The 60,948-nt window shown below is 35.8% G+C and overlaps 1 protein-coding gene across 1 annotated transcript; it reads left to right on the top strand.

The window, feature by feature from the left end:
* Positions 1-212: 212 nt before the first annotated feature.
* Positions 213-27,922, top strand: LOC140148821 (TWiK family of potassium channels protein 7-like). Its single transcript, XM_072170897.1, has 2 exons — positions 213-1,537; positions 23,523-27,922. Exons 1-2 carry the CDS (start codon positions 1,150-1,152, stop codon positions 24,272-24,274), a joined length of 1,140 nt encoding a protein of 379 aa, XP_072026998.1. The 5' UTR covers positions 213-1,149; the 3' UTR covers positions 24,275-27,922.
* Positions 27,923-60,948: the final 33,026 nt, after the last annotated feature.

Raw genomic sequence — 60,948 nt, 5'->3', positions numbered from 1 at the left:
AACATGATCACCCTAACATATCATAACATATTCACCACATTGGTAAACACAAATTATTTATTACTAACGATATATAAAATATATGAACTTCCTTGATATAAATAGTATACAGCTATATACAGTTTTGGAAAGAAGGTCATAAATTTCTCCCTTAATGATAAGACCTTATGAGAAAATTAAGCGTAAGCATGGTAAGTGAGAGAAGAAGGCAGCTCTTAGAAGCTCGCATTTCATATCTTGACACCAAATCCTCGCCTGGTTTAACTAACTAGTTAACTCACTGGCAAGATGTGGTATATGGCTATGGGTTGCAGTCACTTGTAAGGATTTTTTTCTTCGTCTAGGCATCTTGACCGGCCGGGTAAGATTCTTGACATAGCAATGCAGGCAAGCATGAGCGACACGTGAAAAGGGCAGAATTAAGTTTGTATGACTACGCTGGTATAGGCGGGATAAAGCATTGCACACACATAAAGTATATTGGCGACTTTGAGATAATAAATAAGTGAATCAGAAGATGACAATGCTTACAGATGTACCTGTCAGTTCTAAGCTATGCATATGCTGATGTTTACCTTCTAAAGACTTGGTACTGCCATAAAGAGAAGCTTCTAGTATAATGATCTTATCTTTGCAGATGTCATCATTGCCGGGATCGTTGCATTTGTTTAATAAACTTCTAACAACTCTGCCTGGTATATAAATTGAAGATAACATATCTTTTATCAGTTCCTTTCGTGTGTGGTTGATCTTCAAGGCATATGTTAGCACTCCACTAAGAGTTTACTGCTAGTGATCCTCATAAATAGTCTGTGATTGTCTAAAGCACCTTCGAGATCATGCTAATCTATTGAACTCGTTCACAAGAAAATGACTACTACTTCGCAGCGATGAGTTCCAAGAAACGACTTCATCGGATAGATGTTTCGGTTAAGTGAAATCACTTGAACACAGCAGAATAATTACATACAGTGAATATCATCAATGATGTGGTGATCTGGTGTAACCCTTGTACATGTAGTAAGGGGATTTCTGGAATAAAGTCGTTCCCAAGAATTTGCATAATGCAACCAGCATAAAATCTGAAATAAAATTAACATTCACTACTACTTCTTTACAATCCACTAGTGAAATTCCAACACATTGACAATGGGTAAGGGTAAACTGGAGGCCGAAGATATCACCTGGAAGACGGTTGCCTACGCTTCGCTAACCCACGGAGGACTTATATTATTTGTTATTATCTACACACTTATAGGTGGTGCGGCCTTCAAAGCGCTAGAAGGACCTCACGAAAGAAAACGCCATGAAGATGCCTTTAAAGCGCGGGAACAACTAAGAATTGATTATATCACCAGGGTGAAAAACATCACAAATACACACTTTAATAATGATATAGACATGTGGTATGGATATATGGTTCGAGTTACAAAAAACTTAGAGAAACGTCTTGATGTGGAGATGGAGGAAGACTTTAAAGCCGAGTGGAATTTCTACGGATCTTTATTCTTTTCTGGTGTTGTTATATCAACAATAGGTAGGTTTAAGGTGGTACTACACCCCTTGATAAATTTGTGACTATTTTGGCATTTTTCTCAAAATTGATAACACACTGGTAACAAAGATTATGTATAGTATAGGGACAAGAAATCCAGTTACTACACTGAAATTTCAGTGACTCAAGACAAGCGGTACGTTATTTATGATAAGAAAAGAGGTGTCACTAGAATGTACCTCATTTTTTAACATATTGCCTTGAATCACTGAAATGTCAGTGAAGTAATTGGATTCTTTGCCCCTATAATATACATAACTTTTGTTACAAGTGTGTAATTATTTATTGAGAAAAATGCAAAATTGGTCACAAAATTTATCAGGGAGTGTAGTACCACCTTAATAAGGAATTTGTAATTTGCAAATGTGTTATGAATATCAGTGAATGTTCGCACACCTCTATAAAAGTGGGCTATAAAGGTTTAAATAAAGGTACCAAAAAGTTCAGTTGGAGTATTGCGCGTTTATTAGGTCAATAACGATGAGGATGATAACTATGAACATGATAATTTGTGTAAGATTAAAGACGTCTTAAACAACAAAAACTGGTGAAATAAAAATAGAATAAGAGACAGCTATGGTAAAAGTAGACCTTTACCCAATATAATTCATGCTGGCTATATTATTTATTTATTTATTTATTTATTTATTTATTTATTTATTTATTTATTTATTTATTTATTTATTTATTTATTTATTTATTGTTTGATTAATTTATTAATTAATTTATTAATTAATTAATCTATTTATTTATTAATTAATTAATTAATTAATTAATTAATTAATTAATTAATTAATTAATCAATTAATTTATTTGCTTGTTTGTTTATTTATTTATTTACTTATTTATTCATTTATTCATTTATTTATTTGTTAATTGTTTGATTAATTAATTAATTAATTAATTAATTAATTAATTAATTAATTAATTTATTTATTTATTTATTTATTTACTTATTTATTTATTTATTTATTTATTTATTTATTTATTTATAAATTTATAAATTTATAAATTTATTTATTTATAAATTTATAAATTTATAAAATTCGGCGAAACTCCAGGCAAAACCCAAAATTGACACAAAAAAATAATTGAAGGGATGCCTATACATGTAATACCAAAAGCAAACAAAGAGGATACATAAAAACACAAAAAGGTACAAAAGCATGTCAAAGAGACAAAATAAAAAGCAAGAGCAATAGAAAATAGCAGGGCAAATTCACAATAATAGTCTACCATACTTGTCACATGAATATGATTTTAAAGCATTGCATTATTATTTGCACAACATATACGAATTTCATCTCTTAGTATCAATAAATCAACTTTCCCTCTATTTTTAGCATGTTTAGAGAAGAGTTTAGAGGGTTGTTTTTAATATAAATACAAGAAGCAACATATATAAAAGCACTTAAGCGATTCGCATTCGAATGCTAGGTATCATTATAATGTATACTTGTCCTGTTATTTCTTTAAGTACTCTTTTGTACCAAACATTGCAAGTAAATTACATTTTGTCATTGATCAAATAAAATTATAACATTACCACCCAAAACGTTTTTAAATAGTTTTGCCAAATATTATGACAGATATCCATCACGCTCATTAGTAGTATTTATTTTTAGAATAAAACACCCGTCCATCCATCCATATTGATTGTATAGGCATACTTTTAGTGGGAATATTGAATATGCCACCCATAGCTAAGTAAACGCGGAGTTGATAGGATGACACCTAACTAAACAATATGGCTTATAGCCAGGTTACTTCCATATGTGTCTGGATTAGGAAATGCATTACGTTGGTCTTGTCAAAACAATACTTAAAGATTGACAGTCTCATTCCCCCACTTTACCCCATCAAAATGCAAATTTTGATATCAAGTGAAAGCTCATATTTTGCTCATTAACATATTGAAATTAGGCATTCCAAATCGGTATATTTACGAAGAAATCATCAAAAAACTATTGAATTAGTCTTAAAGCCATATTATAACATTTTCAAACAAAATAGATTAGCATTTCTTTGCCATAAAATGTTCGCTTTTACTGTCAGATATATCCCCTTTTATTTTTGAGCCGAACAACTACGCCAAAGCAAAGAAATTGGAATTTACTACCAGCGCACATGCGGGCGCACATGTCGCCAATACGTACCACTCCTTCGGTCATGTTGTGGTACGACCCTTTGTTGTGTATATCACCGTCCCGCACGAACATCGTGTATGCGTTCGACTAATAATTCCATCGTAATAATAAAGCGCCGGTTCCGGCGTTTTATTCAAAATCTCGGATTTTGACAAAACTACAGCACCTAGAGTCATGATTTTTGCAGGGTATATTGGTTTAATAAAGTACAATTTAATCGTGTAAAAAAGGAATTTTAAAAATTCAGTGAGGGCGTCTTCCTCAGCAAATGTTATAATATGGCTTTAAGGGATCTAGAATGAGCGTTTATTGCGTTTCAACAGTATTTTTGTGGGACATGAGAGCACCTCAGACCTATCGAATTGCATTCTGAATACGAAGCATGTCTTTCTGATATCAAATAATTTTCATTTTTGAAAATCACAATATAGGCCTAATACAAATTTTATGACAAATTATAAAATTTGATATTTTTCAAATTTTTGATATATAACAGTCCTCGAAGTAAATTATATAAATCTAATGATATATTCTTAAAGTGTATGTAGCTGGGAGGAAAAGCCGACGGTCAATTGAAAATTTTGACCTTTCATATTGAAGATATGGATTTTTTCCCAAAAAGACCTAATTTTTTTTGGTGTTTTTGGAAAAAGATCCATATATTCAATACGAAAGGTCAAAATTTTCAATTGATCGTCGGCTTTTCATCTAACCTACATACACTTTAAGTATAAATCATCAGATTTATAAAGTTTACTTCGAGTACTGTTAAATATCAAAATATCAATTTTAATGATTTGCCATAAAATGTGTATTAAATTGCGAATTTCATTTCAAAAAATCAAAATTATTTGATATCAGAAGGACATTCTTCGTATTCAGAATGCAATTCGATATGTCTGATGTGCTCTAATGTCTCAAAATAAATACTGTCCAAACGTTCATACCCCTTCCCTTAACTGTGTTATACCACTTTTGAGGCTAAATTGACAGTTTTCTGATGATGTCTTAGGAATTACACCGATTTGGAACTCCTAATTTCAATATGTTAATGAGAAAAATAGGATTTCTCATTTGATATCAATTTATTACATGAATATCATTAATAAAAACACAGTAATCTATATTATCATGATTATCACGCTGTATAAATGTCAGTAATTCCATTATTAGTCCTATTTACAAGAAACATTTACGTGTTCTTTTTGCATGAATGCTTAAAAGGGACGACATTTTATGTCATACATCAATTTTAAAGAATTCCATTTTCGAAATACATATGCTCACCTTCCTTTAAAAAAACCTGTATTGTCCTTTTAGAGTACGTAAGTTGTGCATAGATATAGGAGCAGTTATCGAGGTGTCCAACCACAACAAAAAGGAGTCACCTTAGCTTACAGCCAATGATTGATGTATGATGTATAATGTGATACACATGTTAGAAATTAAGAGATATTAACGTTAACATTAACATTCACATTAAATTCTGAAGACTACAAGCTGATAGAGCGTAAACTTGCTGGAAATATCAACAGTTTGAATTAATGTGTTCTACGTTAGCAATGCGTTATATTGATTATGTTTATATGTGACTCGATCTGCTCCATGGGGGCGAAAGGAGTCATTTTTGAAAATTGAGTTACTATAATTATTACCTTATACAAACATTAAGCAATCATATACTGAAAACACCAAAGGTCTAGCACACTTGGTTCTAAAGTTACAAAGTTTTGTGATGCCCAATTTCTTATGTATTTTAAAGTTTTTGACCCCATATTTTTGCCTCTATCTCAATTTCAAATTTGCCTCCTTTGGCCCCCATGGACCAGATCATGTCACATTATAATATTAACATTTTACATTGTTTTCGGTTTATATCAGTAGTTTCCCTAAAAGGAATCACGTATGTATACTTTTTCAAGCACTAGATTCTATTAGTTTCCATTTAAACACGGAGAACCGGCGCGCGGAAAGTATACGTTGCCATAACGACTTGTCCCTTATACATATATTAAATTGTTCATGCTACCAGGACTTTATTAATAGTTAAATATAATATAGAGCGAATTAATTCGTGTAATAGCCAAGGCGTGTCAAATTATCCATCAGAATAAAGCTCCTTAAAATGATTAGCTTAATGCAGCACAATGACGTTTTGATCGATACATCCTGTCACATAATGATGTAGTGTGTAAAACAATGTACATTATAATAACACCCTTATCTTCCAATACACACATTTACTGCAGCTAAAAATAATATGTTGAGACAAATTTGTAATGAAACATCAGACACTTTGCATTTTAGTTTTGCAAGTCATGGGGTTATACTAAATCAAGCTAATTAGCGAAGAGAGTTCATAAATCATTATCATTCCAAATTAATAACCTTTTAATTAAAACAAATAACAGCAACTACAATACCGACAGTACAACAACAACAAAAACAACGTAACATTCAATACCATATACGTACATATTTAGACTAATGTAACTGATATAACTGATCAGTGAATTTCTTGTAAGGCCCGGATGTAAGTAAACATAAACATTCTAAGAAAATCCTTATTTTCAATACCTTTGAACTTTTCAAGGGATTCCATGTCTAATTATTGTAGATGTCAAGAGTAATGTGAGCATAATGAACACGATAAAATTTCTCCTTTGACCTTTCTGATAATTTCCAAGCAAGATTATTTAATTTGTGTATTTGCCTGATACATACTAACACCATAAATTAACCCTACCGATTTAGAAGTCACGTCCTATGTAAAATATTACAAGTGAGCAGACACCATCTTGCTAATAAATGTGTAGTTGACATTTACGAACATGCCGCGCCCTAGGCCTGTCTCGTATTTGCCTGTGAATTTATACTAGGCACCGACAAAGTTCGTTAATCTAATCATCATGGAATAGAAGTAAGATTATTTCGTTATGATGCAACATAACCAGAGGGTATACCACTTTGTGCAAGGATAATATTGGCATTTGTCTGTTTACAAACTGCGACGTGGAAGATGCGACTTGAACAGCTGGATGTTCACATCCAAGCGCGCAAATTACGCGGCCAATAGCTAGACGCATAGTTTTATACCCAGTCACTGGTCGACCCAGTTTAATGTCCCCAGGGGCTTGATCGTGAATACAGATGTGTCAGTCTCATGACTATGTTACCGCACTATTATAGCTAACATTTAAATTAGCTGTCTACAAATCGGGGTGGAGCCCGGCGAAATTGTTAATGGCCGCGAAATTAATGTGGGAAGTACAAGGTCTATAGCTCTATAGTAACGGGTCCCTTAAAGTTGTGGAGAGATATTAAAGGGTTAATCGTAAACCCTAATACATGTGAATGTCATTGCTATAAGTTGAAAATCATAGGACAGTAACTGTTGTATATCTTTCTTTAGCCCAATAACCCTTTACTGACTTATATTTCTTCATGGAGGGAATCCAATCGGTTTGAAACTTGAGAAAATTTGAAATCAGAAGGAAATTCCTCGTATTCAGAATACAATTTGGTGTGTCTTCAGGTCTCAAACAAAATAGCCTACTGTGCAAACGTTGCTATAAGATTCCTTAAGCGGTTTAGTGCATCGTGAAAAATCACTTCGGGTACGATCCTCTAATAGCATTAAAATGTTTCAATCTTTGAAAAACAAACAAAGAAAAAAAATGAAGAACAGAAAACAACAAAATAAATAAAACAAAGAAAAGTAAAGAAAACGAAGAAGCACGACAACAAACTTTGTGTAGTATCAGATGCCATCAATGTGCCGATAGGGCATTTTTCTAGACGAAATATTACACCCTGACCGCATCGCCATATAAATAGTTGGGAAGTTTCTGTGAAGTCTACACAGTGGCAAACAAAACCAGTGCCAATTAAGCGAGGTGTCTTCCAAGGCGATACGCTTTCCCCTATTGTCTTCCTGATTGCATTCAATCCATTGCTTGATGCTATCAAACAGCATTCTGAGTTCGGTTATCGGCTGACAGTTCCAATTCCATCGTCTGTTGGCTTACCGCCATGTGGTGCGTAGCGTATCTGTATTTGAAATGTCAACAACCGCGAACGGGCTGGTACTTAGTTCAGGTAGACCAATATAATGTTAACGGCTCTGTGGATGTTACGTTCAAAGGAGAGAAGCAATCCACCAACATCAATCTCCAACAGACTGAATGGTGTTTAGCGTGGGGCTCTGATAGGCGTTACCGCTCATCAAATCCACCTGAAAGACCCCTCCCGAAAGTTCGCTGTAAACTTCAAGAGTCTAAAACGGGAAAGTCTTCTCCACATGTCTGCAAATCATTCGCTGACGACTTGACTCTGATAACGGCTGACAAATGCGCTCACCAGAAGTTACTGAGCAAATTCCATGCCTTAGCCTCCGCGATGGGCCTCACTCCCAGACCAGACAAAAGCTATCATCTTGCCATCAATGATAACAATGCATCATTCTCTATGAATGGTGATAGAGTCCAGTCGGTCAAAGACAAACCCACTACCTTTCTTGGGAGGATTACCAATCATCGGCAGGCAATCTCGACTGCATCAGCTGGATCCAAGCTTCTTGAGACTATTGACTCCAGTTTGAAGAGCATTGATAGGAAGCCTATCCGCGGTGAATACAAAACATGGATTGTCTTGTACTACTTGATCCCTAGTATACGGTATTTTATGACTGTTCACAATATCGCGAAGACAAACCTAGAGAAATCGCAAGCAAAGATAAACAAACATGTGAAGTCATGGCTCCATCTTCCACGCAGTGCGACAGTTGCCATTTTGCACCACCCTTCTCTTCTGGGCATACCTTACCTCCCTGACTTTTCAGAAAATCTGAAAGCCAATGCACTCAACCATCTTTTGCATACAAAGGATGCCCTTCTGCGAGAAATCTTGCCATCTCTAGACACTGACGCAACTCTGATCCCCGCGTTTATACTACCTGGTGTGAACATCATCAAGGACATTGATACTCAAAAGCCCTTGAAGTCGTGCAAGAAAGCCATCTCTAAGACCACCACCGACACTTCTGTTGCCAAATGGAATGACAAGCTCCAAACTCTGTCAGTACAGTCCAAGTGCCTGGAAGCTGTTGAACTTGAGAGTGACAATAAGCTATGGAGGAAGATCATGACCATTTTACCACCTGGTCAACTATCTTTTGTGCTCCGTGCATCATCAGACACATTACCAACAGAGGTGAACCTTCGTAGGTGGAAGATCCAAACTTCAGCTGTTTGCTGCCTCTGTAGTCAACCCAATCCAACAACTTTTCATGTTCTGAATGGCTGCCAGGAAGCACTTCAACAGGGTAGATTCACCTGGAGACATGACTGTGTCTTGTCATCAATTGTTCAATTCTTGAAAGACAATGTCCAAGATGGCAGCACAATATATGCTGACATCCCTGGCTTCCAAGCAACTAGTAACCCTCCTTCCACGGTTCCTCCTGACATTTCGTTAACCTCGGCAAGACCGGACATTGTGGTCATCAATCGCAATAAGAATCGTGTGACTCTGGGAGAACTAACTGTTCCCCACAACTCTAAGCAAAGTATGTGCAATGCCAAGGACAGAAAAGCAAACAAGCCAAACTATCTGACTCTTATCCAAGAACTGGGTGAACAGTTTGATAATGTGCAATATGTGACCATTGAAGTTGGATCTCTTGGTCATACAATCCAAAGTGACTTCCATGCTAGTCTAAAGTATCTGTGTAATGCCAATGTCTCCAAGCAGTCTCTGAGAGTCATCATGCAAGATGTTTGCAAAACCGCCATCACCTGCTCGCAGTCAATGTTCAGTAGGCGCAAGTTGTCTGTCTGGTCTTCTCCACCTCTCTCCTTCTATTCCCATGGCAAGTTTACCTCTCGGGTTTACAACCCTCCATAATCATGTGTGCCTGATGGCTCCCAGAGACTAGTTGCTTCATCCAACTGACTTGATTCAAATGTGACTTTTCCAATGTTGTATACTTGTATTTATTTATGATGTGCAATACGACCATGATTTTATGCATTTGCTTTGTTATGCAGTTATAGGAGTGTGTGCATGTAAGTGTGTAGATTTGTGTTGTGAATGAGTGTAGTCAGGAGCAGGAGTGTGTAAGTGTTTAGTTGAGGTGTATGTGCAAGGGAGTAGATGAAGCATTCGTGGGTTGAGTATGTAAGTGTGGGTATAGGTGTGTTTGGGTAGATGCTGAAGAATGAGTTTTCACCATTGGTTTTGGGAATTTATTAACCTTTTGCTTTCTTAAATTTTAAAGTTACCTTGCCTTGCCCCCTGCTGGACAGGGTAAGCAAGTTGTCCTAGGTTTAATATCTCTGTTGTGTAATTAATATTTTTATTCTTGTGTATTTCATGTATTTTTGATGTTTCGCAAATGTTAATAAATGCGGTTTGATATAATTCATGTGGGATGTTATTGTAGCGTACTTTCATGTTTATTTGTAATGCTCAATGAAAGTTCCAATACATCAAAATGGATCGCTACATTAGTTCCATGTTGCACCGTGATCGTGTAGATATCAAAACAGCTCTCATATTGCATTATCATGAAATTGAACCTGAGTTAAAGTAGCACTTTAGAAATAATTGCTTACTTATTTTTAGTATTAAAGAGATGCCTTCAAATAAATTTCATTTTTATAATTAGGGCAAATTTAGTAAACTTATTCCTTCCATTAGTTAATATTAAAGAATGGTATTAAACATTAGATACTGATATCTAACAGTGTCACCTTAGTTGGTTGTTCAACTTCATTACTCTCAGTAAGCTTAATTATTTATACACGGATTTCAATTACCCTTTTGAGGGATGACCAATTCCCACTACACTAATTTTATTTACTTACTTTTCTAGGCTTACAATGGCATGGGTCATTTTATGCTATCAGTATTATGCGCTAATAAGGTAATAGATCCAAATACTTTAGCTCGACCATCGATGCTTGGTCGATCTTGTTATTTATATTATACAAATATCAATTAAGAGGACAGTGCAATCCTAATTATCTTAGCTATATGTAAATGTAAACATTTTTGAAAAGGAACTTAGTCAAAGAATCTGAATATAAACAATTGTGGAGAAAATCACAAAAACAAAACCCAAATGTTTGTAAACACACAGTTGTATTTCATGCTATTCATTTCATTTCTACATTGTTACTAAATTATACCTCCGAGCGCACGCAAGAATACTGTTTGGGCGCACTATGGCAAATTTAACTTGGCACTCTGCTTTTTATCATAATCAATATTACTTCTCATCTTGATTTTTAAGTTTCTGATACTTTAGTGATTAACCCTAGAACTACTGAGCCATATTTTGTAACACGTTATACACCATTATATTTGGTATACCAATGTATAGCTATGGGTCTTCCCTATCCAGAGGTACCAAAATAAGTACAAACATACCCCACATAATGACGCTATTACGTCATAATATGAGTCATAATATGCGCCCATGCAAATTTGGGATTTGTACAAAAGTATGAGCAACATTGATTTTTGGCTAAAAATTCTACGAACATGCGATTTTCACCGAATTTTCTAAAGATAAATGACTATTTCAACCTATCTAACAGGTAAAAAGTCATGAGCGAAATGAAAATCATTTTACTGTAGAAACCAAGGGCCTCACTAGCCCCGGCACGGTTGTTTGATGGCATGTAGACCTGTATTAATTTTTAAGCAAAGTTGAACATTGATGGTGCTATTTATCTTAAATCTTGTTTGCATCTTTACCAGGGGTAGACACTTGTGAATGGACATTAAAACATCATAAAAATGAGTAGCACATTTTCAAACTACTTTTTATCATGAAATGAAAGGAATAACTCATATTATTGGGCTAAATTGAATTTAAATATATGTAAATAGCGCCCTCATTTTGCACACAAATATACAATTTATAGAATAAAATTACCACAAAAAGGCAGAAAAAGATGAGCAATTAATCTAAGTTAAAAATAGCAAAAACTATTAGTGTGATAGCTGTTGGTATTGTAAAAGTCTAGAATTGAAAAATATGTAAATGTTTTGTTAGAAACATTAAGGGCTGGGGTATAAACGTTTGGACAGTATTTATTGTGGGACATTAGAGCACATCAGACATATCGAATTGCATTCTGAATACGATGAATGTCATTCTGATATCAAATAATTTTGATTTTTTGAAATTCGCAATTTAATACACATTTTATGGCAAATCATTAAAAATTGAATTTGAAAAATATCAAATTTTTATAATTTGTCATAAAATTTGTATTATATTGTGATTTTCAAAAATGAAAATTATTTGATATCAGAAAGACATGCTTCGTATTCAGAATGCAATTCGATAGGTCTGAGGTGCTCTCATGTCCCACAAAAAATACTGTCGAAACGCAATAAACGCTCATTTTAGATCCCTTAAGGTTGGTCTGAACCCTGGAATTATGGAAACTTTCGGGCCTCATAACTGCTAAATTGTTTGTGTAAAGTATATAAAAGTATACATATTTAGAATGGCAAAGACTTGATAAGTTCATCTGTGAGGTCAAATTTGGGCCAAAATGCCATTTTTGGCCCAAAATCCCAAAAATAACGGTTTTTGGCCCACTTCATTTTCGTGCAACGTAACAAAAAAATTCTTGGGCCAATTTTTTTTTTTTTTTATTAATTTTTAAAAACTAGATAAAAATATCTAGGAGACGTTTTTTTATTTTTTTAATTTTGACCAACTTACCCAAAAATATTTGAAATTTGGGCGAAAATCGGGCTTTTTTATGATTTTTTTTGAAAATTCAGCATTTTTTGACCATTTGTGACTGGACGCGGCGAATCAGCCGTAAAGTCGGCCCCGGTCAATTTTGTTTTATTTCGTGTTTAGAAAATATATACCATAAGCTTTAAAATTGTATATCATTTGACTTCAAACGATATTCAAAAGCGGGGTTATGATTTGTTGAACTCTGTTCCTTCGACAAAAATGTATTTTTATCGGTTCTACATGTGTCTCTTTTTCTACATTTCTGGTAATAAATATCCAACAGTCATAATTGACGGTCATTTCAAATCATCCCCAAGTCAACGAGGTTCAGAAATATCCTCTCATTGTTCATTGTTGATTATACATACTTAGACAAAATACAATGCTTTGTTATCTACCACTTGAACAGGATTTAGCCAAAGCAAACAAAGACAAGAACTATTCTATAGAAATAGGTAGAAGCTTATTATCCTCTTCAGCAGTAGTATTATTGATTGATTTAAACAGCGTTTGATACACCTATGAATACGACCTTCACATACATTTTACACTTTAACTCAGAATACAATTTGCCGAGTTTACGGCTGATTCGCCGCGTCCACTCACATTTTTGGTGCAAATTTCTCGAAGTAACATCTTCAGGGTGGATTCATCTGCCTAGAGCTAGAGTTAGTTTTCACACTCATCACCCATGTCATCAATGAAGACATAGAACAAAAGTGGGCCCATTATTGACTGCTGGGGACCTGATGCATTGATGGAGGAGGTACTTAATGAATGGCCAGATAAGACAAGCTCCTAATCCAGGTGAGCAGCTTGCCGGATGCTCCTTTTGCCATGAGTTTCGAGCAAAGGCCATTGTGCCATTGTGCCCTTGACCTTGTCAAATGATCATTTGATGCCCAGGGCATTCAGGCACACTTCGTTGCCTCTGTCCAGGGAGTTGGACCAACTTTAATGTCAGAATGGTGAGGATGTCAGCTGTGCTCTGGTGGATAAATCCAAACTGTCTATCTGATATCAGTTGGTTTCCAAGGAGATCCTTCTGAAGTTGGTTCTGTATAACAGCCTCCATGACCTTGCTGATGAAGCATAGCAGAGAGATGGGGCTGTAAATAGATGGATTAGACTTCGAATCTCTCTTGTGAATAGGGATGACAGAAGCAGTCTTCCATTGGCTTGGGAAAACACCCTTGAAGAAACAAAGCTCAACCAGCAGGTTGAGTGGCTGAGTTCTGCGCTACACTCCTTCAGGACTCTTACAGGGATTTCATCAGGACCAGTATCTTTATCTGGTTGTAGATTCCCTAGACGCTTTCTAACGCTTTCATTGCGTTGAAAATCATTTACACAGGATTTTAAAAAGTGTGTAATTTTTTGGAAATGTAGAATGTTAAAAAATATTTTCTGGAATATGTACGCCGTACACTGTCGTTCATTCAATCGTGTAACCACGCACCTCATTCTTATCAAGAAATCATAATGTTCCCATATGAACTAAACTTTCAATGAAATTTTCAGCGTGCCAATGTCATTTGCCCTCCAAACCACAAGTCATGAATAGTAGATATGTTTCAAATATTAATACTGTGATGAGGTTGGGGATGCCCGTCTGGTCAGTCAGTGTATCACTCTCTATTCAAGTCATCTCACGTCATCCGTCAAAATGCCATATCAGTTAGGTTACCAAGAACCTACCTCATGAAGACAAAAGGTCACAGATTACCTGATGTCATCGTAAATTGATGAGTGACGAAGTAACAAGATCACCATAATAAATATTACGTACTTTCAAATTAAATTAAATATCTTTCCGTTAACAAAAAACAAACAGATAAAAAGTTATAGGCTGCAAAGCGATAGTATGTTTTTCTTTATTGTCCTTTTCTAAGCAACGTGCTTATTATACATTTCATACAGTAAATATTTTCTTGACTTTTCTTGTATATCGTATTAAAAAAATATATATAGCCTATTTACGTCTTGAACTAGATTGTGTAGATCATCCAATCGTGTAATCACGTTCCTCATTCTCATTAAAAATTCATATTGTTCCCATATGAACTAAACTGTCAATATGTAATTATCAGCTTGATGTCATTTGGCCTCCAAACCACAAGCCATGAGTTCACAATAATACTGTGATGAGGTTGGGGATGCCCGTCTGGTCAGTCAGTGTATCACTCTCTATTCAAGTCATCTCACGTCATCCGTCAAAATGTCACATCAGTTAAAATTACCAAGAACCTATCTCATGAAGACAAAAGGTCACAAGGTAACTGATGTCATCGTAAATTGGTGAATGACGAAGTAACAAGATAACAATAATAAATATAACATACTTTGAAATGCATAAGAATTCTACTATTCTATGAAATGATGAGGCATAGTAACTAGACAATTTATTAATCACTTTTAGCTGGAAATCATCTGTTACCATTTATAAAATTCTATAAGATTTGCATCGTGATAACATTTTACCACAAGAAAATGTTCGCCTGAAATGTAAATTTTGATGATATTATGATTAGTATGAGAATGATGATCACGATTATCGAAAACCCTAGAAGGAAGGGAAGAAATTGTGCTCATAAACTGCTGTGAGTTCAATACATAAAAGCAGAAATTAATTTACTTCAATCAATAGGACAGCGTGACAAAAGATTTATATGGATAGGTATTCGCTCTACATGTTATTGACACAAGTTTTCTTTTTTTATCATATTTATGATGCAGCACTTATCTAATTATTGCAGGCACTGCGTTCAAGCATTATCAATCGTGACAACTGTACAAATAATTGGAATGCGTAAGAATTTAAATTCGCTAAATGCTGATCTTTTAGATATTTGAAATTCTTTCATCAATGATATGCTCTAAATGTAACGCAAGCAAATTCCACTGAAAGACGTCTTAGCTACATATTAATATGTTCATATTTTAAACTGCTAATTTATAGTATAGATGTAACTTGATGGACAGCAGCATAATTTTGCTAAATAAAGAAGCCTCTTCAAAAGTTGTTTTCCTAGCTGCGACCTAAAAATTCTTGACATAACTATCTCCTAAATAGATCGTATGAGTATAAAGCATTACAAAAACAGGTTCGTCAAAATAGTTGTCTGCGAGTGTGTGACACTTAAGCCTAGAAGCCCTAGATGAAATATGAAGTAATTGATCATAGCGCAGATGGATATAACATTTTGCTAGGTTGATATGTAAGTCCATTACAAAATCATTTGATATGTTGCCTCATACGAAAGCGCATTCTATAATAGTAGTTTCACACGGTTCAGGCTAAGGATCAGGGAAAAGCTAATAATTACAATGTATGTATACGCACGGAATCATGAAATTCGAAATCTTTTGCCAATATATCCCATAGTTACCCCTGACGTTTAAAGAATCGCTGGCCACCTCTGTTTTACATATGTGGGGTATATTAAACTTTAGGGGGTTGTGCAATAATCATGAGCCCGGGGAGAGGGGTAAAATTTTCGAATGCCGTGCCAAAAATGCTTGCCCCGTCTCGCCCTGCCAAAATCTCCCACTCCCTTGCCAACCATTTCCCACCTTGCGCATTACATTTTTTGGGATCCTAATTTGCGAACCTTACAAATATTAGATATATATATATATAAATAACCATTTCCGTACTGTATTCCTAAGACTTGTTAGAGCGTTTTATATAAAATACACAGCCCCTAAATGGTCTTTGTCATGTACGAGAACAGTAAGCAGATCAAATTCCACTCCCAAGTTAATTATTGTGTTCCAAAATATTCACATGTTCCTTCATGAGTTGCGCAAAGACTCTTGCCCCATTTCCCTTTTTTGTGTCCCTGCAATTTACTACGAGCAGGAAAGTTCACAAATATAGTACCAAGCTGTATATTCTGTTTTTGACACATGCAGTTAAATTTCACGGTTGACCTTACTGTTAAAATAATATTTGATTTAAAGTAACTTGACTCTTCTATGTTAACAATCTAGATCACTTACAAAGTAGGATATTCAAGAACCATCCTGCAACTATAATTGATTTAAATCTGCTAACATGGCCGCAGTTGATGTTATCAATATCGCGTCCGCCTGTCAAGTTTACCTCAATGAAAATTGTGTTAACCAAAGGTCAAGTTGACAGCAGACTATTAAAAAAGAAAATACTGTTTTTCTATCTTTTTTCACAGCTAAAATACGGTACATCCGTTAGCAAACAAACATACGCAATTCAAGCTTGTCCGCATATTATAGGCTACTCGTATGTTAACAAATTTGTTATTCGTGCTGACAAATTGTTAACCGCGCCCTGAACATCACGTTTTCTACTTACCCTTCAGGCCTTTGGGTGCCCTTTTTGCGGCTTGTCATATCTAATACCAATAAATGAGTTTTACCATACTGCGCGCGTTTTACCGACATGTGATACTTGTAATAAGGATTTTTCATTTTCCCCGATGTAACAAAACACGGCAAGTCGAAGAGCATGACCCTTTTTTGACAAGATAATAAGATTTTTATGTGTTAAAACTGAAATTTAAAACACCACCTAATTCGGTAGATTTTCTTTTTGTTTTGCCGCCCAATATTGCTCATATAAAGGCAAAGTAACTTTCAGTGGAATCAAAGATGCATGATTACATCAGCCCCCGTAAATAATATTGATAACCCTCGTTAGTTTTTCATCCGGCATAAAAGAAAGCGCGTGTTTACGCCCAAATGACTTAAGCTAATCATAGATTCATCCTTCGCGCTCATTTTAGTGATATTTTGTTCACCCCAGCAAATTGATTCCAATTATAACAATATGTAACGTATAGAAAATTAGGAGGAATTGTTCGCAGTCCGTGTTACAAATCATGACTTAATAGGACGAGGGTTAACGCTAACTTGGACAGTTTGCCCAACAATTTAGGTTGTTCATATGATCCAGCATTGTTTTCGATGTCAAGCCAATTGCAATCTCTGGTTTCAGCAATCAAAATGCTTCGTATCAAAAACATTAAAAAATATTTTGAAGTGTTCTCTTTCATGTGTATTCAAATAGATACGCTTATCAATTGGGATGAGATCTTAACAGCATTGATATACACGTGAACATATGTTTTTTGTCGTTGACGATTAAATCTTTAGATTTGCTGAAATATCAAAAACTCTATCTGTAATAGGGCATCCTCTTGGGAATGAAGGATTCGTTTGTTACATTTTTGTGGTAGTAAAGTGGCTTTCCTTTTATTATTATTATTCCTTTCACTATTTCGTAATTTGTTAACATTCAACTATAGTTCTTATTTAAACGTTAATATTTGCATTACGATGTTCAGCAGTAACATTTGGTTTTGCCCTGCAACGCAATCAGTGGCCCGCTGTAATCGTACAGTGACAGGGTCTTTATCTTTAGCATACCTGCAAAACATGCAAAATGGAAACGATATTGTATGTGTCTCGTTTCTCGCCCTAATGTATACCGATACCGATGCATGCTTATTTTTGATTTGGCAATATTTTTGGTAACGGTTTTATTTACGTTTATTATCGGCATTTTCAGCACAATATCTAATTATAGCAACATAGCCAGTACGTGGGTGAGATTAGAGATGATTGTTTGAATATTAGTAAATGTATGTATTATTATTTGATATATTATATATTATAAGTTATAATATCTACAGCACAGTCGGTAATTGTGATATTTGTGTTATGCAGGCTTAATGACATTAAGTATGGAAATATGTGTGCCAAGGGTTCTGCATAAAGCCCATAATTATTAATAAGAAAATAGAATTAATAGAAAATATGTTTTCCATGCATTTACATTATGTATGGCGGTTTTAAGCAGACTAGATAAATTTGAGCTTTGTGTGTGTGTGTGTGTGGGGGGGGGGCGTTGTATGAATTTGTACAATTGTCAATATTGTCAAATTTATTGGGGTAACAGGTGATACACAAATAGCAATAATTTGAAAATGGGAGGAGCTTTAAAATATAGCTCTTAAAAGTGACATGTACCTGTACTAAGAAAGTTTGAATGGCCACTGGTGTCAAATGTTACATAAACTTACTGTACGCAAACAAACAGCGTGAGTTCATTAAACAACCAGAAATCCACGCAGTCGTCTTTATACTGTAATTTTGTAACATTTAAGGCCAGGTGACCATTCCAAGTACGCACCACTTTTAAGAGCCATATTTTTAAGCTCCTCCTTTTTTCAAATCATACATTACAATTGCATTTCAACTCTGACAAACCCGTACCCCAATTGCTGACGAGCCCAAATAATTTGATAAAAGCAATTTTACATCAATTGCAAAATGTTGCCCCCCTACCCCAAGCTCGAAATAAACTTCCATAAATTAAAAACCACTATTTTAGACAAATTCACTGCATTACATTACAAATGTAAAGTTTTGGAAAGCACATATTTTCTATCAAAACTTTATTTGACACATTATTTTTCTTTGCAATCAAAAATGCATTATCGCATCCCCCGTAAACAGTATTATAGTAAGGAAGGGGACTGTACCAATCCCCGTAAAGTTTTTCATCCGGCATAAAAAGAAAGCGCGTGTTTACGCCCAAATGACTTAAGCTAATCATAGATTCATCCTTCGCGCTCATTTTAGTGATATTTTGTTCACCCCAGTGAACTGATACCAAATTATAACAATATGTGACGTTAATAATGGACAATTAGGAGGGATTTGAAACACGCCCTCCATAGTCCGTGTTACAAAACATGGCTCAATAGGACGAGCGAGGGTTAACTCTAACTTGGACAGTGTGCCCAACAATCCAGTATTGTTTACGATGTCAAGCCAATTGCAGTCTCTGGTTTCAGCAATCAAAATGCTTCGTATCAAAAACATTAAAAACAATATTGAAGAAAATATTTTGAAGTGTTCTCGTTCATGAGTATTGAAATAAACGCATTAATATACACGTCAACATATGTTTTTTTGTCGGTGACGATTAAATCTTTAGATTTGCAGAAATAGCAAAAACTCTATCTGTAATAGGGTGTCTTCTTGATTTATATTTATTACATTTATTACATTTCATTGTAAGCTAATTTGTTAACATTCAACTAAAGTAATCAGTTCTTATTTAAACTTTAATTTTCGCATTACGATGTTCAGCGTTTAGTTAACATTTGGTTTTGCCCTGCAACGCAATCAGTTGCCCGCTGTAATCATACAGTGACAGGGTCTTCATCGGTAGCGTATACCTACAAAAAGGAAACGATATTTTGTGTGTCTCGTTTCTCGCCCTACACCGATACCGATGCTATAGCTCATTTTTGCTTTGGCAATAAAATTATAATTATTCACGCACGCTTACAATTGGCATTTAAAGCACAATATCATGATATCTAAGTATAGCAACTAAGCCAATACGTGGTTGAGAATAGAGATAATTGTTTGAATAAATTTAAATGTATGTATTATTACTTGATATATGATACGAGGATCATTCGAAAAGCTCTACCTTAATCGCCACATTTATGTTATCTTACGTACTAGGAAATTGAAATTATCCATAATTGTATTCTTATATCTTGGCTACAAAATAAAGGATACTTGATTAAGATGTAATTTTTGGTTGGTAAGATATGTTCGTTAATGTAAATACAGATTTTGTTTTGTATTTCGGAAACTGTCTGAAAAGAAAGGCTAAGTTTGATAAAAAAAGATTGTCCTCATCTATGTGGAAACCATTACAGATTTATTTCTGAAAATGATTAAATAGCTTTATTTTTGTTCAAATAATTTATATAAAATCTAATGCTTGCAGATAGTACAGTTTTAATGGGTATGGATACTAGTAATTTGCACAACAAAACCAATACATGTTCAGAATAGCCTTCATATTGACCCTTTTCCATAGGTTGTTGACTTCGATCGGGTGAGCACTTGTTGGTTCTAGTTGTATTAATTGGTTCATAATTTCAAATTAAATAAGGCTTATGCACAGTTTTTGTATTTTGTAGGTTATTAACAAACTGATCATCTTATATCCACGTCAAGATGCATCAGTTGCATAGATTAAGGACGTAATTACGAATTACCCTTAAACGTGGTCTAGTCGAAATCTTGTAAATTTCACTAACATCATCCCTGCGATGTTTTCTTCTTATATAAAACGTGTTTTGAAGTCCCAATGGAGCTCAGGGAGCTCAAATAGGAACAAAATATTTATCCTGAGTAAGCAGTTGGATAACTGCATCTTAAAAACATTTTCTGGAGATTATCCAAAGCTTCAATACCAGTTCGAAAATGGGAGGAGTTTTAAAATCTAGCTCTTAAAAGTGACATGTAGTTTGAATGGCCACTGGTGTGGAATGTTATATCATAAACTTACTGTACACAGGAAAACAGCGTGAGTTCGTTCATTGACAAATGAACACCGTTTATAACATTTAAGCCCAGGTGGCCATTTAAAGTTTCTGAGTACGCGCCACTTTTAACAGCCAAATTAAACTCCTCTCATTTTCAAAACGGATACATAAGGGGTGCACCATTTGATTTCCAGGGGGGAGCATGGGAGTTTTTTGGAAAAAAAAATAACTTCGCCCACAAGTCAGATAAAAAAAAACTTTGCCCACTAGTCAGACGAAAAAAATTGCCTCATTGATGAGTAAAAAATGCCCCACCCAACTCTGTATAAATGTAAAATGTAAAAAAATAAATTAGTCGCCGAAGGCGGTGAAAAAAATCCGCCCTACCCAAACTCCCATGGCCCCTGAGAATCTAATGGTGCGTCCATAACAACTGATTTTAACTCTGAGAAACCCCAATTGCTGATGAAGTTTAGGAACTATCACCTCAAACCCTAATTAATTTGATACAACTTTACATAAATTCCAAAATGTTGCCCCCTCCCCACAAATCTCAAATTAAGCCTCCTTAAATTTAAATCCGTCATTTTAGACAAATTTACTACATTACAAACACAGTTCGTGCCACACCACAATTAATATATAGCCCGTGCAGTTTATGCTGACCCCTTTTGTCTTGGCATTTCTTGAAAAAAAAATTCTATACATAATGGTTCGGTTACCCACTTTTGCACAGTATTTTGTGGGCCTGAGAGTACATAAGACACACCAAACTGCATTCTGAATTCTGAATGTCCTGATGAATTCAAATAATTTCGAGTGTTTGAAATACGCGATATAATACATAATTATTTTGTATCAAACTAGCTATTAAAAATTGATATATTTTTTATATTTATGACATAAGATTTATAAAGTTTACCTCCAGGACTGTTAAAACAGTCCTGGAGGTAAACTTTATAAATCTTATGATGTATATACTTAAAGTGTATGTAGCTGGGAGGAAAAGCCGTACATCATATGAAAATTTTTACCTTTCCCAAAAGTTTGAGGAAGCAAGGATAGATGGAGGGGAGATGGAGGGAATATGAAGACGAGAGGGGAGGGAAACAGAAGGGGAAAGTGATAGAGTGATCGGAAAGAAATAATTGTCATGACATGGGATATGCCCTACCAACAAATCTGATCCGAAATATAAGTTTTATTATCAACTTAATATATGTATCATCTGATAAGAAATATCCAAAGGAATCCCGGAAAGGAATGTAGTGCTTGTATGAAAACAAACATTAAGTTTGAAGTTACGAATCAAAATAAAATCTACGACATATAAGAGTTAGAATTTTTGGTGCATCAAAATACATACACGCACATGTCGATCTTATATGCATATGAAGATATAACATTCCTGTTTAATCACTTATACAGCGTCTACATATGAATTTTATTCCGATCACATGTCGGTACTATAATAAGCTGATTGTGCTTTCGTACTCTCAAACTAGACGCCTTACAAAAAAAATTAGAATTTGGAATAAACAAAAGAGAGTTAACTAAGTACGTTGGTAACGATGTGTTGCAAAAGATGTTGATGTTTAAACAGCTGTTTATATAGATTGCAATCAGTATATGATATGATAACATTTCAAATTTCAAATGTATGCCATTCAGCCAATGCGTTGACTTATATAATGTACTGTCAATGAATGCTTTCAGGAGGAAGATTTACAATTTGGATGCTTACTCTTCAGCATAAATTTATTATGCCCCGTTCCTACATAACCCATTTTATAAACCCCTTTCCTACATAACCTATATCAGGTAGCTTCGACTATATTTATAAATACGTATTTATAAATACACACGTGACCATAATAACAGCATAACAGTTTGTAGACAGTAAGCCTCGAAGTGACCTTCTACATAGCGGGTGATCTTCCTGTACATTTGAATGCACGATACGACAATGTGCAGTAAAATTGTCAATTTTGTTAGACTTGTCATGATTATGTTGTAAACGTTTCCGTCAATAAATATTTTTTCGTCGGCAAATACTTTCAAAATGTTATTTTTAATAACATGTTACAAATTCAGACCCCCACCATGTGTAATAATTTTGCTATTCAATTACTACTTAAAGGAGGATTTCGTGATCCTAGCATCCTCTTTTTATGACATTTTTCAGTAGATATCCACGAAAAAAGCTTATTTCCAAAATTTCAGCTGATTCCGATTTTGCGTTTGCGAGTGATGTATGAGTATGTGCATTACACTGCTTCACAGACAATGTGTTGTAATTTCGTTCTGGTGCACCAGAACGAAATTAAAATTTAACGATATTTTTGCTAAACGAATTAATCTGCAAGAAATATTTGGTACATAAACATTATGTAGCCAGAGGTATCCAGTGGTGTAAAAATCTCAACTTTTTTTGGGAAAAGTGGGGGGGATGAGGCTGTGGATCACGAAATGCCCCTTTAAATTAATGATATTTATCTAAAGAGTTCTTATCCTTTTCAATGGCATATTTATAAACCCCGTTTCTACATAACCCATATTATTATAAACCCCGTTCCTCACATAACCCATGGTGTTCCTTACGTGATTCGCCGAGAGCAGGTAGCAACCAAGGCAAAAATATTAAAAATTGTTTGTAACACTTGTGTTAAAACGATTACATTACTAAGATTTGCTTTATATTTTCGTCTCCTTTACAGGTTATGGTAATATCGCGCCTAAAACTGTTGGTGGACGAGCTTTCTGTATGGTTTATGCCGTATTTGGAATTGCCCTGCTCCTCTTAGTTCTTGCCAGTCTCGGCACCTTATTCGCCCGTGGTGCAACACTAGGTTACCGTGCCATGCATTTAAGTGTCATGATGGCGAAAGGTGAGGAAAAAATCAAACCTAAGCGAGCCAAAAGACGATCTTCATTAGCGATGGTGCTCCGTGAAAATGATGATAGAGCGCCTGAAAGACAAACAAGTAGCGAAGACCGCCGACAGAAAACTGTCTCGGATATATGGGATACGGATTATATACATCCGGATGATAAAGATTCGCATGTAGTTAAATTGAGAGATAGAGAAGCTGAACTAGAACGTCAGAAGTCCATAGAAGAAGAAGAAGCTGAAGTGGAAGAAAATGAAGATGATGTCCAGATTCCTGTTTTAGGAGTTCTAATATTTGCTTTCCTATATATTTGTTTAGTTGCTGCATTGATAATTATCTGGGAGGATTGGAACTATTTTGAAGCTTTTTACTTTTCTTTTATAACTCTAACAACAATTGGTTTTGGTGATCTTGTACCGGACGATCAGAAAAGCCTTTTGACAATAACATTTTTCATTCTATTAGGTATGGCCATTATGTCCATGTGTATTGCTTTAGCACAAGATGCCATTATGAGGAAAGTTGCATGGGCCAGCCAAAAAATAGGAGTGGCTATTATCAAAAGTCAACCGACATAACAGGCAAATATTAAACATCAACGTTTATGAAATACAGTTTTACATTTCTGAAGATAAATGTACACAAATCAACGAGATATCCACATGTTTCAGTGAAACAAAGAAATATGTAGAAGCCACATTTATATCGAGTCTTTGTCTACTTGTGATCTTAGCAGTGGCTCTATAAAGAGGTCGATTTTTTTAAACATATAGTGTAAACGATAAATGTGATCATGGTTATGAATTTGTTCTATAAACAATTGTTTTTAGACTAACAGATCAGCAAAGTAAGACGTGTCTTATACATTATTTCAGATTTCCAGCTCTTCTCTGATACCCAACCGTTAAAAACACGTATGACCTCAGCAAGCAGTGAGTCCATAATCTACATGCGTCCTGATCAAATCAAACCATTATTTTGGACAATATTTACCGCCGTAACGTGAAGGAAGGTCGGATAGGGAGATACATTTGATACTGTATAATAGTTTACAAATATTGACCGCTGTGAGGGGCATGGTTAAAATTGTATGCCTAAGGGACCGTTCACAAACACTTGTAAGGGGGGCCTGATGCAAAAACATTTTTATCGCGAACATTTTTCGGGCCCCCCTTTACAGACCTCGAAAATTTCAGCCCCCCCCCCCCCAATTTTTGACATGAAAGTTATGGGTCAACCCCATAGAAAAGCATATAAACTAAATTTTTCGAGGTCATTTTTTTCAGGACCGCCCCTTAGGAGGATCAACAATTTTCAGGGCCCCCCTTTTTGCAATCAGCCCCCCCCCTTACAAGTGTTTGTTAACGGTCCCTAATGTGATCTCAAAACCATGCTATGACCGAGTCCTGAATATAAAAGCAGTCAATATTTGTTTTATATACCGAATGGATGCACGTGGATGTTGCAATCACACATGCGTAGATGCACACCGGTCAATAGTTTCCATGACCGGGCATAGTTAATTTTTGAGGTCAGAGCTAATTAAATGACTGCACTTTTAACCAATCAGATGACCGGAATATACGTTGAATGGCCAGATTAAGGGCATCTGTTGAACAGCGGATATATAATAATAATATAATAAAACCTCCGGACATAAGGAAAAACTGAGATAGGTTCGTAGAAGAATTGGTACTGTTTGGTAACTAAGAGAAGTGTAATCTGCCCTTTAACATGCTCGTACTACATTTATGTATGTGTGCATTTTATACATTTATAATACCGTAATTACATAAATATTGATAACAATTTTTAAACTGTATCGTTTTAAAAATCTTTGTATCAATTTAGAGTTGTAGTTCGACTTGACTGCCGTGAAACTTTCAAAATGTACTAGTGCTACGGCATCATTTTTACCATGTTTGTTCATTCTGCTTTACTTCATATTTATATAAGAAAATACAAGTCATTACTTCAATCACTGCCACGTTTATTACATAATTTCTACAACCAATATCATTTGTGAGTGTTACATAAAAAACACAATTGCATGCAGGTATCTTTTATACTCTTTTGTTTTGTTTCTTTTGTTTTATAAACAAAGCAGTATTCTCATTTTTTCTGCCACAGTTTACGTATAAATTATAATGAGATGCAATTCTACATAATGAACATGCATGGGCGTCAATCCCGGGGGGACATGGGGGACGTGTGCCATTTTGTTCTTTTCAGCCTCTTATTAACAATTTTGGCCGGGTGTCCCCCACATTTCAAGCCGGATTAACGCTAATGTATATGATCACTTGACTTGACTTTTAAAATGCGACGCTTTAACCTACATTTATTTCTGTTTTTAAAAATGTCGTGGACTTAAAGTTCTGCGTTTGCTGATAGATATTGCGGTTCCACTGCCTTCAAAGACTTCACACAGTAATGGGTGGTAAGTAATAGTTTTCAAGAATCGCGCGATAGGTGATTGTTTTTTAATGATTATCCAAATGCCTGCGGAATATTAAATGCATCAATGCTTTTATGGACTATTATGAAATTAAATATACGATTCACTGAGGTCAGTTTCACATACAGTGTACTTCGGTTATATTAATAAATGCGCTTTTATAAATACGCACGTGACTACCTTCGCGTTGCCATAACAGCTTATAGACAGTAAGTCTCGAAGTGACCTTCTACTTAGCGAGTGGTCTTCCTATACATTTGAATGCAAAGGCGGAACAACATGAGACTGCTGTGCAGCAAAATTGTCTATTTTGTTCAACTTTGTGATAATATTGTAAACGTTTCCGTCGTCAAATACTTTCAAAATGTTGTTTTCGATATGCGATAACATTACAAATTCGGAATTGCAACGTGTGTAATAATTTTGCAATTCAATTAATACTTAAATTTGATGATATTTATCCACAGATTTCCTATCCCGTTCTGTATAGTGGTCAATGCATGAGGATTTGGTTACGCTTGTTGGTCTTGGTATGTCGTGCCCATGGGTCACGTGCATATTTATAAAAGCGCATTTATAAATATAACCGAAGTACATTGACATACCAGATGCAAATCTATATTTCTAACAATTTCTTATGTAACTGAGGACTGGGTGGGGAGGACCTCGCTCACCATATGAAAGATAACAAAGGAGTCTCGTCTATATAAAAATAGTCTTCCAAAGTCGATCGACACCGACAGTACTGCCAATGACACCGACAGTACTGCCAATGACACCAAATATTATATTTTTTTGGTATTACAGTAATAAATGCTAAACATTGTTAATTGTACGCACTGGTGTGAGGAGATGTGGGAAAAGATCTTCCCTTATCAACACATCTGATGTGTCAAATTGGATATTCTTCTAAACTAATGACCGTTGTTGTTTACCAGTTGCAATAACCAATGTTATTATCGATTGTTGTTGTCCACCGATTGCACTAAACGACTAGCCGACAACCAAACCATTTTAAACTGGGCTTGTATCTTGTAACTTTTCACATGGTCATATCTTGAAAATCGGTCCATCAAAATGAATAAAATTACTTCAACTCTCTAATGACAAACGGTTTCATTACTGTCACAATTGAAAAATGCACTGGCATGGAACCGCTTGTTGTATCTTATGTCACAGCCTGGACATTTCGGCAACATAGAGTTTAAGGTACATGAATAAGTCGAAACAAATGAAGGTATTCGTGAGAGAGTGTTGGGCGCACTTGGGCGTATATGTCCGTGTTCGCCTATTTTGGGATATGTTTATGTTCGTTGGGTACGAGTATTACTTTAGTGAGGCAATTCTGAAACAGGAAAGTCCACATTGCTATTGCAATTGCTTTACGCACACCCCCTCCTCCCCCAACATACCCGCATCAAAATTTGATTAAAATGGGCTGTGACATGTGATCCAGGAAGTTGTTCCATGTCAGTGTATTTTGCGCTTGTGTCAACTTGAAGTAGGGGTGTGTGTAATGTTGGTTAATTTTGATGGACAGGATTTTAGGATATGACCTTGTTAGGTTTAGAGGTTTACCCATCTCTCCCGCTCAACTATCCAAAATATGAGCTAAAAGGTGATGCATTTGATCAATTGATAACAAATAAGATCACACCAAAAAGAAAGCTACTTACTTTCTAAATTGATTTGTTAACGGGTACAGGAGAAATTGTTTTTATTTTTATGCAGGCAATGATTTTAATGTTTAATAAAGTATAAAAAATGACTACTTCTCCGGTGTGAGTATTGTGATTCTAATGCTTTTGGTCAATCAAGTGCAGACAGTGTGAATTGCATTGCATGCAACTTTAGTTGCATTGGTTGCATGTTGCAGCAGCAAATTGTGAGACGCAACAAGGACTCACTATAGATTAATCTACAACGGCTCTCTCATAAGGCGAGTCGGGGCGGTGCCTGAGCTAGCGGTGTGTGTGCTCAAATATTGAGGAAAAATTATTTCTCCCATGTGGCTCTAACTAGTGTTCGTTATGGAATGAGTTATGATTATTTACATGATTTAAGAGTGTAACTGGAACGTCTCAACTAACGTCTTCGGCAGATGGTAATATGATGCTATCAAATCTACAACTGGGATGATCCATTTTGACGCTGACGTCATATGATTGACAGAATGACGTCATAGATAAATCTTATGTGCAACATCATAACATATTTCTATCAATTTGCGATCCATGTCAGTGCCTCAATTCTGACTTGAAGCTTGTCATGCTTGTAGAATATGGTCGATGCAATTAAATGCCTTGGCGAAGTCCTTCGACTGTCACAACTCTTTTAGAATTTGGTAAATTCTGAATTACGATGAAAATATTGTGCTCAAATATTGAGAAAAATAAAGCCCACACTCACAAGGAATGGTGTTTGTTCCATACGTGAGATCCCAAGGTAATGGCTTTTATGTCCCCCTTATTGGGGCCCCAACCAGTTCATTAGTAAACTAAATCGACAAAGCCTCGTCATATCACTTAAAGCTAATCATTAGTGCATTCGGCACGTTATGGAATCAGTTGCATTTTAAGCCACTCTTTTCCTTTAAAAGTTAACATTGTAAATCCGCTTTAACTTGCTTTGCAACGCTCTTCAAATTTCCAATCACCACTGATCACTGAGCCCATATCGTATTAACGCGACGTGGGCAACATGTCTAGGGCTTCCGCATAAATACATAAAACCTATAAACCTTCCACCGTATCGTAAGCTATAAGCATAATGGGGTTGGAAACCAGTCCCTTATTTGGACTTATTGACTTATTTGTATTCTACCTTATGCAATTCACTTAATTAGAATATAAAAACACTACCAATCTTTCATGTGAACAATTCAGATTTCGGGGACCTTTGTTATTTAAATGACCCAATCCTGTAATACCCGATGTAGTAATGCACACTTAATCCAATAATTGTAATGTGAGTAATGAATATTTACATGATTTAAGAACTTCAACACTCTATTTTTCGCTCAGCTGGAACTTATTTGGAATCTACCTTATGCAATTCACTTAATTAGAATATTAAACCTGGAAGCGACACTACAAATCTGCATGTGAACAATTTCGGATTTCGGTGACCTTTGTTATTTAAATGACCCAATCCGTATACCCGATGTAGTAATGCACACTTTATCAAACTGTAATGTGAGTCATGATTATTTACATGATTTAAGAACTTCAACACTCTATTTTTCGCTCAGCTGGAACGTCTCGACTAATGTCTGCGGCAGATGGTAATATGATGCTATCAGATATACAACCGGGATTATCCATTTTGACGCTGACGTCATATGATTGACAGAATGACGTCATAGACAGACACTATGTGCAACATCATACCATATTTCTATCAATTTGCGATCCATGTCAGTGCCTCAATTCTGACTCGAAGCTTGTCATGCTTGTAGACTCTCTGGAATATGGTCGATGCAATCAAATGCCTTGGCGAAGTCCGTCACAAGTAGTCCGTCGATTGTCACAACTCTTTCAGAATTTGCTAAATGATTTATACCGGGAAAGTTGAATTTTTCTGCGTATGAAGAGCATTATTATTGGTAGTATTGGTTTAATTTCTAAGATCTACATATATCTAGTTTTTTTAGAAATTTTAGATTTTAGAAATTGAACTTTTCTAATAGAAGTTACAGTATATTCCAAGGTTTGACAAAACAACCTATTTTGAAACCTTGTAAAATGTCAGCATAAAGTTATTTGGAAAATGTTATGCAGGTATATTTGTTGCATGCTGTTCTTACTTCGACTAAAAAGTCGATATCTATCGATTATTTATGATGCTACGAAGCAATTCTTGTATGGAATAAAGGATTGGTTACGCTTGATTTACTTAATAATATTCTTTATTTGGCGGCGGTTTTGAAGACAATTATTGCGGTGTGCGAGTTTCAACATTTGAAATGCCGGCAGAGACAGATTTGTCATAAAAGTATGTTCGTCCTTCGTGTCACAGCATGTAATTATGTCCACAGTATATTAACAAACCCTAACAAAGCTACGTAACGGAGAAGATTGAAATTTGCTGCGAAGGATCCTTGAGGAAGTTATATCCTCTGTAATAATGACATTTTGTAATGTCATTTCAAATAATGACAAGCTTCAATATATCGTAACCTATGAGAATAATGGGGTTCTAAACCAGTCCCTTATTTGGACTTATTGACTTATTTGGATTCTACCTTGTGTAATTCACTTAATTAAAATATTAAAACTGGAAGCGACACTACAAATCTGCATGTGAGCAATTTCAGATTTCGGGGACCTACATTATTTAAATGACCCCGTTTACAGTCTACAATCGGGATGATCCTTTTTGACACTGACGTCATAATTATGATTGACAGAATGACGTCATAGACAGATATTATGTGCAACATCATAACATATTTCTATCAATTTGCGATCCATGTCAATGCCTCAATTCTGACTCGAAGCATGTCATGCTTGTGGACTCTCTGGAATATGGTCGATACAATCAAGTACCTTGGCGAAGTCCGTCACAACTAGTCCGTCGACTCTTTCAGAATTTGGTAAAAATGTCTCCTTTGGCCTCCATAGAACAGATCGTGTCACATATAACGACACGAAATAACAGAAAGTTATTATGAGCACTTGATTTGGACATTCACCAAATCATTCCTGACATTAAGTTCCTTTTGCTTCCATTTATTGAGAAGAGATGGATGTCATTCTACTTAGATATAGAAATGAGTTTCGACATGCCAGTGTGTACATTATAGCCTCAATAAAACTCAACCTCAACAGAAATGGCAGATTAATGATCAAGTGATTTACGAAACAATTGCATCTATGTTGTAATAACATCGTTCTTCAATTATTATTACACTATGTTACTTGTGAGGTATTTGAATTATCAACAATTAAAGCTTTATGACGAGTGTCTGGCTCGTTGCACGTGAAAATGGGCTTATGTGAATAATACATATATCATTCGTTGGATTTGTTTGCATTGACAAGATTCATTAAGGCATATGTTGTGCTCAGTTGGAAATAAGTATATACTATATTTCTTTCTTTAGAGATTTCAACACACAACATGCACAAAATGTGCAAATGTTAGGAAATCAGTGCGCGGGAACTTAATGAAATCGCCTCTCCAAATAAAAAGAGCATGAGCTGAAATGCAACATCAAATAAATTATACAAGCCTATTTACATAATTTCCTAAGACCTTATACACAAGTGATAATGCTCAAATATAAAGCTAGAGAGTTTGGTCATTGATATGCACCATCAATTTTGAACCTATGATCAATATTGCTAGGCAAAAATTCATAGCAAACATGGCAGATTCCTCCCATTTCTGAGCAATTTGACAAAAGATTGCTCGACCCCTTAACTAAAAGACCGCAAACGCAAAAAGTAGGGTAATAAGGGTAGACGATTTTAATTTTATTCAGGGGCGTGTATTGCCAATGGGTAAAAACAGTTAAACTGTTTAACCGCCCGGTTTCGAATCACGATCAAGAGATAAACCAGGAGAATGAAATGCAAATAGAAGATTCGCTATGCCATTCGATCTGGTACTGGATTTTTTTCATTTCATATCCGTAAGTACATAAAAACACGTTTCTAGTAGCCTATATGAAAATCGGCATCTTGGATTATAAACCATGCAAATTGTTGATTAAGAGCTATGAAGGGTATACGATGTATTGTTGGTCGAAGCAGCAAAAAAAAGTAGTTCACAGCATATTGCGAATGGTAATGAGCTTTAGCAAAAATTGCATTGCTCAATTCATAGCAAGCGTGTAGAAGAATTCAAATATCACAGATACTAGTATACATATGTAGGTCCTGTGGTTCTTGAGTCATGTTGTAAAGAGGGCTGAAACACCAACACTTTTCTAAAACGGACATAACTCATTAACAACAATAAATTAAGCAAGTTTTCAAAGTATATGATTTCTAGAATGAACACCAAAGTGTTATTTTTCAATAATATATTGATTCAGATAATGACTCGACCAACAATACCTCGTATACCCTTAAGGTTGGCAAATGAAGCCTGCATAAGTTTAGCGAACTTCTCCTGTTAAATGCGAGCGCAAGCGCCCTCTAGCAAGATCACCGCAGACCGGGCACGCAAAAAGTAGGGTAATAATATTATTCAGGGTGTGTGTATTGCCAATGAGTAAAAACAATTTTGCTTCAACGCCTGGTTTCGAACCACGACCAAGAGATAAACCAGGAGAAGAAATGCAAATGGAGGAATCGACCTGGTACTGGATTTTTTCATTTAATAACCGTAAGTACATAAAAACACGTTTCTACATGTATTATATAAAAACCGGCATTTTGGATTGTAAACCATGCAAATTATTGTACTGTAACCAAACACTATACTTTTATTTAATACAAATTAATATCAAAGATTTGCTTTCAAATTACGGAAAGAAACTGGTCAGTGTGAACATAAAAACATACAAAGGTCAAATCTATAACGAATATAATTCCCAGGTCAAACACCAGGGGAGAATAACACCGCATTATTTTATACTCAACGATTCAAAGAATACAATTTAAATGTACCGCGCGTCTTTTACGTCAGCATTGAGCAAGAAAACTTGAATGCGTTTCCGTAATGTTTTTTCTAATCCTTTTTAGAGCGTTTTATTTAAATGTGAAAACGTATTTGGTCAAAATACATTAGTGGATAGCAGAATCAACATCTTGTCCTCCCACAACTGCAAAATTACTTGCGTGTAACTATTAACCCTAGTACTACGAAGTACTACCCCCTAAGAGTATTTATTCGTCATGAAAAACCGCGTGCGTTTACACCCAAATGACCTAAGCTAATCATAGATCCATCCTTTGCGCTCATTTTAGTGATAACATTTTTACCACTTTACCACAGGACCAGTCATCATAGATGAACATAGAGGGAGAGGCACGCCATTGGTTTCTACAGTAAACTCAATTAATTTCATTTCGCTGTTGTAAAATAATTCCAAGAGCTACTGACCTTTTACTTGTTGGTTAGTTAGTTAAAATTTAGGAGAAAATTCGGTGAAAATCGCATTTTGTAGAACTTTGATCCGAAAATCAATTTTGCCTATACTTTTGAACATAGCCAGAATTTCCCAAATTAACATGGGCGCCCTCACATTATGACGTCATAGCGATATTATGCAGGGGGAAAGTTTGTATTTAGTTTGGTATCACTGGATGGAAGAGACCCATAGCTATACATTGACACCAAATATAAAGGTATATGACGTTTGTAATTTAAAATTAGGGCGGTTGCAACAAAACATCCCCCTTCGTAGTCTGTGTTACAAAATATGGCTCAGTAGTTCTATGGTTAATAAGGAGTCAGTGGCTACTTTTGTGACCGTGTAAATATGCGCGAAGTCAATTAAAATAACATGTAAATCACAGTTTAACCACTTTCTTTAGTAATTGACAGAACTTATAGAATTGTCAGAATTGCTTGGCAATCGTGTAATTGATTTGGGGCACCAAGTGGAATAGCCCCTAAGATTTCCTGATCTCACACCTCTGGATTTCTTCTTGTGGGCTATCTGAAATCAAAGGTGTTCACAAGTCCTCCTGCAGTCCTCCAGAGGTACATAATTTGCACAAGTTGACATCCTCAGAAAGACCTCTCATAAGACGTGGTGTAGATGCCATGTTATGGAGAGCTGATATCGACATACAGAGTAATGGTGGAAGACTAAGATTATTAGTTTAAAGAAAGTGGTTAAATATGTGATTTTAAAGTTAATTTAATCTTAATTGATTTCGGGCAACTGCATTTTTACTTGGCTCGCAAAAATAGCAATTTCAAGTTGTGGGAGGCCAAGATGTGCATTCAGCTATCAACCAAGGTATTTTGACCAAATACCTCATACTTTTTAATCTACTGCCATTTTGCCATTTTGCCAACTGTATAATATTATTTTAATCCACCCTGTATACTGGTAATCCGTTCCCGTTTATACGGTGGCTGCTGGACCGTGTTTTATTGTCATGAATGATTTTTACTAAATTGCGCCTTGATTTTATTTGTCAAATGTAATGAAAACAAATGAGGGCGCAATCTATGTTTTTGCCGAGGATCTGTTATTTAGATCGACTATTCATAGGCGGGATAGGTAATGCTGACGTCGCCTTTTTTGTCTATACTTTATTTTCTTAGTACTATGTCATGTCGAGGAATCGACATGTTCGCCGGTTTTCCCGGTTTCAACAAAGCGTCACAATTTCGTTACTGATGTTATCCTCACCCACACACCCCACATTCCTCAAAACACCACACACGCACCCCTTCCCATATACACACACATTGGCGCTTTATACCAAATCAAACCTCCAAATTAAAAGTTGTACCCAGCAAACACAATAATGTTGTAGTAACATTAAATGTCGGGTTATTAAGGTCATAAACACGTTAAAACGTTATATTGTAAAATAAATAAATATTGTCAAAAGTTAAATAACATTCTGAAATTAACATTCTGTTAGAATGTTTTGTATCACGTTTTCAAAAACATTTAAATGTTTTCTGTAAAGGTTTTAACGTAGTTTTTCCTTACCATGCTTACTCTGGACCATCATACTCATAAATCCTCAGAAACCAACATATTAGCGGCCATTTATGGCATGATAGAATTATTAGTTACGTAAAATATGTCCGTCTGTAACTGAGACCGGTATTTGGATTGGCATTTGTCCTTCGTCAATAAGTTTATTGTTCAGCATACAAGAATAGTGGTATACTATTGGATGCTTCTCTTTGTTTGCAGATTCTGGAACTTTCATACTGCAGTTACTGTCCGTTTTCCTATACACAATACACAGTGCTCTCACCATTGACGCGCGACCTTTACAAATAGTGTATGTTAGAAGTATATTGCATTTGCCTAGTTAACATCACTGTGTGAAAAATAACCGGCCAATATTTAAACTATTCTCCAAACTTCTGGTAAATATATTTCTCTAACATGACCTAAAATTACAGCTAGGTTAGATGTTCAGAAATAGTCGCACTTTCGTAGAATATGAGTGAGGGCAAAGCATAGCTAGCTCATAGCTAGCCAACTCCCCGTGTTAATTGAATGGAGATTTGACCGAAAATATTGAGCTATATTGGTAACGGACCGCTCCGTTCTGAAGGATGCCACAAAAAAACGGTACAAGCTACATTTAAACTATTCTATGAAATTCTAGAAAATATAGTTTTGTAACATGTCCTAAATTTTTAGCTAATTTAGGTGTTTGGAAATAGTCGCACTTTTGTGTTTTAGGAAGGATATGTAAACGACAGATAACACCAAAATATGAAGAAATTATTTCCAAACCGTGTTAAGTCAACAATCATTATGTTGCTCATTTTCAAGAATGCTGGTTAACATAAAGCAGGCCATTGTCTCATTTCGTGAACATACCATTGTTTCCTTGCGTTTCCTTTATAATCAGTTACCCAACTGAAGCTGTATTATAGCACCTCATAGCGATACGCACATATAAAACAGACACATGTGCACAACCAGAGAAGATCCGATTTAATCAGTTGAGCTGTTTCAATGAGTGTTATCTTGGTTTAATAGCTTTTAATGGGGTTTAAGTCCTGCAAAGGTCGAGATGAGTTCTACTGTAGACATGACTGCATCATGTAATGCATATAACGTGGGTCTTGGAAAAAAGACGTGTCTTTTTTGTGAATTGTTTTCGTTATTTGATTGATAATTCAAAATAAACTGGTTGTAGTCTGGCCACATAAATCAAGGTGTCTATTATTTTAAAGATGGTAAGTAAGCGTAACCGACACCCACTGTAAGAATATCTGAAATCGGGGTCTGTCTGCCATGCAAAAGCAAGACATGGAAAGCAATAAATTTGATTTAACGCCCTCCCTGTCAATAAAATCCAGACTACATATTTTCCCAGGATGGCGCTACATTATCGCACATTGCTTTATCTTGTGTCGTGACGTGAGCACCAGGGGGGGGTCACTCCCATTGTGGCCTGTACACCATCCACGATAATCAACTTTTGAAAAGCACCCTAAACAAGGATTTAACCCTTGGCTAAAACAATACCCTTTTCACACCCTAAACAGGGATTGTATTCCTTGTATCAAATTTCATACCCTAAATTTTATTTCCGCGTATTAGCAATAGCAATTTTGCTACCCTTTTTTCATGTTTTTGACACCCTAAACACGGTACGCGCGTACCGTACCTACCCACGAAAAACTACCCTTTTTACGCGTTTTCATTATCGCGGATGGTGTACAGGCCACAATGGGAGTGACCCCCCGGGCGTGAGCATCAGGAAGCAAGAGGCATGATGTAGTCATGTCTACAGTAGAATTCACCACGACCTTTGCAGGACTTAAACCCCATTAAAAGCTATTAACCAAGATAACACTCATTGAAAACAGCTCAACTATGTTAAATCAGATCTTCTCTGGTTAAATCCACACTAGACATGTTTCTGTTTTACCTGTGCAATGAGCAATGAGCTGGTATTATAGTTTCAGTTTGGTGAACGATTATAAAGCAAACGCAGGGTAACAATACTGGTGGTCCTTTGTTTACGAAATGAGACAATAGTCTGCATATTGTTAACCAGCATTCTTGAAAATGAGAAACATAATGGTTGCAGACTTAACACGGTTTGGAAATAATTTCTTCATATTTTTTGGTGTTATCTGTCGTTTACATATCCTTCCTAAAACACCTACGTGCGAATATTTCCAAACACCTAAATTAGCTAAAAATTTAGGACATGTTACGAAACTATATTTTCTAGAATTTCAGAGAGAACTTTAAATATTGGCCGGTTATTTTTCACACAGTGACGTTAACTAGACAATTAATTAACTAGACATTGTCACGCGTCAATGGTGAGAGTACTGTATTGTGTATAGGAAAATGGACAGTAACTGCAGTATGGATTCTACAAACTATAGTCTTTTTATAGTTTGTTTGTTTCTTTTTTTTATTAACCTCGGGTTTAAAGGACATGACCCTTGCAAGCCCTCGTTTCATGCAAATGGTTTTGATTTTCGGAAACTGAGGGTAATTAGTTGTATAGATTGATAATGTGTGAATACATTTGGGTAAAAATCGAGAACGTTTTGATATGGTAAAACCACAAGAAAATTGAAAACTTGCTATAATACATGACTCTGTTAGCTAGTGCGCACAATTTCTTTCCAACATACAACAATAATGGTAGGCTATTCTTGGATGCTTCTTTTTGTTTGCAGATTCTGGAACTTTGATGCACATAATGTGGGTAGTGTATTGGAAAAAAGCGGGTTAGCACTTTTGTGATTTGTTTTCGTTATTTGATTGATAATTCAAAATAAACTGGTTATCATCTAGCATTATAAATCAAGGAGTCTATTATTAAGATGGCATGTAAGCACAACCGACACCCGCTGTAAGAATTAAAATCAGGGTCTGTCTGCCATGCAAAAGCAAAACATGGAAAGCAATAAATTTGATTTAACGCCCTCCCTGTCAACAGAATCCAGACTACATATTTTCCCAGGATGGCGCTGCATGATCGCACATTGCTTTATCTTGTGTCGTGTCGTGAACATGACGAAAGTAGCTAGGATCAGGATGCACGAGGATTCTGCTAGATTCTGTTAGTATTGACCTAGGGTTTAAAGTACATGACCCTTGCAAGCCTCCCTTTCTTGCAATGATGTAAGGGCGGTTTAATTTTCTTAGACTAAAGCTAATGATGGGTATAGATTGATAAATGTGTGGATGCATTTTGGTATAAAATCCAGATCGTTCTGATATAGTGAAGCTGCAAGAGAATTGAAAACTTCATATAATACATGAGCCAGTGAGCCTATTTTGCGAGGACATTGTTAGCTAGTGTGCGCAATTTCTTCCAACATTTATATATCAAAACCAGAACCTACATATACAATGAAACAGTAGGTAAAAAATCATTAGCTACATTCTCATGTCCACATAAACAAATATCTAGCCAATTATGAATAGTCGACTGCAATGTCATACAAAACATAAGTATTCGTCTTGGCGATTTAATCATAAATGATATGGTTCAGAAATACATTGTATTAATGTACAATATTATAGTATAGTACCAACAGACGTAACAAAGCCAGTGAAATTTGAATTAAAGATCAACTCAAAATATGAGGTGATCACAGGAGTTCACATGTTCTCTTTAATAATTTCATCACCATAAATTATATCATTAAATTGGCATTCACTACATTAGATACATACCTTTAAAATGTACAATAATTATTTTACCTGCGCATGCAGATAGTGTATTCAGAAAATATTAACTGGAATTCACATGTTCTCTTTAATAATTTCATAACCATAAAAATAAAATATATCATAAAATTTGCATTTGCTACATTGGATACATACCTGTAAAATGTAAAATAATAATTTTGTATTCGCAAAAAAACAATTCAATATTTCAGTAAAGGAGTTTTCGGTCACAAAAAGCTATAGTGGTGACGAAATAAAGTAAAGCGCACTTACTTAACGTTTCTTTTTGCACTAACCTTGAGCCTTGCGCTACTCAATTTTATATTTTTGTATATTATAGGAAGAATCGGAGTTTAAAATGAGTGCACATACTGCACAGCCCGCCAGAACTATTTTCTTCGTCAAACTGATTGACACTACAGGTAATACATTTCCCAGGTATTGTTTATTTTTACAATTACCTTCTTAAAAGGAGTTTCTTGTTTACCATATTTGAATACCTAAATGAAAAAAATGTAGACGGGTTTTCAATGTCGGCAGGAAATATGTTCAGACACCATGTGACGTTCTACTACTTAAATCTAGTAAGATCTAGGGTATACCAAAAACTCGAATTTGAGTTGTTCGTGTTGTGTAAAGAATGAAAAACTTAAAGGAGGATTGTCTGATTTCCTCAGCTGTTATTTCTAACTTGGTTAAACGATTCATTCCATTTTATGTGAAAGCCAATTTCAATTTTCAAATTTCAAATTTCAATGACAAATATACGGCCTTGCCATTGATACCAACATCTTAATCAATGTTGCAAGCGTCAGCAAGTACAAAGTCAAAGTATGTACATTTAATACCCGTAACGAAAACAGTAAAGCTTGAACCAATTTTAAATTAGTTTCAGTTTTGTGGATGGACAACAATCTAACACAATATGTTATCAGAATGTGGCATTCATTATTAAGTTTCAAAAAAGAAAAGATCACTTCTTTGCCTTATTGTCGATTTTTTTACTCACCCTACGTCATGTTTTCAATTTCAAAGGATATTTGGCAATTAAAGTCACGCTTCATGGAAGTAGTAGGTATCAAAATGAATGTGTCATTTGATTCATCATTTTATTTAGATGAAATGCAGATAATAATTGATATTGTCATACCAATGATGATTGTGTCACGTTGTGAAGTAAGTCTATCTATTTCGCATCGATTTTTAACATGTACTAATGGTGTAATCAGTCATAGTTAAATCGAAATAGCATGAAGAAGATATGCGGGCGACCTAGACAATACACTTATTACAGTCTTATTGCTGAAAGTTTGTAACCCTGCCATCCGTTAAAGGTATTTGACAGATTGCGATATATGTATATACAGGGTGTCTCAATAAAAATAGGCCATGTGGATCAGGGACATAACTTAATATATCAGCAAGGCCCATTCTGAGGTTCATTTTTTTGTCAACTCAGGGATGTGCAGACCTTTTCCTCTTCAATTTTTCTTTTTTCTGTGTGGTTTGATATTCCATGAGAAAGTAAATACTACATTTTTGATTTTGCTATGTATAATGATTTCATGTACAACTCTATGGAGAAGGCAAACCTTACTAATGTGTTGAAGCCATCAAGAACCAAAGCCAATATCCCTCAGAAATGTTGTCCAAGAACATATCTTCAACATACCTGAAGTTGATGGTGGGGCAAATTGTCTGACATTGGTTTTCAGGGGGGTCAAAATGTAAAAAAAGTGGTTTTGCATGGGTAATATCTCAGCTAAATGTATTCTAATATGCTCAATATTGATAAGAGTAATGTCCTACCAAAGGGCTCTGACTGGCAAAAAAAATTGACGCTAAAATTATTTTTACTTTTGGAGTTCTGACCCCCCCAAGTTGGTCCTGGTTGGACGAAGTTGCATTTTGAGGGCCCTATATCTTTTAAAGTAAAGGAGTTACAAGTTTTCTGATAGCAGATTTGAATTCTACACCAAAAAGTACCCCAGGATACATACTTTTCAAAGTTTTAAAGGGTTCCCTTTATACATTTATGGACCTCCAAACGTCGTCTTTCGCGTTGCGACACATTTTTTACGCTGACCCCCCTAAATTTCAAATTGATGCCACGAGGAAAACGAAATGGAATATGAAGCTCAAATTTTCAGGATTTTACTTTCTCATCAATATCTACCACCACACAGAAAAAGAGTTGACATGGAATGGGCCAGCAGTAAAATTAAAACTTTCTTGCAGATTCAAAATCCATGAAGTATCTTTTATAGATTGGTGCATATATCATCAAAATCCGTTCACTCGTCACTGAGATAACTGGGAAACTACAACTAGACTCATTTTTTAACCATTCCAAAGGGGCAATACACATTAAATGTTCTGCATTGTAGTTCAGAATTGAAGAAATTAATGAAAGTTAAGGGTTGACTAAGTACTGTTGGTCGAAACAGCCAAAAAGATCTATTTTCATTATCTAAATCAATATGTTATTGCAAAATAACACCTTGATGTTTTAGAAAACTTCATACTTTGAAAACTTGCCTGATTTATTGTTGTTAATGAGTTATGTACGTTTTACAAAAGTGATGTCGTTTCATCCTTCTTTACAACATAACTCGAGAACCACAGGACCTACAAAAGAATATCTGTAATATCAATGCAATTTTTGCCAAAGCTCACTACCATTGAAAACTTGCTATAATACATGGATCTGCAGGGCAGGACTTGCATAGCCGCAGTCTGTGGGCCTCACGGACTTAGCGAGCGCGTAGCGCGAGGCGTTCAATCGAGCGAGTCTCTCATCAATCAATAGCATCGTGCCATTATAGGCCATGTATCATTTATGAATAGCCAGTGTAAGCTCTCTAATTCATAAACATGACATATAGACAAATCCAACGAACCACGTGATGGTCAGTTGCTAACGCAACCCCTCTGGATAGTATACTAAATAGCAACAGAGCCCGAAAGTAGTGCTAGACTTGCATTGCTGGAACATCTTGATGTGTGCAAGTTCCATTAGAGGTTAGGCTGGTCACAGGGACCTGGTCCTTTGTAGAGAAGTAAAGCTTGGTCATTTATTCAACTTCAGGTAGGTCGAGTGATGGCATATACGGACGATTCACCAATTCCCAGTTTCCAAAGTGTTTGTTGTTGCGTGCAAGCCATAGAGTGTATGTTTTTCTTAATGCTGTTCTCGCCACAGTATCCAGTGCCTTTTTGGTTTCTTTGTTTGTGAGGCCAAAGAACTGTGTTCGAAGTATGTTGTTTGTGAATCGTCTTGATCCCTCCTCTACTGGGACTGTCTGAGGCAGCACAGGTGATACCATACACTACATTGCACTGTTTGTCTGGGGGAGGTTGTCCTTGACATGCACGAGCTTCCCACGTAGGGTGTTGGTAGGTTTGAAGCACGTAGTAATGCCGAAGGGCTTGAAAGTATATTCGTCGTCTACAGTGCAGACGTCAGGTTGTCAAACAATCAATAGTTTTCTCAACAGAGTCCAGACATATTTGACATTCTTAGTATGAATGCTGGCCTTGTTATCGGCTCTCTGTTGTATACACAATGGTCAGTGGCGTACCGTGGCCGCCCCAACCCCGGGGGGCTGAAGAAAATTCAATTTTCAATTCAATTCAACAGCCCGAAAAGGTTGACCCAAAAAATTTTTCTCGGTCGTTTGAAAAAGTGAAGAGCAAAAAAAAAAAAAGAAAAAAAAAAAAAGGGTTTCAGGCGCTAGCGCCCTAAAAGCAGCACATTTTGATGTATAGTACCATTTGTTCAAAAAATGTTATGCTTCATCTAATTTTTCCGCCCTTTTGTATTTACTAATTCTTTTTGCCGCCCCCTTCGTTTTTGCCGCCCATGTTTTTGTCGCCCCTTCTTCTTCCGTCGCCCCTTCATTTTGGCCGCCCCCTGCTTTTACCCCGGGGGGCTGGCGCCCCCAACAACATTTGACGTCATCACAACATCATCAATCAGATGCCTGACGAAGTCCGAAGTTTTCGGACGCAACGTAGTGAGTTGCAAATTTTAGTTCCAGTATCAGATTTAATTTACAAAATAATGTTTTGAACTCCTGGATGAATAATCTACACCAAGATGCTGTATAACATGGTTAAACAACACAATAACATAACTGACCAGTACATACCAGTTGTAGTCCTAAAAATTCATGGCATATCTGATGGCCTAGAGGAAAGTTAGCCCATATTTGCAAGACTATCCATGCCTTCAAGGTAAAATAAACATACTCATTTTAATGTCTTGCCATGGTCTGGATTGCTGGCCGATCTTACCCAGAGAAAGATGACATTCCAATATTCCCCTTTAACTAAATGAGGACATTGAGGGCGCTATTATTTTAAGATTTGTTTGTATATTTACGATTATATAGTAAAGGCTTGTGTATACTGCCAATAGTAACTCTAGGGAAACATTATAAACAGATAAAAATAAAACATGATAATTCGTGAAAAAACTATAGCATGTATAGATAAATAATACGTGGTGAATAAAATACCTGAAACGTATTTAGTTTAGATGAATTTGATAGGTGTCATCATTGCCCAAGACTAAAGATATATGTTAAAAACGAACAGTGCTGATTACCATCTAGGGCCTGGTGACGGTCACCTTTAGCTTTCAAGATAAAAACTGTAAGCCCCTACATCTCAACACATTTTGACACTTTCCCTCATTTAATTGGTAAATTTGCGGGTAGATAGATGTAATAGATCATTTGACCCGAAAACATAAATCGAATCACGCTTGCTAAAATGTTCGGCATCCAAATTGGTTCAACTGTACTGTTTGATCAGATTTAGATGTATTTTTGATGATGATGAAAAGGTATTGGTGCTTTAATATTCAAACACAAAAACGTCCCATTTTGGAACTTGAAAGCTATTTTCCTGAAAATGCCTATTTTGAAGATTGATTGTATTGCCAAATTTTCGGATTGCGACAAAATTCTTGTGTAGCTAAACAGATCCTGTCAATGCCAATAGAGAGCCATGAATTGCCTGACAAACTTATGCCAGCGACATAATATACTAGGATCCACAACATACTCATCTATCAAGGCACAGTTCTTTATTCCCAATACATTTGCACATTCATTGAATGACCTTTGAAAATTTGGGTACAAAAACTCATAATCTGACACTGGAGGTCAAATTTTGCACTATATGATTGTTTAAGTGCGGTTATTGAACTATGCTATTGGGATGAGGCCATTGTGGTCCATATTGATACTTTAAAAATACAAATGTAGGTCGGATATAGAACCTTGTGGTACGTCTTAATCTAAATTTCAGAAAAAATATTGTTATGGTCTATTTACATACAATCCGTGACTAAAATGGTAACTATAGTATCAGGTAAATGTTCCTAAAAGGTTTGTGTTAAAATGCCCATAGGTCAGTTGTTATCTGTTTATGTCTATGCCTTATTTCATATTGATTGCTAGTGACGTAATAGGTGCGTATGTTGCTCACGTAGCAGTTGAATCTCGCGCGCTAAACTCATTCCGTTGAGTGTATACATGCATACGTACAGGGGTATTTTGTCGGCACGCTTGGGGCGTAACCGCGTAAATGTACTATCAAATTCGAGTTGTAACAAAGTATTGTACTTATATGCAACTTTTATAAATGTATGTCGATGTCACCAGCAAGAGATTACATCAATATTTAAAACGTTTTCTACAACACAAATGCAATTTGACAAACGTTACTTAAATCACGTAAAAGCATTAGGAGATGACCTGTCCGTCCGTCGATCAGAAATAGTCCTCTGGCAATAATGGGTTTAATTCGGGGTTTAATCAGTAAGAGGTAGAATGGGTCCTTGCCACAGAAAAAATATATACAGAGGTGACACAACTTCACAATATTTTTAGTGTCAGCGCAAATCTATGACACATTCCGTTGGTTTACCAGGGCCCCCATTTTTGACATGAAAATTATGGGTCAACCCCATAGAAAAGCATATAAACTCAATTTTCCCAGGAACATTTGTGGTCATTTTTTCAGCCCCCCCTCCCATAGGAGGGACAAAACGTTTCAGGCCCCCCTTGCATTTTGCATGAAACTTTAATAGAGAAATTTACTACATATATTTGAATGGAACTTCAATTTTGTCAATACTACTCTTTTTCCTCGATTTTTGTCAAAATTTCAAAAATACCAAAATGATAACTTTAAAGACTTATAAATTGTTCACACTTTCGCTGATATCACTGAATGAATTTAATTGAAATTGATATGATTTTACACAATCGCTTTCTCACTCAATAGATGATTATTATGCAGCTCTTAAGCAGAGAAGGCAAATAAGTCAGGCAGGTCTCTATAGCTGCGTTCGTGTCTATTCTCCAGTTTCAACACGGTGTTTCTTGCAAGGTTAGAATGGAACATGATACTTTGACAGGTAACGTCGACCATTGTGTATACAAACAGAGAACCGATAACCAGGGCAGCTTGCATACTAAGACTGTCAAATATGTCTGGATTCTGTTGAGAAAGCTATTGATTGTTTGACACCCTGACGTCTGCACTGTATACGACAAAAATACATCACTAAGCATCCATATTCAACATATTCAATTATAGTCATGTTACTATTGGAGCAAAATATAAACTTTCAACATCTAAAAAAAAATAAGTCAAAAATCTACCTAGGATGATCTTCCTAGATTTATATGTAGCTTATTGTTTTCTTTGTACTTCACCGGAACGACTGAAGTGTAAAATGTCATAATAATAGTTATTGGCATATGTTCTGTGTAAATACAAACATCTGCATTTTCTGAAAAAGGGAAAAGATTGTCACCGATTGACATCACCTTTTACAATTTCTTTATAATTAAATTAAGAATTTGTTGACAAGATGTGTGCAAATCTCCGCCATGTATCTTTTGATGGATAGGGATCAGGTAGTATATGTGATTGTTACATTATTATTATTATTATTATTGTTATAAAACATTTATATGGCGCTCTACAAAGCACAGAGCGCCTTACAAAAAAAACATATACAAAATCAATTCAAGCAAATAATTATACAAAGCAATTCCAACAATTCCAACAACCCTAATCCTAACCCTAACCCTAACCCTAACCCTAACCCTAACCCTAATCCTAACCCTAACCCTAACCCTAATCCTAACCCTAATTTCGTGTATAATTACATGAAGGAGTAACCCCATCAGGTGTGTCATAATGAGTTTTCGGAGGAGAGAGGTATTGAGCGTATGTTTGATAGTGAACTCCCCATATCTCGACCTTAATAATGAATAAAAGTATTTTGAGTTCAAATTCTCAGTCCGTGTTTGTAAGATACGCTTGATGATGTGACCCATTTCAATTGAATTAATAGTTTTGAAGACATCAGGCCAAAAGAGGGAACCTATACTTATCTTGACAATCTTGAGAGTGATCACGGGTGATATGTAAATGCTCTTTCTGTTGGCAATATTCTCTATCACTCCGCTGGTCCATGTAGAAATGTCACATTTGTAACCAAATGACAACATTGAGGGCGCTATTATTTTAAGATTTGTTTGTATATTTATAAGTATATAATAAAGACATATGTATATTAGTATACTGCCGATTAATAACTTTGGGGACCATATAAACAGATAAAAATAAAACATAATAATTCGTAATAAATACCTGAAACGTATTTAGTTTAGAGGAATTTGATAGCTGTCATCATTGCCCAAGACTAAAGATATATAGACTATGTTAAAAACAAACAGCGCTGATCATCATCCAGGGCCTGGTGGCTGGTCACCTTTAGCCTTCAAGATAAAAAACTGTACATCGCAACACATTTTGAGATACTTTTCCTCATTTAATTGGTAAATTTGACATTGATAGATGTGATAGATCATTTGAACCGAAAACACAAATCGAATCACGCTTGCTAAAATGTTCGGCATCCAAATTGGTCCAACTGTTTTATCTGATTCAGATGTATTTTTGATGATGATGAAATGGTATTGGGGCTTATTTCTTTCAAACACAAAAACGTCATATTTTGGAACTTGAAAGTTATTTTCCCGAAAATGCCTATTTCGGAGATTGATTGTTACGGGTTATGACACAATTTTTGTGTAGCTAGACAGACCCTACCAATGCCAATAGAGAGCCATACATTTTCTGACAAGCTTTTGCTAGCGACATAATACTTCAGAAATACAAATGTAGGTCGGATACAGAAACTTGTCGTAGACTATGTCTTAATCTGAATTTCAGGAACAATATTGTTATGGTCTATTTAGATACAATCCGTGACTCGAATAGTAACTATAGTATCAGGTAAATGTTCCTAAAAGGTTTGTGTTGAAATGCCCATAGGTCAGTTGTTATCTGTTTATATCTATGTATTTTATCATATCGATTGGTGGTGACGTATAGTAGGTGCGTATGTTGCTCACGTCGCAGTTGAATCTCGCGATTTAAACTCATTCCGCTGAGTGTACATGCGTATATGTACAGAGCCAGTGGCAGTTCGTCGGGCGCAACCGCGTAAATGTACTATCAAACTCGAATTGTGACAAAGTATTGTACTTATATGCAACTTTTATAAATGTATGTCGATGTCACAAGCAAGAAATTACATCAATATTTAAAACGTTTTCTACAACACAAATGCAATAATTATTATTTGACAAACGGTACTTAAATCACGTAAAAGCATTAGGAGATGACCTGCCCTCTGGCAATAATGGGTTTAATTCGGGGTTTAATCAGTAAGAGGTAGAATGCGCCCCTGTCAAGAAAAAGGTAGTAAAAACACTGCTATACAAAGGTGACACTAAATTCACAGTTTTTCTATTACCAGCACAAATGTATGACAAATTCCGTTGGTTTGCCAACGATAAATTGAGGCAAGCTATCGATTGGTTATAAATAATTCATCATCGACTCCTTCTTTAAGCCTGACCTTTCACTCCCCATATTTCACGCCTTTGCTAGTAGCATAAACGCCGAAAGTCGTGTAGTAAAGATATAATAGAACATTTTGCATGACATTTTGATATCTCTATTAATTTTTAAGTAGCGATATTAGATACATATTAGAGACCTTGCGGAATGAAGTTACTTTAACTTTAACTTTAACGTCTAGAGGATTATAGAGGATTATGTATTCAAAACCACTCTGCCATTAAAGCCGCTTGAAGTTAAAGTTAACGCGAGAATCTATAGTGTGCCGTAAATTATGATGCCTATTTCCTCATAGACTACATAATTACCACTTATGTATTATCTAGTTAATAGACCAATTATTGGAAATCTTATTTGGTTTGGGTAAAAAACATGCTACATGTTGCTGAAAATTACTGATTGAATTAAATCAAAATAAATTTTGTTCCAAACGTCACACTTGATATATAATTTTGTGTGTGCTCATGACGTAAACCAAATCAGCTTGCGGAACCAAGTTTTTGGCTTGACTTCAACGCCAAGAGGATTAAGTTCCCGTAAAATGGTCTGGTTTTACTTGAGCCAGCAGTGTACGATACTTCTGGAAGAGTAAAGCAGGTGCATAACATTTTTATATATAACATGTCACAGGTTGTGCCTGGTAAAGAGAGAGAGAGGGGAGAGAGAGAGAGAGAGAGAGAGAGAGAGAGAGAGAGAGAGAGAGAGAGAGAGAGAGAGAGAGAGAGAGAGAGAGAGAGAGAGAGAGAGAGAGAGAGAGAGAGAGAGAGAGAGAGGGTAGGGAGGATGAGATGGAGGGCATTGGAAGTGGACAGGGAGGTGCTTTTGTTGGTAGCCAAGGAGGGGCTCCCCGTGGGACATCTTCTCTTCCTTCTTGACCCTTCCTTTTGGATGCTGGCCGCCGTGATATTTTACGCTTTTAGGCCTTTTTCTGCCATTTTAAGCCCATTTTGTAAAAACGTTTCCTTTGAGAATCGGCCCACGCCCTCCTAACAGAAAAACCCTGACAAAATCACTGGGGAGGGGGAAACAGGAGTGCGAGTGGGTAATTATATGAGGGTCAAGTTTGAGAGAGCGAGTACGTATACAGATAGAGGGGAGAAGGAGGGGAAAATAAGGAGAATGTAGGGAAGGGGAAACAGGAGGGGAAGGGGGAGAGAGATTCAGAAGGAGGGGAAAGAAATAAAGAATATGTATTTCATTAGGCTTTGCGAAGTAAATTGGAATATGGAATTGACATAGCTGACGAGCCTTTATTAAATAATATTATATATATATGGGCCTATAACTATCGTAAGAATATTAATTGAAACGTATAGGGCCTAGCTAGTTTCAAAATAATATGATAAGGAGATTAACGCTGGGTCCCGACATAATCCATGTTGAGTGGTATCGCGAGTTCATTCATGTTTACTCAAACGAAGCTCTTAAGGTAGAGTCTTTTGTCTTGAAGTGGGACTAATAACCATTTGACTAAACAAAAGAGAGACATTTGGATGTAGTTGGTAACAAGCTCTTACACATGCCCTTCTTTTGAACGCACATTGATACACATGTCCCGAGTTTAAGCAACAAGACGCTGTTGGTACAGAAACCAATCTGACGTTCGCGTTGAAGTGAATTTGAGCAAGAAATCCAATCAATATTTTTGAAGTTGCCGTTAAAGTTCCAGTAACTTCATTCCGCAAACTCTCTATTATTTGAATGGAACTTCCAACGTCTGCTGTGTTTCCTCGAATTTTTCAAAATTTCAGAAATACGCTAATGACAACTTTCACGACTTATGCTCCACCCACTTCACTAAGGAGCACCATAGCATCTACGGGTCAGAGAAGCAATCCAAATAAGGAGAACTGGCAGCGACCTCAACAGAGACCGGGGCGCCATGATATTCCAGTGATGTTGTCACTTGACCAAAACCAACCAATATCTGGTAGTCAAGAGGCAAGTCAAGTGGAATAATCTCTTCAGTTGCTAAAGAAAACCTGTCGATGCATGTCGCAAGCTACCACAGCTCTGCAAATAGTTAGTCTTGTGACTGTTGTTTTAAATCTACTACTGTACTATGACTTATGCTTTACTTTTAAGTAAATTTAACACAATTTTAATTGTTCACACTTTCGCTGACATCACTGAATGAATTTAATTGAAATTGGTACAATTTATCACACATATTGTCTGCACAATCGCTTTTTCACACAATAGATGATTATTATGCAGCTCTGTAAGTAGAGAAGGCAAATAAGTCAGGCAGGTCTCTATAGCTGCGTTCGTGTCTATTCTCCAGTTTCAACACGGTGTTTCTTGCAAGGTTAGAATGGAACATGATACTTTGACAGGTAACGTCGACCATTGTGTATACAAACAGAGAACCGATAACCAGGGCAGCTTGCATACTAAGACTGTCAAATATGTCTGGACTCTGTTGAGAAAGCTATTGATTGTTTGACACCCTGACGTCTGCACTGTAGACGACGAATATACATCACTAAGCATACATATTCAACATGTTCAATTATAGTCATGTTGCTTTTGGAGCAAAATATATAAACATCAACATCAACAGAAATCAAAAATCTACCTTAAACTCAATTAACATCTTTCTAGATTTATGTCTCGTTTATTGTTTTGTTGTCAAAATTCATAATAATAGTTATTGGTATATGTTCTGTGTAAATGCAAACATCTGCATTTTCTGAAAAGGGGAAAAGATTGTCACCGATTGACAACATTTTTTTCAAATTCTTTATTATTAAATAATAATTAAGAATTTATTGATAAGATGTGTGCAACTCTCCGCTAAAATAACACGTCAACGTGTTTCCAGAGCGTACCTTGTTTTCTCTGACCATCCTTTTCAAAACCGTCACCTTGTTTCACAAGGCGACTGCAGGGTATTTTCTTACGCAAGGACAGATGGTTTGCTATTGACACAGTATTCAGATATCGAACCTGGTCCATTTTATGTCTTGCCCACCCTTAATGCATCGACTTGCTTTTTTTCTAAGCTTTTATCCCTTTTATGACTATGGCTTGAGGTAGTCAAAATTGTGAAAGCTTGGACTTGTGCAAAGAGCATTGATATATTATGAGTGTAGATGGTTAAGTAAACTAAAGCATCAATAGCGAGCTACTCTTTGCAGCATATCCTTGGGATGTTTGCATCTTGCTATCATGCTATCATATAGATTTCGTCATATGTATCTAATTAGAGCCTCCCCCTCACCCCCCAAAAATACTTCCCCCCTCCAAAAAGGATGCATAACTTGCTAAGCACTAATGTAATGAATGGTGCTTCGTGTTTTACTACAGTGTCGTGCTCATTTAATACTTTCATCTCAATAAAGTAGAAAAGGTTCTTTTTCAGATCCAATTATTCTGGTACGTACTCAGAAATATTTCAATTCCTATCAGGAATCTTGATCACTCTGTTGTGGTGTTTCTAGATGTTTGATGAAACGGCAACACTGTTTGGTCTTGATGACGTTTCCAAGCTTCCTGGTTGCCGTTTGTTGATGAGTTGATCGTAGATCTTGTCTAGTTTGTAAGCCCCCTCGTCTTTGTTCATGGTGTTATGCCCCCTACTTCTTATCCAGATTGCCTCCTTCAGCCAGCGTTTTGTTTTGTCTGCTTCTTGGTCAATGATCTGTGCCTCCTCCCACCCAATTACGTAATTTTTTGCTGCTCCATGTTCTGCTATTGCTGATTTATGAATTTCTGATGTTGAGACTTTTCTTTGAGTCTTAGAGTGATCAAGACTCCTGATAGGAATTGAAATATTTCTGACTAAGTACCAGAATAATTGGATCTGAAAAAGAACCTTTTCTACTTTATTGAACTATGAACTATCCTGATGAATCTGTTTCACGAGTACTTTCATCTTGTTTAAAGCGTTTACCATTCAGTATGATTTGAAACACACTGCTCTAAAGTCGTCTTTAGCTCGCAAATCTAAAGTCAAGTCAATCTAACACAGTCATGATAGTGTGACTTAATGACAAATATTTCAATGAAAAATTTTAAACATTTTGTATTAAGATTTGCAGCAGTGGTCGACAATGTCCACTGGTCGTTACGAATGATGCTGGTATATTAATGTTGGCAATATGGTAGTAGTTATCAGTTGGGTGTCCATAATAGTTCACATTGCAGTAAGCATGGTAAGAGGTGATATTGCTGCACAAATTATAGAAATATAGCATAACAAAGAGTGTACACAGGGATTATACTACTACTCATGTTTTCACGACAAGGAGTCTCGCAAAGAGTATCATATGTTTTAAAGTGATCATCATAACAAGATATCGTAAAAAATTCAATAATCTACAAGTTGAAAGAAGTAAACATATCGTTATGAACACGGCAGAGTGCCGAATACGCAAAATTGCTGTTCTGAGTAAACGGCGTTTGAAAATCTTGGTACCATTCCGTTGGTCATCCTAAAAATTTAGAACATTCTTGAGCACTAATTTGAAATGTATTTTATAGAAGTGAATGTGCACCAATTATTTGCAATATTTCTATGTTCTGAAACGATCGATATCATCCCTCCAAACGGGTTTTTACAGCTAATCGGCTTTCTGCTGAATCCAAAATGTCTTTACCGCTGCGGAAATAGTTGTATACGAGGTCGAATACGCATTCAACTACGTGTAAACCATAGCACGCATTCTTGATTTGGTGATTTTGTATAGAAATTATTGGTTGTCCTAAGGATGTTGACTTTAAATTTGATATATCGTCGTCCGTATTCCATAGTGGCGTATAGTGGGGCGCCGCGAATAAACAACTTTTCGAGAAAATCGGGTTTGAAGAAATGCCAATTTAAAATCGAGTTGTGTAAATCAGACATTCATTATATTTTGTAAATGATGTGAAATTTCTGTAGTAAACTAAATAGATTTTATTGTTATATATTTTTCAAAAGAAATAAATACATACTTTTGCTGGCAAACTGACAATAAAACTATACGTCACTATGGAAAACGAACAAAACGCAATACCCTAACCTTTTTCGTTTCCCATAGGGGCGTATCGACCATACGCCACTTTTTATACACATTTTATAATTATGAAATATCGGCAAAAATGAAAAACATCGTATTCCATAGTGGCGTATAGGTCCGATACGCGTACGCCACTATGACATACGATGTTTTTCATTTTTGCCGATATTTCATAATTATAAAATGTGTATAAAAAGTGGCGTATGGTCGATACGCCACTATGGAATACGAAAAATGTCACTTTGTAACTATACGCCACATTTAATTAATCAATTACTAATTAATTAGCTAATTATGACTGATGAGACTTAGAAAAATGAAAGAGAACATCATTAAAGACATATGTGCCAATTTTCAAAAAAATGACCAAAAATCACTATACGCCACTATGGAATACAGCCGACGATATAAGTTATAAATTATCATCCCTGTAATATTTAGTTAAAACTCGCAGATTTTAAAGCAGAAATAACAATATTGGCCTATATTTCATGTATTTTGCTAATGATGTTTGGGATTTCACGAGGGCGCACTCACATTGTTAAGCCATAGCGATATCATATGGGGAATGTTTGTACTTATATTGGTATCACTGGATAGACGATACCCATAGCTATCCATTGGTATCAAATATAATAGTATATGACATTTAATATAGAAAATTCGGGGTTTCCAGCTATACAATACTATAGATCAACCTGATTTGTACAGCTAAGTATACGATTCGTCTTTTGGTCAAATTCATTAATCGCACTTAGGCGCGATTCGTCCAAATCACAATTTTAATATCTACGTCGGGAAGTAAGATTTATCATTAATTTTTGGTGGAAATGAAAGATCGCCTGATACATAATCACAAGCATACAGTAACTCAATTTGCTCAAAATGCTCGATTCGTCACTCTGCCGAATTCATAAAATTCTGCCGAATTCATAAAATTCGTCACTCCGCCGAATTCATAAAATTAAAATCATTACATAATGCTAAAGAGAAAATGTTTATTTCATTTACCCAGATAAGGAACTTTTTTTAATAGAATGTGTTACATATCAGAAACTTTCAACTATTGCAAATTTTGGTGGGTGTCAGTTCACACAGAAATCACAATAGATTGTAATTTCATTGTTAGGTCAGTAACTTGATATAGCTGTTCTGTTACATGAACGCTGGTAGGATTGATTTCCATTTTATATTATCTTATGATGTACTGGTAGATTTTTTTTTCTATCAAATTTTCGTTGTAATCATATTAGAAGAGAGAATATAGATAGATATTATAGAATGTCTATTGATGCAAATGCCTGAAACTATACGCTTGACATTTTAATTTTATTATTATAATAATATCTTTCAATCAAGCTGTTGGGATTTTCTCTCTTAATTTGGATTGGATTCGTTTTTTTTATATTGATAAAGAAACCACTAGGGAAAATTTGAAAAGAGGGAGAGGGAAAAAAACCCAAAATTCCCACAGCTGAATATGTCAAAATGAGCACGATTGACACGATTACTCAAATACAATAAAAGGAATAGATATTGTGACAAGATCTCATTTTCGAGTCATCAGTCTTTTCACTTGTGGCTCTTTCTTCAACTACCTCGAGAGAAATTAAAAACAAAAGATTTAAGACACAAAAGGTAATGCCGTGTTCTTTATAACCTAAATGATATATCCAAGGCTGTGAAAACGTAAAGAATGGACGAGCCACAGTCGAACCCATTATTTAAAAGTTTTTTCTGCCGAGTAAACATTATGTAATTATATTCTTTATTAGTCAGAAAATAAGTGCAAATTTAAAAGAAATTATCACTTTTTTGCCCAAACATTTACATTTTCGAAATGGCACCCAACATTTTTATTCCTTGGTATGTTGGTATATGTATTTCAGAAAGTAGCCAACCTTCATTCACGGTTGTTTGATGGGATCATTTATTAGTTTTTTTTTCAAACAAAACATAATGTACAACCAAATTTTAGGCTTAAACAGCCAAACGCGATATCATGCTAATTTATACAGATGCTTTTGAGTCATTCGCAACTTTAATTTGCCCTCTTTTACAAAATTATTCACTTTTATAGCATTTTTTAAAGCTTCTTCGGATATAAAATGTGCCTATTAATGACAAAATTGGTGGCGCTATTTTGTTACTGGAAATTACTCTTTCAAGCTTTTAATACAAATAATTCCTTTTATTGTTTGATAAAATATGTTGATAAAATTTCCTTGTTGCAAGCTTGTTTTACATATTCCAGCTGTTTTAATGGTAGTATCAATCACCTATCTCTTACAAATAAAGAAATATGATTTAGGATAAATAGTGCCATCTATAGTTTGCATTTAGTTAATAATGAAGCCAATTCTATATACATCAAACAACCGTGCATTCTACCTATAAAATGTGCGTGACTAAACATAACGTCCAAAAACTTGCCGTCCCCTTTGAGACATTAGAGAGATTGCGATTTTTCAAACGTAGACGTAGGACGTACGTTTTTACGTACGTTAACACGTACGTTTTTACGTAGCTATGTATTGCAGTGAGGCCACATACTTTACCAACGCTCGTGTTGTGGCGCTATGTCCTATAGTCAGTCATCTGGTGATTTGTTTTGCATGAAATCAGCCCGGGGTAGTCGGTGGGGTCAGGGATCAATAAAGGGATCTTAATCCTCTCTACGTCATACATAAATTCGCCCAGTCTCATTTCCCTAATATTAAATTTAAAAAAATGGAATTTCAGTTCGGCACAGGTGGGCCTCGAACCCACGCCGCTGCTACATACAGAATACAGAAGTCCAGCGCACTAATCCACTGGACCACATGACAGTTCGGTAGCCATATTGAATTTTAAACATATAGGCTATAGGCAACTCCAACATTGATCGGGTATAGACCACTTGACATGTGACGTCATTGCCCGCCAGTATGCGCGCGAATTATGACAATTTCCATTGTTCTTTACCCTGCAGTGTGCGTACGCATCGTAGTTTGCTCAGGGCACGTGCATTTCAAATCGCCCACCATATTTCATATAGTACAAGAAAGCCATTGAACAGTGTAGCGGTTTGTTTGAGCATATCGACAGACGAGTCCCTCGCCTTTGTTGATAAACAATGATTTCATATTAGCATAATGACAGTGCTCATCAGTTAATAGCCACTTGGTGAATAGATGGGCATTATCAGCTATCAAAGAGATGTCTTATTCAGCTGCCAATCACGATAGAGGCTTGAAACAGGGATATAAAGGGATAGGCATCGTAGCTATTACGTAACACACCGAATGATGTAGTTTAACTCTAGACAATAGGCGCCATATTGCAGGAGGGTTAGAGTTCATAGAGGAAACGTTAAAGGTTAGTAGATTAGGTCACCCAGGCACATCACTAATGTGTTTCACGAGTTGTAATACCGACAGGTAAAAACATTGATTTTGTAAAATTCTCCCGATTTTTTAAAATTACTAAATAAGGTTAGTACTCAAACCATTGTTTGATGAATCTATGCAATATGACGGTAATTTTTGAAACATCTAAGAATCAATCTTAAACATCTTCATGATATTCATTTTTTTGCGCATGGTCAAAGCATGCTCTTGCGCTATCCACAGACTATCCGGTGGAAACTTCAAAGCAACGATCATGCGTTAATATTTACAAAATGGCGAATGATGTAGTTTAAGTCGAACAATAGCGTGACCGGCGTGACGTAGTTTTTGGCATTGTTCCTATATGCACTTTCACCCTCCTGCTTGAAAACATTTTGTTATAAACCCAAAAGTGATATAAGGACAAAACTTGATACTTGGTACTTGATTGTTTGGATTCTTATATGTTGAAAATCCCTTGTAGTAGTATTTTTTTATGTGTAGTGTATATTGTTTATAAATTATACAGCTTTTCAATTTTGGGCATTAATGCTCTGTTGCACTGTTTTCATCAACCTATTTTATCGTAGTGCATTTCTTCTTGTGTGTGTGAGCCGAAATGTCGTGGTAGATTGCAATCATGCTTTTGTTGAACTGCACTCCGCCATAACTACGGTGAAGGACACCGGTTCAAATCCTTTGTTTGGAGCCAATCGATAAAAGAATGCAGGGCCTCTATAAGTTAAGAAGTGACGTAATAATCGCAATAGATGAATACAATGTTTGAATAGATCGCCCAACCATGCCAACACAAGCAGATTGCACTAATCACCTGTGTATGTCTGCAAACATAGATTGAATACAATACAGCTCTTTTCAAAAATACTAATCTTATAGGTGCGAGTGAACATCCTTTCTTTGACATCTATGGTTCAATGCATAGGTACCGCGTGAACGTTGTAGTGCAGGGCGATATAATAAAAATTGTATTCATCTATTGCTATGGTAGTTAATCCGATTAATTATGTCACTTCTGCGGTGAATAAACTGAGCTTTAATTCACAATGACTCATTTACATAGGCTTTGGCAAAAGGTCGTGTTCATTAGCTCGATATACTCTAGCTAAAATACAGGTTTACATTTACTATCTTACATTATCTTGCTGTATTTCAGCTAGAGCGCCAGACAAATAAATAAATAAATAAATAAATAAATAAATAAATAACCGATCAGGAATTGTGCATATTTGAACGTGTTCCTAATGTTCCTAAAATATCTGAACCAAAATTTCCTTGCTCTCCCCACCCAACTTTCGACCTGCAAAAAAATGCTTGCCCCCCTTTTGACCTGCCAACCAATCTTTGCCCCACGCCCCCTATAATACTTCACCACCTCGGGGATACACAAAGTTATTGCACCACCCCTCAGCTGTACAAAAAACACATGATTCTGCATTCTCTTCATGTGCACCAAAACTTTGGAACAATCTTCCTATGGACATTCGTTGTTGTGTATCACTTGATATTTTTAAAAATCGTTTAAAAACATTTTTGTTCCAATCTGCTTATGATATTTAATGTGCTTTAAGTTACTTTTCCATATGCTTTTTTGATTTCATATAATGTTCCAATTCAAAGTGTATTTTTGCTAAATATGCTTCTTGTCGGTTTCAGGTATTGTTTATGATTATATATTTTCTTATGTTATTTTTGTTTCTGTTTTGTATAGCGCCTCGGATTAGGCTACCTAGATAGATGGCGCTTTATAAATGCTTTAAAGTTAAGTTAAGTTATGATATTTTGTAGAGAAACACTCGTTCTCTACGTTTCCTTTACCTAGACTCGAGGTAAAATCACCCTATTTCCACGTGGAACCATGGTGGAACGTACGTTTTAATGCTACGTTGAGTCCAAAATGTCAAATCGCAAGGTATTTTTTTATACGCAAAGTATCACACACATTTCAATAGACAATCTCTGCGTATGAATATTGCGTTTAAATTTAGTCCATTTTTAACACATCGCTGTACCTTTATTATAATGATACAAACAAAAGGATCATAATAATAATTAGACTTTCCTTCATATGTTCATTATCTTTGACTGTCTTTAACATATTGTGAAATGGACAAATTGTGTGCATTTTCAACGATGTATCTACGTCGATTTCGCACGTGGAATATCTTCAAAAATAGCTAAATACGTGACCTCGCTTCGATACAGGAGAGTGGTTTTGAATAGATCAACGTACGTCCGATGTCTACGTTTGGAAATCGCAATCTCTCTAATATTGTAACATTAACTGAAGAATGCGCCGACGTACAATCCTGGAAAAAATAGTTGGAACACTTAATTAATTGAAATGCGTGTCCTATCAACATGGTAGAGGCGAATGAAACATGCATGCGATGTATATGAAGTACAGACTCCCACGTATCTCTACATTTACGGCTCCCCATCTTTCAATGTTGGGGGGTTTCACGGACCTGGTTGTGATATGTTACCCTCCTCGAAATTTGCCGACTATAAGAGTATGATCAAAATATGTGATTGATATAGAAATGAGTATGAAAAACTAATAGGGTCTTTTGGTGACAGTGACGCTGAAATTGGGAACCTCGGCTAATTCCTCACTCCTCTACTCCACCTCCTCTCCTCTCCCCCTCCTATATCCTACCCTCACCTCACAGCGCTGCTCCTCTCACCCCCTCTCACTCTCTCCCCTTTCTCCTCTCCAATTTGCAAGCTTGATCAGTATGATCAATGACTGAAAAATGTAAAGATTTAAAATAAATTCGAGTCTAGCAGTCTAGACTGAAGTAACTATCAGATTACTATCGCAATTGTTAAATTAATGGAATCAATATGCTGGCGAAGTGACGTAATACATTGGAATTACCACCATAGCAATAGGTGAAAAAACCCATTTATCGCGCTGCATTACAGGCAGGTTGCACTCATCACCTGTGTATGTCTGAATACAATACCGGTCTTTTCAAAGATACTAGTCTTGCAGGTGCGAGTGATCAACATGATATGGTTCAATGCAGAGGTACCGCGTGAACGTACCAGTGCAGAGCGGTATATCCAAAAATTGATTTCACCTATTGCTATGGTAGTTAATCCAATTATTACATAGCTTCGTCAGCGTATTACCTTCGCTGGAATGCAATTCTTTATACATACCACCACACACCCTACTTTAAAGCTCAAATCACCCGTTTCGATCCTAGAGAGAATCATATGACCGACTTTTTGTTTGGTCACCTGAACGTCTGTACTTTAAACGACTAAAACAAACCACTAAGTATGGATATTCAATTAGATGCATTATTTTGGCAATTTAAATGAACCCGTTTGTTACCTGCTTTATAGCATTCAACCTATTTTTGAAGCTATTTGCAGTGCTTTTACCACATAATTGGTAACGTTTGCCATCTTTTTAAACGTTCAACTGAAAACAATTAGTATAAGTAAAAAATGTCTCCCTTAAACATAACACCTTCAGGAAAATTTTCCTTGATGATGTCTTGTATGTTGATACCACTTCACTCGAACAACGCAGTTGTCGGACCAAAATGTGTGTAAATCACGGTAATAGAAATATCTATTCTATGTAACCTAAATGCAATTTTAACGACACATTTTCCGGCAACATTTTTAAAGATTAACACTGATCGAGAACCATGAAACTTAAAACCTTTTCAACATCTTGTCACCCCTTGAGGTACTTTTAAGGTGTGTGATGAGGGTCTCAACTCAACTGGTGAGACTTGCATGTTATTTTCTTGTACAAAGATAGATGGTATTCTATTGATATTGCATTCAGAGTCTGCATCTGTTCAATTTTGTCTTGCCCACCCTCCATGGTGCGACCTGCTTATTTTTGTATAGTGTCCCTGGAGGTAGTGGAAATCGTGACAGCTTGCACTTGTGCAAAGAGCATTGATATTTTATGAGAGTATATGGGTATATGGTTGAGTAAACTAAAGATTCAATAGTAAGCTGCTCTTTGAGGGGCTCTTTGATAGGCTTTTGAGAGGCTCTTTTAGAAACTCTCTGCAGAGGCCCTATGGCATCTAAGATGTTGTTTTCCTTTAATACCATTGGCTCTTGCCCGTGTTGTATCAGAAAATACAGTACAGCTATGTGTGTATTGAGCTGCTCATGCGTGTATCGTTTGCGTTGCGCGTAACATGGTATGTTCTCGATATGATCTCAGTGAACAACCTCAATGTAAACTTACACTTCTTAAACCATTAAACGAACTTCCTAGTAAAATTACCCAAAGAGTAGGTATAAATGGCGTTGCCATGGACACCACCTTATCTCGGAATTTTTGAAGAGCGTTGAAGTGGGTGTTAAAGCATACTGGGGTTGTTACTTGAGGTTGAGGTTGTTTAACGGAGATCACTGAACGCATACCATTTTACCCAAAACCCAAACGATACACAGAAATATGTTACGATTGACTTGTGTGATCCAAATTATACATCTTTCAATACATTATTACTTTTCAGAAGTATAAATAATATTTCCCAAAAATTTCCATATAAAAGTAAAATTTCTTGGTCAGAATTGGACAAAAGCCACAAAAAATGGCATTTTCACTCATAAATCAAATGGTTTACCGGTATTAAACACCGTGTATCATGTATTTTCCACACAAACCAAATATGAAATTTGTAATCTATTCAGTAATAGCAAGTTAAAATTTAACATTTTAGGTCCAAATTTATTTAGCGTGTCTGTTGCCATGGGAACGGAATAGAACGCGCAGACTTTTCTTAAAATTTAAACGTAGTACAGATTGTTCATTTGAACAATCTGTACTACGAAATTGTTACTTTGAGCACTCTTGGTTATATGGCATATCTACTGCCTTGTTTTGTTTTATTCGTCTTCATTATTCTTGTTTATTTAATCAAACTAATCCTATTGTGACAAATAATGAATAACACATTGGATAAACTTAACTAAACACATATTTAATTCATGAGACATGGCTGATATTATATTTTTCTTAACAACATTCTAGTCTGGACGTCTGGGGATATTTTACAACATCTTTCAAAAACATTAATGTGTTATTCACAAATGCTATATATTAAAGGTGAAACAAATCCATATTTCATTTCAATAGCACACGTCTGTTTTATTT

This window comes from Amphiura filiformis, chromosome 3 (assembly GCF_039555335.1).
Source record: "Amphiura filiformis chromosome 3, Afil_fr2py, whole genome shotgun sequence".
NCBI classification, from domain to species: Eukaryota; Metazoa; Echinodermata; class Ophiuroidea; order Amphilepidida; family Amphiuridae; genus Amphiura; species Amphiura filiformis.
The sequence above is the reverse complement of the archived record's forward strand: the minus strand, read 5'-3'. Positions and strand labels throughout refer to the sequence as shown.

Excerpts from the sequence above, each read along its gene's own strand:
- LOC140148821 (XM_072170897.1), top strand. The coding sequence starts at position 1,150 with ATGGGTAAGGGTAAACTGGAGGCCGAAGATATCACCTGGAAGACGGTT. Across the intron at positions 1,538-23,522 it reads TGTTGTTATATCAACAATAG|GTTATGGTAATATCGCGCCT; the intron begins GTAGGTTTAAGG and ends TCTCCTTTACAG.